Source organism: Rhizophagus irregularis, chromosome 22 (assembly GCF_026210795.1).
Source record: "Rhizophagus irregularis chromosome 22, complete sequence".
In the NCBI taxonomy this organism is placed as follows: Eukaryota; Fungi; Glomeromycota; class Glomeromycetes; order Glomerales; family Glomeraceae; genus Rhizophagus; species Rhizophagus irregularis.
Genome location: NC_089450.1, coordinates 670471 through 723396, shown reverse-complemented (window position 1 = coordinate 723396; position 52926 = coordinate 670471). Strand labels below are relative to the sequence as shown.

Genomic DNA, 52926 nt, shown 5'->3' with positions numbered 1-52926 from the left:
TCCATTTTTTCGCTAATGAATTTCTATATTGTAATACATTGTCATTTCCTGAATTATAACATAATTTAAATACTTTTCTATATGCCATTTCATCATTTTCCACGCATTTTTGTAATAATAATGTAAAATCTTGTATATCAGGTTTTTGTAAATTTGATAAATTTTGTAACAATCTAATAGCACTATGTATTTCATTACACCTGTAAATAAATAAATACTTTCAATAAAATGAACAATTAAAAGCCCAATTTGGAAATCACTTACCTAGCTAATATCTTAATCATTAATTTATAAATTTCGTATTCCATTTTTTCAGTCATTCCAATTTTTTTAAATGAATTCTTCCTATCATGCTCATCATCATAAATTTTTTTAATCTCTCTACTTTGTTCCTTTCGCCAATTTTCCCAATCTCGCCATATACTCCAAGATTCTTCAACTCTTTTATGTTTATAACATACTGTTAATCCGTTTAAAAAGATCCACCCATTTAATTGGATATTATATTTTGGTATAAAATTTTTATAGAAGTCGAATACTTTATTATATTTAGACTTTTTAACTAAAATGTTTAAATATGAAATAACTAATTTTGGTGATAAATTTATAGGAAAGGATGATGTTATTTTCGCGTTAGTTTGTGACGTGATTATATGATTGAAAATCATCTCTGCTTCTTTAACAGTTTGTGAAACAGTAACGGGCACATTGTTAAAAAACGGATAAGTATCTGACCCTACTATTAACAAGTCGTGGTTTCTTGAATTTGTGTCTTCTGATAGTGTCTCCTCTGATATTGTTAGTTCTGATCGTAATTCTTGATTATTTTCTGTCTCTGTATCTTCATTTCTTAATAAAACTTTGTGATTCTCATGAGATAATCCTATCTTATTATCAGTTTCAGACGACAAATCTGCTACTTTTAATTGTTTACTTTCCGACAACCTTCCATTTTGACTCCTATTTATATAATTCATGGGTTCTTTATAAGTAGAATATGTCCAGAATAAATTTGTAAATGTTAACTCATCTGGAGTTAATAATGGATCAGTTTTTACCCTAATAAATAAATCAAATAAATAAATAATTATTTTAACATCATTTAAATGTAATGAAAACATTTGAAAGATAACATAAATGTTACCTTTGCATCATTGTTATTAATAAACTCCTGGCCATTTGTAGATCTCCGTTCTTTGAACATGCAAACATTAATGAATTACATGTAGTGATATCAGGTTGATATCCATATTCTCTCATTTCTTGTAATAACTTAAACGCTTCTTTATAATAATGTAAGAATTTTAATTAAGAATATATATAATATAAATTCTTAAATGATAATATATTAAAGGATATCTTTTCTCATTGCACAAGCGTGAATCAAAGAATTAAATGTAACATCAGTTGGGCATAATCCTTTTTCTTTCATTTCTTGATACAAATCAAAGGCTCTTTCGGTATTTCCACCCTAGTATATTAAATAACCGCATCAATAATATTATATATATATTTTTTATAATAAGGGTTATAATCTATACTCACTTTTGCACATGCATGAATCATCAAACTAAATGTAACCTCATCGGGTTGACATACTTCCAATCGCATATGATCAAATGTTATCCATGCACGTACTATATCTCCATTATCAATGCATCCTTTAATAAGGGTTGTAAATATAGGCTATGTTAAAGAAGAGACAAGTTTAATGAATATTCAAAAGGCTATGTATATTCTGATAATAGTTACTAACTTGAGTCGGTATTAACCCATAAATTTTCATATCCAAGTATACGTTAAATGCATCCTCAACTCGATTATGTTTATTATATGCTTTAATCAAATTTGTAAAACTATGGACCGTTGGCTTAAGTCCAGCTAAATATAACATAATGAGATAATATTAATATAATGATAACGTGATATAAATTACAATTAAGATATAATTAGGAGAATATTTACCAGCTTCAATTAAATCAAACGCTCCTATTGCTTTTTGCAATTCTCCCACAGAAGCATAGAGATTTATTAAATGATCATATGTAACGGCGTTAGGAATAACACCTGCTTTCTGAGATAAAATTGTTGAGAATATAAATGCGCGAATTAAAGAAATACCGCATTTTGTTTTGTTCTAACCTCCATCAAAAAAAGTATATCTGATGCTTCATCAACTCGTTCCGTTAATGCCTGTAAAAACAGCTATTATTTAGAAAAATCTACAAGATTTAAAAATAATATACCCTTGTATTTAACTTACACAAGCATATAACCAATTATTGAACTGTTCTATAGACTTTAAATTTTCTTTTTTCATTTGGGTTAATAGACGTATTTGTTCACGTTTTGATGCTTGTAAATCACTAACAGTAGGTAAAGATAGTTCCTGGGGGGAATCAAGCCTTTTCTCATCTGCGATTGGTAATTTAAGATCATGATTATGTCGAAATCGAGGAATTTCAGGTGGTGCAGAAATTGCTTTATGAATTTGTGAAAGAAAATCTTCTGATAATGACTGTTGTTTATCTGACTAATAAATCAAGTTTAAGTAAGAAAATGAAATTACTGAATAAAATAATTTAATTAATTATTCATACTTCTAAATTTATAACTTGCTTATCAAATGCTGAAATTTTCCGTTCCAACTTCTTTATATCTTTTTCTGATTGTAGAATTTTTTCATGGAGTTTTAATCTGTAGCATAAAAGAGAATTTTTTTTTTTCAATAATAAGCTAATGCTGAACATAAGAATATTGAAGTTGGCAAAAGTGTTTACTTTTTATTTATATTACTACTCAGTTGTCGAAGAAATATGGAATAGAGTGAATATTTTGGCTGCGTTTCATAAAAAATTATATTACGCAAAGGCAATAAATTAATTTTATTAAAATTCATTAATTTAGAAGATAACATTGTGAAATTGAAAAATGAAACTGATCGATAATTTTTTTTTTTTGAATTTTTGATGTCACGAGACGATAAGTTAAATGTTATTAGTAAAAAAAAAAAAAAAAAAATATTGCAGCCTTAGCTGCTATCCACTCAAGATAACGTGTCATCCTTGTGCAGGGGCCATGCTAATCTTCTCTGTATCGTTCCAATTTTAATAAGTGTCGCTCCGAAGAGACGACAATCTTATAGTTGTCATTTGGTTTATATAACACTAAAAAATTGAGTTCATAAAAATTATGGGTTTCAAGTTTCAACCTCACATGACGTCATGATGTTCAGCGAAACATGATTGGTTAATTTTACGTTGCAAATTAAAAAATCGGTTTGCCCTATTTTTTATTCATTTTTATTTTTTATTTTCTCTATTATCTTTATAACCAAAATAAAAATATTTATTAAATTCATTTGCCGTTTATGAAAAGCAATTGAAAAAATCTACACTTGTTACGATATAGGTACTTTTTGATTGACTTAACTACTTTCTTTTATCGTTTTATTTTCCTGAAGATACAGAATAGTATTATAATTACTTTTTTTTTTGTAAATAAATATTATATTATAATTATAATTTCTTTAAAATTTACATAAAGCTAATTGTGTATTATATTAATATATACATAAAGTAGTTGTTTTATAGTATGATTTATATTAGCTGTTAGTGTATTAATATATTCAATCGCCGTATCATGATAATCATGATAGGCGCGCACACAAGTTCACATCATCTCATCTATTTGAGATACGATGAGTCATCATTTTTTTACTCACGAGTCGCGAGTCGCGATTTTTTTACAAATATATATATACTCTCAACATATATATATACCATCAGTTTTCTAAAAAAAAAATACTCTCATACTCTAAAAAATAAAACCTATCCTTTTTACAAGTATATCATTCTTACAAGTATCAAATTTTTATAAACAACAGACTAAAAACAATACTCTCATACTCTCGAAAATTAAAAACACTCTCAATTAATAGAAAATAAAAACTTGGTCGAAAATAAAAGACAAACGATCCCTTTTCAACCAGTGAAATTGTGAATATGAAGGAAGACGAGAATCCGGAAATAAAAATTTAAACGATAACAAAAAGTGATACAACTTTGGTTAATGGCACAAATGATCCCCTTCAACTGACAAACTGTGGATCGCAAAGTAACAATAGAAGAAGATACGGAAGATAAAAATTCAGACGATACGAATTCAAAAAATGATGCAAATAATCCTACCGCTTCGACCAGTGAGACCGTTGACGTAGCAATTCCTCAGCAGAAGAAGAAGAAGAAGAAGAAATCAGCTAATATAGATTTTCATGATAGTGGACCAATTGAAGATGATGAGAATAGACTCTATGATCCATCGAAATCACTAACACATCGCGTGGAAATAGCTGTTTAGAAATATAAAAAGAACCGTAAATTCAATTCCACTCGGAATCAGGTTTTCAATTCTTATCTACGTTTCGGAGGAATTAGCACTGGTCCTAAGTCTTTCTTAGGTCAAGATGGACTCGATAACGCAGACGCGGACGCAGAAGAAATTGCTGCACGCCGCGTAACAGATTATATCGACTACGAAGCAGATGACATGGAAGTAAACTTCACGTACATTGTTCGCATCTACTTGTCTAGCTTTTTAAATCTGGTTATGTTCAAATGGACCAATTTCGCGAAGGACCTCAGGTTGTGATATCATTTTTAAATTATTTACATAACCATAAGGTATGTCCGGAGTATGAAGAAGATATGCAAATGGCTTTGCAAATCGCTCACAAAGCAAAAGAAGAATTACCAAATTGCAAAGCGTTCGCACAGAATGCGCCAGGAAAACTCAACAAGGCGTGTTCTTTATTATTCGGAGGAGAATTATATGGTATGCTTGATGATCCTTGGAATGGAGAAGAAATGGTAGCGTCAATGATTGGAATATCAAGGGGAAGGAAAACAACTCATTAGAGAGTTATTTGGCGCTAATGCAGTCGAAGAGTTGACCCGAGTTAAAGAAGATTCTAGAACCTCTTTGACAATGTGAAATTATTAGAGTTGAACCTTTTCAAAAGGATATATCGGAGGCTTCCGCAGATGAAACCCTTCAAATTCTAATGAATTTCTCAAGAAAATAAAGTTACGTGAATTCGATGTGTCTACTGCGGAACCTTTTTTTATCTGTGTAAATTCAGATTTAGGAATTTATGCTATACCCGGAATGCGTATCACTGCCGATTTTCATAAGTTATCTAATGGATTTTGGTATTGGCCTATTGAGATAAAGTAACAAATGTATATCCTTCATATTATCAACCTTGTGAAGATGATTCCGATGATGATGATTAAATTAAATTTTAGATTTTGCATTATAGTAAAAATTCCATTTTTTGTTTTTTTTTTGTATTGTTTTATGTAAATTTTTTTTTGACTCATCGGACGATTCTACAATATTCATTTCTAAGGAGTTTTGAAAAGACCGTTCTGAAGAAGCCTAACAAACAAAGACGTCGCGTACGCCTAAGAAAGGGACGAAATGACGAAATGACTCCCGTGATCAAAATTTTTGACGATATTTTCAGCAAAGCTAATAGTAAATATTTATTACTTTATTATTTTTATACCTGAATCTTTATTATAAATATTAAAAAAAATCTTTTTTTTATTATAGAGTGATAGGACAAAACGAAGATGAAGGCGCACATATTTTCTTAGAGTTCTTGAAAAAGAGTGCGTATCAAGTATTAAAAAACGCGAAATTTTTATTTGATGTTTATACTTGTATTTGTTATCTGACCTTATTCCTTTTTTTATTTATCAGTTACAGTATTGAAACACTAGACAACAGACAAAAGCTCTCTGAATGGAGCATTACTGGTTTTCTAGATGAGTGTTTATGGCTCAAGAGACTTTAAAAGAGGTGTGTATTTTTTTATTTGCAAAGTGGGTAACTTTCTAAGTTAAAATTAGAACGGATAACTCATTTGAGTCGGGGAGTTCACAAATTTTACTTAGAAGGGTACTGGATTTGTTTGTTTGGGTTGGGTAAGAGTGAGCAAAGTGGGTAATTCCTTGAAATTACCTGCTTTTTTTTATTTATTTTATTTTATTTTTATTTTTATTTTTTTATTCCCTTTTTTTCTTTTTTTTTTACTTTTTTTATTTCTCTTGTTCACTTGATAACCAACTCAAGCAGATAATATCCTACTTTGTTATTAGTAAAGTCTGCTAATTCTAAAGGAGGAATTGGCTATGTCTTCTTTACTATTAAATAAAAATTTAGCACACTATTAACAATTTTTTCTTTCTTATAATAGGTAAATGAAGAGATTTACAATTACTGGTAAAATGAAGAAATTTTTTAGAGTTTTTGAAAAAGAGTGCGTATTAAATATTAAAAATGTGAAATTTTTTTTTTTTGATATTTATATTTGTTATCTAATCTCATTCCTTTTTTTATTTATAATTATTTTTATATTGAAATATTAGATAACAGACAAAAACTTTCTGAATGAAACATTGCTGATTTTCTTAATAATTGTAAATGGCTCAGGAGACTTTAAAAGAGGTGTGTATTTTTTTATTTGCAAAGTGGGTAACTTTCTAAGTTAAAATTAGAACGGATAACTCATTTGAGTCGGGGAGTTCACAAATTTTACTTAGAAGGGTACTGGATTTGTTTGTTTGGGTTGGGTAAGAGTGAGCAAAGTGGGTAATTCCTTGAAATTACCTGCTTTTTTTTATTTATTTTATTTTATTTTTATTTTTATTTTTATTTTTTTATTCCCTTTTTTTCTTTTTTTTTTCTTTTTTTTATTTCTCTTGTTCACTTGATAACCAACTCAAGCAGATAATATCCTACTTTGTTATTAGTAAAGTCTGCTAATTCTAAAGGAGGAATTGGCTATGTCTTCTTTACTATTAAATAAAAATTTAGCACACTATTAACAATTTTTTCTTTCTTATAATAGGTAAATGAAGAGATTTACAATTACTGGTAAAATGAAGAAATTTTTTAGAGTTTTTGAAAAAGAGTGCGTATTAAATATTAAAAAATGTGAAATTTTTTTTTTTTTGATATTTATATTTGTTATCTAATCTCATTCCTTTTTTTATTTATTAGCTACAGCATTATTTTTATATTGAAATATTAGATAACAGACAAAAACTTTCTAAATGAAACATTGCTGATTTTCTTAATAATTGTAAATGGCTTAGGAGACTTTAAAAGAGGTGTGTATTTTTTTATTTGCAAAGTGGGTAACTTTCTAAGTTAAAATTAGAACGGATAACTCATTTGAGTCGGGGAGTTCACAAATTTTACTTAGAAGGGTACTGGATTTGTTTGTTTGGGTTGGGTAAGAGTGAGCAAAGTGGGTAATTCCTTGAAATTACCTGCTTTTTTTTATTTATTTTATTTTATTTTTATTTTTATTTTTATTTTTATTTTTATTTTTTTATTCCCTTTTTTTCTTTTTTTTTTCTTTTTTTATTTCTCTTGTTCACTTGATAACCAACTCAAGCAGATAATATCCTACTTTGTTATTAGTAAAGTCTGCTAATTCTAAAGGAGGAATTGGCTATGTCTTCTTTACTATTAAATAAAAATTTAGCACACTATTAACAATTTTTTCTTTCTTATAATAGGTAAATGAAGAGATTTACAATTACTGGTAAAATGAAGAAATTTTTTAGAGTTTTTGAAAAAGAGTGCGTATTAAATATTAAAAATGTGAAATTTTTTTTTTTTTGATATTTATATTTGTTATCTAATCTCATTCCTTTTTTTATTTATTAGCTACAGCATTATTTTTATATTGAAATATTAGATAACAGACAAAAACTTTCTAAATGAAACATTGCTGATTTTCTTAATAATTGTAAATGGCTTAGGAGACTTTAAAAGAGGTGTGTATTTTTTTATTTGCAAAGTGGGTAACTTTCTAAGTTAAAATTAGAACGGATAACTCATTTGAGTCGGGGAGTTCACAAATTTTACTTAGAAGGGTACTGGATTTGTTTGTTTGGGTTGGGTAAGAGTGAGCAAAGTGGGTAATTCCTTGAAATTACCTGCTTTTTTTTATTTATTTTATTTTATTTTTATTTTTATTTTTATTTTTTTATTCCCTTTTTTTCTTTTTTTTTTCTTTTTTTTATTTCTCTTGTTCACTTGATAACCAACTCAAGCAGATAATATCCTACTTTGTTATTAGTAAAGTCTGCTAATTCTAAAGGAGGAATTGGCTATGTCTTCTTTACTATTAAATAAAAATTTAGCACACTATTAACAATTTTTTCTTTCTTATAATAGGTAAATGAAGAGATTTACAATTACTGGTAAAATGAAGAAATTTTTTAGAGTTTTTGAAAAAGAGTGCGTATTAAATATTAAAAATGTGAAATTTTTTTTTTTTTTTGATATTTATATTTGTTATCTAATCTCATTCCTTTTTTTATTTATTAGCTACAGCATTATTTTTATATTGAAATATTAGATAACAGACAAAAACTTTCTAAATGAAACATTGCTGATTTTCTTAATAATTGTAAATGGCTTAGGAGACTTTAAAAGAGGTGTGTATTTTTTTATTTGCAAAGTGGGTAACTTTCTAAGTTAAAATTAGAACGGATAACTCATTTGAGTCGGGGAGTTCACAAATTTTACTTAGAAGGGTACTGGATTTGTTTGTTTGGGTTGGGTAAGAGTGAGCAAAGTGGGTAATTCCTTGAAATTACCTGCTTTTTTTTATTTATTTTATTTTATTTTTATTTTTATTTTTATTTTTTTATTCCCTTTTTTTCTTTTTTTTTCTTTTTTTTATTTCTCTTGTTCACTTGATAACCAACTCAAGCAGATAATATCCTACTTTGTTATTAGTAAAGTCTGCTAATTCTAAAGGAGGAATTGGCTATGTCTTCTTTACTATTAAATAAAAATTTAGCACACTATTAACAATTTTTTCTTTCTTATAATAGGTAAATGAAGAGATTTACAATTACTGGTAAAATGAAGAAATTTTTTAGAGTTTTTGAAAAAGAGTGCGTATTAAATATTAAAAATGTGAAATTTTTTTTTTTTTGATATTTATATTTGTTATCTAATCTCATTCCTTTTTTTATTTATTAGCTACAGCATTATTTTTATATTGAAATATTAGATAACAGACAAAAACTTTCTAAATGAAACATTGCTGATTTTCTTAATAATTGTAAATGGCTTAGGAGACTTTAAAAGAGATGTGTATTTTTTTATTTGCAAAGTGGGTAACTTTCTAAGTTAAAATTAGAACGGATAACTCATTTGAGTCGGGAAGTTCACAAATTTTACTTAGAAGGGTACTGGATTTGTTTGTTTGGGTTGGGTAAGAGTGAGCAAAGTGGGTAATTCCTTGAAATTACCTGCTTTTTTTTATTTATTTTATTTTATTTTTATTTTTATTTTTATTTTTATTTTTTTATTCCCTTTTTTTCTTTTTTTTTTCTTTTTTTTATTTCTCTTGTTCACTTGATAACCAACTCAAGCAGATAATATCCTACTTTGTTATTAGTAAAGTCTGCTAATTCTAAAGGAGGAATTGGCTATGTCTTCTTTACTATTAAATAAAAATTTAGCACACTATTAACAATTTTTTCTTTCTTATAATAGGTAAATGAAGAGATTTACAATTACTGGTAAAATGAAGAAATTTTTTAGAGTTTTTGAAAAAGAGTGCGTATTAAATATTAAAAATGTGAAATTTTTTTTTTTTTGATATTTATATTTGTTATCTAATCTCATTCCTTTTTTTATTTATTAGCTACAGCATTATTTTTATATTGAAATATTAGATAACAGACAAAAACTTTCTAAATGAAACATTGCTGATTTTCTTAATAATTGTAAATGGCTTAGGAGACTTTAAAAGAGGTGTGTATTTTTTTATTTGCAAAGTGGGTAACTTTCTAAGTTAAAATTAGAACGGATAACTCATTTGAGTCGGGGAGTTCACAAATTTTACTTAGAAGGGTACTGGATTTGTTTGTTTGGGTTGGGTAAGAGTGAGCAAAGTGGGTAATTCCTTGAAATTACCTGCTTTTTTTTATTTATTTTATTTTATTTTTATTTTTATTTTTATTTTTTTATTCCCTTTTTTTCTTTTTTTTTTATTTTTTTTATTTCTCTTGTTCACTTGATAACCAACTCAAGCAGATAATATCCTACTTTGTTATTAGTAAAGTCTGCTAATTCTAAAAAAGGAATTGGCTGTTTTCTTTACCATTAAATAAAAATTTAGCACATTATTTATACATGCTGCCCAAATTATTTTGGGATGCCATAATTATAATTTGGGATGCCATAATTCATTCGATTTATATATAATTTACTATGTAAAGTGCCAAAATAATTTGGGATGCCATAATTGAATTTGGGATTTTACTTATAATTACGGCAGTCCAAAATAATTTGGGTGGCATATATAACATTATTACTAATTTTTTTTTTTTTTATAATAAGTAAATGCAGAATTCCAGACATCACATATATAACCATAATTGATCTGCATAAATTTAAGCATTTTTGCTCATACTAAAATAGATCTAATTTGCTAAAAATCAAATTATCACATTTTAAATCTATACTAATTTGCTAAAACTCAAAATACGAGTTATAGTAAAATACTAAATAATATAAGTTTAAATTTGCTTAATAAAATATAATTTCAGTTTATTCAAATTATTTGTAGATTGGTAAATTTAATTGTTAATTTACTAAAATTAACAATTTTTTTTTTTATTATCAATAAAAAAAATCAATAATTAATATAAGGATAAATCTAATTGTAACAGCCTGTTACGCGTCTTATTTGTAACAACCTCCAATTTTATCCAATTAAAATTTAAGATCAGGCGTAATGTAAACAAAAACAAAAGATCAGTTGTGTAACTAAGACAAAAGAATTTTTTAAAAAATTTCAAGAAACTGCTTATAACTTAAAATTTTGTCTATGAAACTGTCTTAAATACATTAAGTAAAAGTTTTCCAAATTAAATTTTGCATATAAAAATTTTATTTGTAAAACACATTAAATTTATTATTAAAAAAAAATAAAAAAAGGATGTTACAAATAAGATATGTAACAGGCTATTACAAATACATTTTTTCTTAATATAAATTAAACTGCTAATTTTTGTAATTTATAATTAAAAATATGTAAATTATAGATAAAATAATAATTAATAAAAATAATAAATTAAATATAAATATTATTAAAAAATAAAATGTTGCGAAACTCATTGGACAGTTTTTGGCCTGTATTATGCTTAATTTTGGCCAAAATATAACCCGGACCCTGAAACTAATATTTTTAAAAATATTATCAATAAAAGTTAAAAAAAAAAGAATAAAAAAAAGTACCAATTTGCTCAAATATAAAATATGACTTTGTAGAATCAATACAATTTACTAAAACTCATAATTATGACTATTAATTAATTTTCAATCAATTTGCTTTATCTAAATTATAAATTTAACTTAATTTTGATTGAATTTGCTAAAACTCAAATGTGAGTTATAAGGTTGCTTGCCGAAACTAGAGGGTTTTAGCAGAATGGCATACATGAAACTGCTGAAACTAGTTTTGCAAAATCATCAAAAAATGCTGAAATTGCAAAACCTATCAAAATCGCAAAACTGCCGTAACTTGCCGAAACTGTTTCAGTGTTTCAACATAGTATATCATATGATATACATATAGTTTTGGCATCAGTATCAGTCAAGTGACTTACTGATCTGATTAGTTTATCAATCTGATAATCTGATCGGTTGGTCATAAATTTAAAAAAAAAGTCTTTAAAAAAATAAGGCTTTTATTATTTATTTTTTTTTCTGTTCTTTTGTGGATTCTGTTAGAACGAACTAAGGACGGCCTTCTGAATGAGTTTTGGCAAATTTAAGTAAGCCGAGTTTGTTCTTTTAGTCCTTCCTTAAAGTGAAGCATGCGGTATATTAAGTTTAGGTGGATGTATAATATTAAATAGCGTTATTAAACAATACTAACAAACTCATTTTTTATTTTTTTAGATTTCCAGCTTTCTCTTGAAGGGAAATATGTGGTAAGTGAAGTTTACTCTTTCTATTATTATCTTTATTTTATTTTCGTTATTTTTTTTTTTTCTGCGCCACTTTTCTGTGCATTTTGGAAATTTGAAAAATAAACCAAAATTGATTTACTCCCTCTAAATAATCATCCTAGTCATGTGATTGATCTTTTTTTTCTATATATACATTGATCATTTTTGGGCAAACTTTTGGACTTGGATTTGATTGTATATGGATTTCTCCTTTGGCCTTATTATCTCTATTGCCGATATTGGATAGGTTTTGTTTTTTACTAACTTTTTGTAATCGATGCTGAGAAAGGGTTATTCTAACATCACGCTCTGTTTTTGGTCATGTGTATTGACTGTCCACCTCTGATTAAGTGCAACGTCTTTCTCACTGAATTTTAACCGTGATTGAAAGAAATGAGGCTATGAGCTCATAGCGGCTTACTGTTTTTGTTTTTATTTTTATTTTAATTTCCATTATTTGTAGTAGAGTTTTATTATACTATCCTCTCCTTTTTGTTTCTTTTTGTAATCCGGTCTATGGTTTCTTTTTTTTGTGTACGTGTTTCTTTTTATTTCCTTTAAATTTCATTCTTACTCAATTAGGTTTATCCTATGAGTGTTTTTTCCTTTTTTTACATAGTTATTCTTTATAGTTTAATTTTATTTTACTCCCCTTACAAAAATTTATGTAAGGATTAATGGCACATTTAGGTTTACCAGTTGTCCAATCCTGTTTAGGCAGTTTAGCGTTCTTTATGAAGGTTAAGTGGGAAGTAAATCTTACGTACAGTAGCGTTTACTTGGTTTGAAATATAGCTTTAGGAATAATGCTTTAGATTGTTTAGTTTATAGTCTTTAGTTTTACTTTAGTTTATTCTCTGAATAGTCTGTAGTGATACTGTTATGTTGCTCTTACTTTTGTATCGTGCTGTTTTAATGTTTATTAATTAATATTGAAATTCACTTTTAAATAAAGTTTGTGGCTATCATGCCTAGTTTGCCTAGTTTTTCCAAGAAAACATGGATGAAAAATATAAGGATTTTTTGCCTTGAGTGATAGTAAAAGAACTTTTTGATGTTATATGAAGTTATTACTAAGGTCTTTAGTTTCGCCTGAACTCCTTATGGCTTATATTGAGTTAGAACTATTATTATGAGTCTTGGAGTTACCAACAATGCTATAAGATGGCAGTTTCATACAAACATTCTTCTGGGCTTTCTGAAAAGTTGAAAAGTAGTGTGTCTGAGTTCCTATGTCTTTAAAGTTTAACTGGCCAAATAGTTCACAAGCTGGACTAGTATTTCTTGGAAAAAGCTTATCAACCAACATATTTTTTGCTAATTGAAATTGTTAACAGGATTTTTAGTTTTTTAAAATAAGAAGATGGAGTTGGAATGTATATTTGGTGTTTTTTACTTAGGTTTTTCTTATTACACTTTGAGTTTTCCTAAGATTTATGTCTTTATTTTTTGCTTTTTGTTTTTTTTAGTTGCTTTTTTTAGTGTAATCTTATTTTCTTTGAGGTGAGAGGATACTGGAAAATTTGATCGTCATGGTGATTCAGTATTACTAATTTTAAAATCAATGATCTCTCAGTGATAAAGGGGTGACAGGTTCAGTACTGCAGTTTTTGTAGTATGCTGATCAAGGTGGTCACATGTTGGATTATCATTAGATTGACTTATCTAGTAGATCTTAGGTTGAAGGATTGTTCATAATAAGATGAGTGTTTAGAGTTCTGAATGGGTTGGATAGGATCAGGTAATTGACTTAACCTGATCTGAGAGGAGTCACAAATTTGATGACCTGACCCAAATATTATGGATCAGTTCGGATACCTGACCTGATCCGTTGACCCAATATTTTAGATCAAAAAAAATATTTCAGCATTTTTTATATATCAAATTATAAGAAAAAGCTCTAAACGTTTTTTTTACAATTATTTTGTGGAAAAGAACATTTCAGAATTTTTTACATATTAGATTACGCCAAAATATTTTTTATATTGAGTCAGGTCGGGTACATAACCTGATCTGTTAATGTTTAAAAGAAACGTTTTTTTGATTCATTTAATGAAAAATGGCAGGTTTTAGCTTTTTTCATTAAAAAAACATCTTTTTTTGATTTATTTAATGAAATAACGTCAGGTTATACATTTTTTTATTAAAAAAACATTTTTTTAATCATTTAAGTGACGATTCATTACTTAACGAGAGAAAATGATTAGCAAAAATGGTTCTTCCAAAGTAAAGTCCATGAATAAAAAACTAATACTTTAGCAATTTTGAAAATATAAAAATGAAGATTTTGCCTATCATTTCGAGTTATTTTCAAATAAAATAAAAAATAAAATTTATGTGACAGAGATCGTTAAAATTACTGCATTGCGGTAAATCACGTGACTTTTATATATAGTTTGCGTAAACTATTTTCATGGTAAAAAATGAGATAGATAACTAAGCAAAGAATCACCTTTAAAACTTTGTTCATGGGTGCAATTTGACAAAATAAACAACTTTTATTAATGTTAAAAAGTTGATTATTAAACTAGATTTTTTGTTATTTTTAAATTTTTATTTAGCAAAATCAGTAAGTTTTTGGTTTATTAAAAAATTAGAATTATTCATTATGTTTTATAATTATAAATTTATTTTAATTTAAAAATATAGTTATATGTCTGTTAATTAAATGGAAAATATGTATAATCTGTCATAATAAAAAGTTCACAAATTTGATGCGCAGTTTTTATATAAAATTTCAAAATGCAGCAAATTTGACGATTTCTGTTGCACAAATTTTATTTTTTATTTTATCCCAAAAATTGCACAAAATGATACGCAAAAACCTATATTTCTATATTCCCAAAGTTGTAAAGTATTAGTTTTTTACTCATAGACTTTACTTTGGAAGAATATGGCATTCCATTTTTGCCAATCGTGCACACCCATTGACTAATAGACTGTTCCTTAATAAAATAACATCAGGTTATACGTTTTTTCATTAAAAAAATATTTTCTTTATTCATTTAATGAAATAATGTCAAGTTCGGCATTTTTTCATTAAAAAAACATTTTTTTTATTCATTTAATGAAATAATGTCAGATTCGGCGTTTTTCATTAAAGTTTTTTGATTTATTTAATGAAATAACATCGGGTTCAGCATTTTTTCATTAAAAAAAATGTTTTTTTTTGATTTACTTTATGAAATAACATCAGTTTTAGTGTTTTTTTATTAAAAAGACGTTTTTTTATTCATTTAATAAAATAATGTTGGGTTTGGCATTTTTTCATTAAAAAATGTTTTTTTTTCATTCATTTAATGAAATACTGTTGAGTTCAGCATTTTTTCATTAAAAAAATGTTTTTTTTTTTGATTTATTTAATGAAATAATGTCAGATTTGGCGTTTTTTCATTAAAAAATGTTTTTTTTATTTACTTTATGAAATAACATCAGGTTCAGCATTTTTTCATTAAAAAAAGACGTTTATTATTATTATTTTTATGAACAAACGTCAGATTCAGGTCAAAAAAAAATGGGTTGGCATAGGACCCAGAAATATATATATAGGGGTCAGGTGGCGAAAAATTTTTTTACTATGAGCTGTACGCAGAGACTTTTTATATGAGTAGTACGCATAATTGACACCTGATATTGAAAATCCTGCAAAAATACACAAATAAAATTTCAGACATTAAGTTATTAATTATTTTATCATGGCTTCTATATTATTTATAAAATAAAATACTAATGTGAAAAAATAGAATTTACCATTTTTTTAATAATATTTTTCTAAAATTTCACTTTTTAACCCTTAGAAATTTCTTACAATTCGGTTAATTAAATAAGTACGTACAGTAAATATATTATATATATAAGATTAGCCAAATTTAGGTCAAAAATACGCAAACTATTTTTTTATATATAAAAATTTTGATAAAAAATACGCAATCTTGATGACCTAACTATAGATGAAAAATTCTAAAATTGTACGCAAATCAAAACTTTACTACGTCTAATTCCACTATGATGGTGACGCATCTGTGTACCCTACTCCTGTATATATATTTCTGGGTCCTGTTGGCATTTTTTATATATAAAAAATGCCAAAACGTTTTTTTTTTACCCAAAATATATCAGGTCAACGAGTCAGGTCAGGTATCCAACTTGTGACTAACCTGACCTAAGGTCAGGTCATTAAATTTGCTACCCGACCCAAATTTTTTGGGTCAACCCGTCGGATCACCCAGGTTGACCTGACCCGTTTGGAACTCTATGAGTGTCCTCTGTATAGGATCATTCACAATGAGGTGAGTGGTTCTTCAGGAATTGCACAACACTAAAAAGTTCCTCATTGGCTGGACTGCACAACACTAAAAAGTTTCTGGAGGTCTTTGTAAAATAGGTTCATTATTTATAGTATGTAGTCAAATAGGAAAAATTGAATTTTATGCATTTTTGATAGTGCTAATAGTAGCTTAAAGATTCTTTACCAATTCTTGTAGTAGGTACGGCGCTAGATGGGTTACGTATAGCATAGTCGACTCTACTAATTTTGAAATAGATTTGGGGGAGTAGCTGTAGTTATTTATATAGAGAGGGTGGGGTTTTTAATCTTAGCTTTTCTTATATGTAATTTTGGAAGATTATTTGTTCTTTGTTTTCTATTAGTTCTGCACTTGTTGCGGTACTTTATAGATCACTCTGTGTTCTCTAAAGTCACTTCAGCATTAATTAATAAAATTTAAGCTCAAGCTATGTTTTCCTAGTTTTTGACCAGTATTTATACTGAATTTCTTTTAAACTGATAAATTTTTAATATAAAAGGCAATTTGATATTAGAAAATAACGTTTTCTTTTTCTTTTATGATCATAAAGTTTTATAAATGTATTGATTTTTCTATATTTTATTGTATTATACCAAATTTTTTCACTATACTAAATAATCCATTATAATATTAACAAATTTACTTATAACAGAGGTCTGATCAACCTAAACAGGATCCCACCTACTACTAAAATATATTACCAGTAGAAATTTCACTTTCATATTTAAATTCTATTGGTTAATTGACTAAAAAGAAAAAAATCATAACAATGTAACATAAAATTTCCTTTTATAGTAGTATCTTCAAAGAGTTTTATATGTAAACCTTACCCAGGCCACAGGCGACCTATCTTAATAGTAGACGAGTCCTGCCTAAACGTCTACTTCATTACACTGGTAAAAAAATGGTCTATCCTACACATATGCTACACATATCTTACATATATCGGGTACTCAAAATGTAGAAAATCATACACAAATAATACACATATCATACACATATCGGGTACTTATATATATAGTATACCTATCAGGTACCTGATATATGTATGATATATATATTAGTACCCGATATGTGTATGATATGTGTATTATTTGTGTATGATTTTCTACATTTTGAGTACCCAATATGTGTAAGATATGTGTAGGATAAATCATTTTTTTACCAGTGTTATACCGAAAGCTGATTGTAATTGTATACAATATACAAAATTTTAAAAAATAAAGTAAATTCATTTATTATTTTTTTTTTGTATGTAAATACATAAAAAAGAGCCAGTCAGCTAAAATATTGAAAACAATTTATTCAGGATCCCAGACATTACATATACAATTCAGTGGCAACTTTTTTGCAAATTGACCTAAATTTCACAAAAAAAAAATCAGTTTTTCACGATTATCTCAGCATCCAGTGGTTCAATTTGTACGAACATTTTTTTGTTTTGTAGCTCTCATCGAGCTCTACAAAATAAAAAAAAATCCGCATGAATCAGATCACTGGATACCGAAATAATCGCAAAAAAAGGAAAATAAAAAAGAGCAAATTGGATCTTTTTTGGCAAAAAGTCAGTTGTGAGTTCTATAAGAGATGTCTGGGATCCTATTTATTCCCATTTCCATTTGCATAATAATAATAAACAAAAAACTTAAATAATAATTTTTTTTTTAAATAGAAATTTGAATTATTCATACTTCAAAAAAAATAGTATAAAATAATTTATCAGTAAAAAATTATGCGAAAAAAAACTAATATGGTTTGTATATATTTTATAATATTGATTTCAATCAGCAAAATAATAAATAATTGTTTTATATATACGACAATATATATATATACCTTTTATACATGTATACATTATTTTTTTTATATTTTTATACTTGTATTAAACTTCAAGTATAGCAAAAAAAAAAAAAAATGAAAAAATAAAATAATAAAATAATTACTAGTTTCTATAGTTCTCTTACATATTAATCCATTTCCTTTAGATAAATCTTTTGCATTCTAATTTTTTACACATAAGTAATAAATTCTTATAAAAATTATACTTTTTAAATACTTCTGATTTAATAATGTTATTATAATTCTTTTTAACTGAAATTTAGATATGAAGTAAAATGATTTTACTTAATTTTATGAAATTCTATTTCATTTAATCCTGAAGATAAAATTGAGAAACTTGGTAGAGTTCTTTTGATAAATATATTTTTTCTTAAATTTTTCAAAGGCAAATGACAAAATTTAAAGAGATACAAAAAAAAATCATTGTTGGATACAATTGGTATTTAAAACAATTTTTTAACAAAAGTACTTTATCACTGAAATTGACATAGATGCTAAACTTTATCATAAAAGTAAGTAAAATAATATAGAAGTTATGTTAATAATAAAAGGTAAAGCTCATTATGATTACAAACTATAGGTATCAGATGATTTTGATGATTTAATGTAAATGTTATCTATTTATATAAAATTGCAAAAAGGAATTGTCTAAATTGTATACAAATTCGAACATTGTATGAATTACAAAAATCAACAAATGAAAAAATCAAATGGATCCAGGTCAACTCAAGAAACAAAATGTTGATTCAAATCTAAAGTATTTGTCATAAGTATATCTAGGCAGTCTGACAAAATAAGTATATTTATATATCACATATTTGTAATTTTTAAATTTTAATAATTAATAATTCAACCTACATTTTCACATTTTCAATAGCTCAAGCATTTGCTTAAAGATGTGCTGAATCCTATTGCAGAGGAAATTCAGCACACAAAAAAGCAATAAGAGTGAATTATAGATGATAAGGATTCTATCAAAGAAGAATGAAAGTAACCAACAATTCTTTTGATGCCACTAGTACAGTAGTCCAAGTTCTCAACCATGGAAATAAAGGAAGAGAAAGATAACATCAACCAGGACAAGTTAATTACAAGGAGGGTTCTACTAAGGGTGCAAACTTATCCTCTTATGGTTACGTCCTAGTTATGTATATGACGTGACTTAACTAAGTGTTGCAAATGTATCATACGTCTACATGTTTAATTATAATATAATTAGTAGTAGAATGCAAACTTCCTAATTATGTCTATGACGTGACTAAACTAAGAGTTACGTCACGTCATTAAGTTTGCACCTTTAGGTTCTACAACCATAGAAATAGATCAGTACCTAATACAGTATAATAAAATACACCATAAGATAATGATTAGGATAATGACCGTGAAACATTTTACCATTGAATTGAAAAAAAAGAAATTTATTCTTGTTTAAAAAATTCTGATAAAATATTATAAATATTATTGTGCGTAAATTGTGCGTAATTGTGCGTCCCAACAATTTGATCAAAGGGTTTAAATTTCACAGGGCTATGAACTTAAAGATCGCCAAACATAATAAACTTTTTATAGATTAACTGTTAATATGGAGGAAGTCTACTAAAATTGCACCCTTCTTTGATCGGATATTATTAGTAAATTCACATAAATAATTATAAAGCTTGGCTAATCCTAATCCTAATTATACTTTCACTAATTAATTACGTCGTATTTTGGCTAATTGTCTGTCAAAATACAATTTAGTTAGTAGTTCGTCAATTTGACGAAAAGTCTCCCTAAAAATACATTATAACTTATAATTTCACACGTGTCAAAAATTCTTTACGTTATTGAAATCATGCGAACCCGCGCAATAGATTACTTAGATTAACTTTGCATCATCACTCCACTCACCTCACCGTATAAATTCCCGCGCACGATCTTTTAATTTAATTCACCATGAATTCATGAGTGAATTTCATGAAACACAGTTGAAACACGTAATTTCGTATTTTCAGCCATTTTCCACATTTCACCAAAACTTTCAAACAAAAAACATTATTAATTGGTTTGTATACATATTACAAGTATGTATAATAAATCTTTACTATATATTTGACAAAAATTATTTAAATTTTTTTTTTCTTTTTTTCCTTTTTTTTTTTTGTATATAAAAATTAAAGCGTGCGAAGTGATATTACAAAGGATTTTTTTTTTGTTATATTAATTATCTAAAAAAAAAAAAAAAGCCTTCGTAATACCAGTTAAAAAAAAATAATGATATTATATATAGATAAAAAGGAAAATAAAAAAAAATATATTATATAAACATCGCACGCGTTAATAATAAAAATGAAAAAAAACTAAATACAAAAGTGGATGTGGGAGGGGGATATGAATATATATGATGTTAAAAAATATTAATATATAATAAATATGGTTTTTTTTTTTTGTTTTAGAAGAAAATATTTAAAAATGAAAGGAAATTCTTCAATTCGAAAAACCATCGCCTTAATAACTTTTTAAATTGATTTCTTTTTTTTTCATATATATATTATATATATACTCTGTATATATTAAAAAAAACAAAAATCTTATCGTTATCAAAACGTCTATAAGAAAAATGATACATTATAAAAAAAGTGTGTGTGTAATGCCAAATACCAAAAAAATATATATATCATAATAATAATAAAGTAAAATATATCTTATATGGGTGATTATTGCAAATAAACTATTTTCATCTCGTCCTATTTTTTTTACATGCTGTCTAAAAATAATCTTATACGTATTGTTCACCCGCTTCCAAAACTGTTATTAAACTAGAAATAACTTTGGACACGCCATCACCTAATAGTCCTTTATGGGTACCTTTATTGCCTAATGCATCAGATTCTGCCTTCATAGCATTATCGATGAGCATCGGTATAGTCAGTGATATTTTCGTCAATTGCATGGTTAAACGCAAGCGACCAAATACGTCAAAATATGAGAGTGATCGTAATTGTTGTTGTAATTCGTACAAACGAATAAGCTCAAATTGAACAATTTTAACGTATTTTTTACCAGCTATTATAAATTAAAAAAATAAAGTTAGTATTATAGGAAATTATAGGATAAGTTAAAAAAGTCCAAGTGCGACCGGTTATTTACCCAAAAGTAAATCTCTCATTCTTCGGAAAGCAATTTCCAAAGTTTCAATGGCATCATCTCCCAAGTTAAGTCCGGGATTATTTTCATTTAGGGCATCTATAATTAAGCACGTGACATTAGCATCTTTGTAATTTCGTCCTGTTATCAATTTTCAGTAAAGATACTCACTAACTAAGGCGCGGATCATTTCGAAATCACCATCCATAAATTCCAAAAATAACTAAAAAAAAAAGGTACAATTAATTAACATAATGATGAAAGAAGTCAACATTTTTTTTTAAAAAAAAAATTTCCATACTTGATATAAAACGCTGTGTAATGTTTCGTCACCCATACCGTTTACGTTACCAAGTTCACTAGTACCCGATATATCGTAAGCACGGCGCGAGGACGGTTTGTTTAACGTTTCATAAGAATAAGATAACTCTAATTAATAGTAAAAGAAAATCGGGTTAGTTTCTATGATCCAAAAAGAGTAAATTAAGATTGATGATTTCGTTGATTAGTACAAACTTTGAAAAGCCTCGGTTGCTTTTGGATATTCTGGGAATTTATCAGGGTGACAGATTCGTGATCTCTATAATATATAGAAAAAAAAAATCGACATACATTAATAAATCAATTGATGACGTGCGTGAACCATGTGGTTGTGTAAACTATGGTATGAACCACGTGGTGGTGGTGATAGGGATGTGATATGAACCGTGTGATGGTGGCGGTGTTGAACAGTATGAACCGTATGGTCCGTGTGATCCGTATGATCCGTATGTTCCATATGGTCCGCACGGTCCGCACGGTCCGAGTGTGTTGTACAATCGTATAATTATGTTAATTATGTGAACCGTATAAAGTATAAACCATGTTGAACTGTATGAACCGTATGAACCGTATGAACCGTGTGATCCGTCAACACCAATGTTGGTAAGTCACTACTCTACTACTCCAATTATTCAATTTCCCTTCATTTTCCCCTCCTCCTTCGCTTTTCACTTCCCTCATTTTCCCCTTCCTCCCACATTTACTCCACAATATCACATCCATAACCTAACATCCATAACCTCACATCCATAACCTCACATTCATTCATAACCTCACATCCATATAACCTCACACTTTCAAAAAATTTTACTTACACTAATATAAGCCCTTCTGAGTTCTTCTGTTGAACAAGTTCTTTCAACACCAAGTATATTATATAAATTTGATTCAGCACAAATATCATCAACGATCTTATATCTATGTTCACTATCAATTACTCTCCTATTTTGAGGAGTTTTATTTGAAGAATTATTATTATTTGGAGAATTCATTGTAGCAGCAGCATAAGCCGAAGTAGTATGATTATGGAAATTTGAATATGCTGAAGGAGGCATTTTATAATTGTTATTATAATAATAATTATTATTGAATTTTGAAGATTTTGTTGAAGATTTTGATTTATTAAAAGAAGATTTATTATGAAATTTTTGATAATCGTAATAAAAACTTTGATGATGATTATTTGTTGATTTTTTTTGCTTACTGCTACTATAATAATAGTATTGTTGTTGATGATGATGATGATGTTGTTGTTGTGGTATAGGAGATGGTATTGGTTGAGTTGGTTTACGAGATCTTTCGATGTTATCGGAATATACTATATTAGATAAATAATTATAAAGAAACATTTGTGTAAGAAAAAAAAAAAAGTGAACTCAATGGAAAAAAAAAGAATTTTAAGACGGTAATATATTAAAATTTTTTTTTTTTTTTTTTGTTGGTCTTTTTTTTTTCAAGCAGGTTTTACAACAGAAAGCGCTGAAACTAATTGGTTGCTTTGTTGGATATAAAGGATATAATCAATCGTATCTATTTATATCAGATATAATAGCTTATAATAATAGCTATAATGGATATTTTGAATAACCCATAAAAAACCCCCAAAATCGTTATTTATAAAAAAAAAAATAAATAAATACATACTGCGTTAGTTTTATTGAAGTTTACGAAAAAAGTTTTTTTTAGTTTTTTAGCGAAAAAGAACAAAAAATATAAAAGGATAAGGGGGGATTATTTTTTTTTTAAGAAAAAAAGAAAAAAAAGAAAAATAAAAAAATATTTTGAAAAAAATATTTTGATAATAAAAAAGAAAATAGAAGAAAGGTTTTTTTTTTCGAATGATAAAAATGATAAATTTAAATTTTTTTTTTAATTTTAGTAAAGAAAAAAAAAACGCCCTTTTTTATTTAAGCAAAACATTTGGTTATAAATGTAAATTTTTTATAAAAAAGAGGCGCAATAAATTCGAATTAAAAAGTATTAACATGAGATTGTGTAATGATTAAACATTAGAGGGTCTTACCGTAATATGATAAATAAGGAGATGAGCTACAAATGACAGTTCACTAAAGTTTCGTTCTGAAAAATATTGAATTTCACATGTCAGATTGTTGAATTTACTATTTAATTAGTTTTATATATTCAAAAATCATTTGATCTTTTAAAAACAAATATTTTTGTTATTGATATTTGAATATTTTGGTAAATTTTTTGGTGGTTGATTTCTTTATCTATGTTATCTAAGCTACAATATGTCAAACAAGTCAAACAAGAATAAAAGAATTTTCTTTTTCAACACTTTACCGTTAAACAAAATTGTTCTACTGCGGAATATGTGTAATAAATAGATCACCCCCTTATATATAAACATATATATAAACATATATATAAACTTATATATAAACTTATAAATAAAACCCTTGCTTTTTTTCATTCAGCCATAATTTTTTTTTGCCATACTTACTAATTATTTAAAATATCCGGGAAAAATATTACTTATTGTTATTATTATATCAAAGGAATGGTCTTAAAATTTTTTTTTTTTTTTCGGGGGGAAGAGAATTTCTTTAAATTTCTTAAAATAACCTTATATGACTTAATATGATGATGATTATTAATTGATTATCAATAAATAATGAAATTCAAATAATTCAAATTTGTCGATAAATTCTTATTGTTTTAGAAAAAAAAGGGGGTTATCATAAATCTTAGAGGGAAAAAAAAAGTAATAAAGTTTTTTTTTAAAAAAAAAAGGTATTTAAACCAAAATCGTTTAAAATAACAATATAATATTGTTATTTCTTTTTATTTTTTTTTCTCAAAAGAAGAAAATAATAATAATAAATAAATTAATTAATCAAAAATGATAATTCTTTTTTTGATTAAAAAAGAATTCGTTAACAATGTTAAAATCCAAAAAGTCTAACAAATAATTCTACGTTAAGGAAACCGAAAGGAGATGAATATATTGAATATATTGAATATATTGGATATATTGGATATTGATTGGTATTGGACTATTTGGTATTGGATTATTTAGTATTGGGAGTTCGGGACTAAAGTTGGGTATTGGTATTGAACTATTATATATATATTTCAGTTGTTGATATATAATAGAACTCTTTTTTTCAATATTATTTGAACGAAATAATAAAATTTTTTCTTCTAAGGAGATAAAAAAATAACAATTTTTTTTTTTATTTTTTTTTTAAGAAAATCTTTTTTAAAAAAAAGAATTATATTTTTTTTTAGACCCCTTTATATATACCTATAATTACTATTTTTATTTAAAAAAAACGAGTTTTTATATAAAATTTTACAAGAAAGTTTACCAGTTAAAACTCTAATTTAGTAAAAACATAATAATAAAAAAGGTTATATTAAACAAATAAATAAATTACCCCAAGAAAAGATCACGGGAGATCAAAAAAAAAAAAAAAACGAAAAAACCTAAATTTTTTTTTTAAAAAAAACAATGCAATAATTTTAAACCTAATTGTTCTTTTAAATTTTTGTACCATGATATACTTAAAATATTTCCCCATTTTTATAAAAGTCATAAACGAATTAAAACATAAGTAACGGATTTATTTATTGTTTTTTAAAGTTTCGAAAAAAGATTAATTAGAACAATTATTCAAGAAACAATCAAAAAAAAAAAAATCTAAAATAATTTTAAAAATAATTTTCAATAAAAAAATTATTATTTTATTATCTAATTATTATTAGATTGATTAATCATCTACAATTGATTGTGGATCGATCATTACTTGGTAGATTATTTTCTTTTTTAAAAAATATCAAAAATATCGTAAGTTCAATAAAATATAAATCTTTCCACTTCGTTTAGTTATTTTCATTAAAAAGTAGATCAAAAAAAGTAGATCTGGGGTTAAAAAAATCTCAAATTCTTTTTTCTTTTTTACTTCAATCTTCATATTGTAAATCTGATCGTCGGGCTAAAAATCTGGCCTAAAAAAAAATATTTTGCCAATTTTGCCCCGTTATTTGTTATTTATTCCGTTATTTTGTTATTTTTGTTGGGGTAAAAAATATTTATTACACCAAAAATTTCCAAATTTTACAAGGTATTTGACGTGTTACGTTGTTTGACGTTACGTTTGTAAACGTTTATAGACTGTTTGTAGGTTTGTAGACGTTATTGTAACATTTGTGACATCATCGCAAAACCGTGACATCATGACATTGTAGAACATCGTAGAACATCGTAGATATTCGATATCGTGACTTCGTAGTTCGTTAGACATCGTAGATATACAGACATACGGTTACAGTTACAGTTACAGTTACATTGTCATTAATGTCCATCAAAGTTTATCATGTCGTCAAAGTCCATCATGTCGTCATTACCGTCATCCCAAAAAAATTCTTCGGTTTTGGTTCGGACTTTACCCCTTATTTTATTTACTTTTTTTACTTTTTTAAAAATTATCACATCTTATCGAAATAAATTATCGGAATAAAACATCGGAATAAAAATAATCTAACCGAAAAAATATAAAATTTCCACGTCATAAAAAGGTATTATATATAATTCACGAATAATATATGGATAATATGGCGAAAACCTCCTTAAAAATCTTAAAATTACACAAGTTTAACACAGCCCAATCCTTATTATCAATATTTATTTAAGGGTCCAACTTGAAGGTAACAAGATTTTTGGTTCAAATTTGCAGTATTGTTTATTATTTATATCTCAGGTGTTACAAATAATCGAAAAAATTTTATTAAACGCGAGATGAAAAAAGAATCACGGAACCCTTTTGAAATAAACAATAATGTGGTGATACTAATCTATTGATAAATAAAATTACGCGTAATATTCTCTCCTGATTTGGCGGGTTATTTTCCCTAAATATTAAAAATGTTAAAGTTTATCTTTAATAGAAAGAAAGGAGGAAATGTATAGACGATCTTTCACCTTATCGGTTACATTCTGACAAGAAATTAAACAGGATTTCTTTTTTTTTTTTCAACGAATCATTAAAATTGGTTCATTCGAATTCATTAAGTTAAACCTTTTTAAATACTTGTGAGAAAAAAAAATTGGGCGTTTTTTTTTTAGTTATTGGATTTATTGGATCAAAACAAGTAACAAAACAGTGCGTGCATTATTGTTAATGAAAAGAAAAAAAAAATTTCCATCCATTTTCATTCTTTTTAAAAGCAAAAAGAAAATAACCATTCAAAGTAAAAGTTAAAAAAAAAAAGAAAACGTGTTTCCCGCTTTATAAAAAATCGATTCGTGGTATTAAGGGATATCACCTGAAATTACTTAAATTACTTAAAATTACTTAAACAGTTTTTATTACGAATTTCACATACTAATACATATTTTGCAGTAAGGCTTTTTAGCCATTAATATTTTTTTTTGCCATTTTACCATGAATGGTTTACATAATAATAAAAAAAATCGTTATCGTGGGCTGTATATCTCGGAAAAAAATATGAGAGTTATATATATAAATATATATTATATATATATATTATTATTATACAGTTATTTTAGTTATTTTAGTTATTTTAGTTATTTTTATATGTCAATTTTTTTTTTATGTCAAAATAAATATTTTATAAATAAAAACTTTAATTTTATTAAAAACCCTTTATTTATTATACTTAATAAAGATATGATAAACTATATATTTATCGAAACATTTTCATTCTCTTGAATAAACAAAAAAAACATGAAATCGACCCCAACAAAACTTTCTTTAGAACAATTAAATAATCATTATATTCTTTTCAGACATGGACAATCTAAAGCAAATGTTGCCAAAATTGTAGTATCCCGACCGGAGAATGGAATACCTTCTAAAGGAGTAGGACCTCCTTCTCCATCTTCCAACTCTAGTGAAGGTAAAGGTTGGGGATTAACAGAATTTGGTAAAGAACAAGTTAAAAATGTAAGTTATAGTGGAAACAATGAACTCTTTTTTTCTCATTCAAATAGTGAAACAATAAGTCCAAAAATGGTTTTATTGAAAAAAAAAAAGTGTTTCGTAATCGCATAATTATTGTATGAATTCCACCCTACATTTATTTATGCTATAAAATGCATAATCACATTCCTCTTAATTACCTAATTTTATTTATTTTTTTATTCGTGCCCTTTGCTTTTTTTATGCAAAATAATAACAATGGAAGTTACAACAAACATTTTTCTAATTAGGAAAAAAGAAAACTTTAAACATGTTTTTTTTTATTTTTATTTTTAGGCTTCACGAGATTTATCAAACTATTTTAATAATTTTCAAAATCAGGAAATAGATGATGATAATATACTTGATAAATTCAAAAATTCTGAGAAATTACAAAAATTTCATATTAAAATTTATTCATCCCCATTTATTCGTACTGTTGAAACTGCAAATATTTTACTCAATGAATTATTATTAACAAATAATAATTTATCAATTCATTCAGAAATTATTATTCATGATGATTTAATGGAACGTAATTTTGGAATTTTTGAATTAAAATCTGATAAAGAATCTTATTCTAAAGTATGGAAAATGGATGAATCTTATACTTTAGAAAATGAATATAAAGAATTACAAGTTGAAACTTGTGAAGAAGTCAGATCACGAATATGTAACGTAGTTAATGAGATTGAACGAGAACATCATATAATTGCGATATTAGTTAGTCATGGGGATCCATTGCAAATTTTACAAACGGCTTTTGAGAATGCTGATACCAATTTACATAGATCATTAAATCATTTAGAAGTAGCTCAATGGAGAATTTTTGGACCTAGGTAGTTTGTTATTGAAAGATTAGTAGTAGGACTGTTGTTATTGGGGACTGTTAACTTGTTGCTTCCTGTTGGATGTTGGACTATTGCCATTATTACTTGCTGTTGGATGTTGGACTATTGCCATTATTACTTGCTGTTGGATGTTGGACTATTGCTATTATTACTTGCTGTTGGACTATTACTGTTACTTGTTATTGGACTGTTAGCTTGTTATTGTTTTATAGGGCTGTTAACGTTATTATTGTCTGCTATTAAATTTATTTATCTGGTATATTATCTGTTGTCCCGTCCCGCTATTATTATCTGTTATCCCGCTATTACCTGTTATCCCGCTATTATGTGCTATTAATGTTATTATGTCCCGCACTCCGATATTACCTATTCCCTGTTGTCCCGCTATTATCCGTTATCTGGTATCATTTTAACCGTGTTTATCACACTATCGTACACACCTAACATAATTTTCAAAAAGATTAAGAGTTGGCCAATGCGTGGCTCATCGATGGCTTGATATTTTTTTTTATATTGGCATTTTTTTAATACTTTTATATACTTTTATATTGGCTTGGCATTTTTATATTAGCAATTTTATATTAGCCCTAATAAAAAAAAGAACTTTCCCTTTCTTTTAAAATAAATGACTTTCATTATGCATTCTTCTGCCCTTTGCATTTCGACTGCATTTCCGTCAATTGTGTTCCTTTTTTAATCTCTTCTTTTCTTTCTATAATTCGTTGGAAATCAATAATCATTTAGGCTGGAAAAGTAATTTGAATGAATACTAATAAGAACTATTTTCAATGACTAATATTATCTTTTTTTTTTTTTTTTTTTGCCTTTGCACCAAGAAAAAAATGTATTTGTTTGAATGATGATAATGAGAAATGACTATATTTAGAATACTTATTGGTTTATCCCATAAAAGTTGAAAAGGCGCAGGTAAATAGTACTTTTTGCCGTACTTTTGCATCCTAACGGCGAAAGGTATAAGGTATGTTATGTTTTATGTAAGTAAGTAATGTAAGTAAATGTAAGTAAGTAAATGTAAGTAAGTAATGTAAGTAAGTAATGTAAGTAAAGGCTAAGTATTAAATCGGAATTTGCCATGATTCTTGACATTTTTTTTTTTTTGCGGAGAAAAAAATATTTCTTTGTTTAAAAATAATAATAATCATAAATAAAATCGAAAATCGAAAATCTAAAATCGAAATCGAAACAAAAACTTTGAACTTTCTTTAATTACACACGTTTTTACATCTTTAAATGTCGCGTGTTTTTTAAGGAAAAATTCATCGCGTGATATTTTGATTGATTTTTAAGCAAGTGTAATAATCAAATGTAATAATCAAATGTAATGTAAAAAGCAAATATTAAAAAGCAAAAAAAAAAAATTTTTTTTAAAGTAATCTTTTCTTATTCGTGAATTTATCTTATTTGTTTTTATTTTATTTTGTTTTTTATTTTTTTTTACCCTGCTTTTGTGTTTATGAATCTTATGAACCTTATGAAACCTTTTTGTTTTTATTTTTAAGGTACGATTACGCCGCAGTGAAATTATATATTAAAATGACTCATAATAACTTATCTAGGTAATGGGCTGAAAAATGTGAACTAAAAAAAGGCTCAAGGAAAAATTTTTTTTTTAAAAAAAAAACGACTAAAAAAAGGCTCAAGGATTTTTTAAACTTTAATTTTTTTTTATGATAAAATGGAAATTACAACCATTTTGTGAACCGAATTTCTTTTCTTTTCTTTTCCCATTTAAGTATCATGATAAATAACAACGGGGCTCATTTTATAACAAAATAAAATATTACATCATAAAAAAGTAAAAAGAAAAAAAAAAATTTTTTTTTATTTTTTTTTTTTCGTTGAGATCCAATCGATATTCATAGAAAGAAAAAAAAAAAAAATTTTTTTTTTTCAAGCATAACAAACAACAAATAATTAATTACAGTAATTAATAATAAGTTTAAAATAAGTTAAAAATTATATAAAATAAGTTAAATATATATATTAAATTTTATAAACAGGATTTTTTTTTAATTGGGATTAGTTTAGATTTTTTTTTTTTTGAACGGACGGACTCCGTGTGAAACAAAAAAAAAAAAGTGAAATCTTTTTTCGTTAGGAAAAACAGTTTTGCTCACGGACGTTATAATATCGTAATTAACATGTGATTAAAAGTTTTTTTTTTTTTTATTATAATTTATTATAATTTATTATAAATTAAAATTTTCCATTAAAAAAAATAATAATTTTATTACTATTTTTTTAAAAGTTTTTTTAATTATGCAATACGTGTCTTTTCCCTTAAAAAGAAAAAAGAAGAAAAAAGGAAGAAAAAATTATTCTTATTTATTAATTAATTAATTATAGATAATTATAGGATACTTTTTTTTTTTATTTGTTTATAGAATAGTATGTCCTTATTTTGAAACAATTATTTGTTCATTATCATATGTGAATTCTTTAAAAATTCTTTTTCGTTCTAGTTTTCGAATTGGGCCCGCGTTAAAAAAAAAAAAATTGGGACATGTTCATCTGAACAATCTGAATCTGCACACGTGATTGATTGATTAAAAAATAAAAATTTAATAGTATTACAGTAATTTAAATGTAATAAAAATTTAATAGTATTATTTTCAATTAGTTCTTTCGATATTTCGACTTTTTTACAATTAAAATATTCAATTCTCTCTTTATTTTTTTTTTATAAACAACATATTACACTTTTTTACACTCTTACACCAAAATAAACTTTTTTTTTACACCTTTTTGTTTCAAAAAAAAAAACAATAACTTGTTTCAAATTTTAAATTTTTTTTTAAATTTTTGTGTGAAATCTTTTTCTAATTTTAAATTATCATTATTATAATTATTATTTTTATTATTATTATTATTATTAAATTTATTTATTTATTTATTTTTTTGAAACATTTCTCTCTCTTTTTACATATCTGTTATCTGTATTTGTATTTTCTTGCTTATTTATTTGTTTTATTTGTTTTAAACTTAAAAATTTTTTTTGTTGCTTTTTTATTTTATTTTATTTTTTTCAAATAATGCATATATATTTAAAATACCAAATATATATTCAAATATTTCAAATACCAAATATATTTCAAATATCCAAATATATATTCACTCAGGATGTCCAAAATATATTTTCAAATACCAAATATATTTCAAATACACAAATATATTTCAAATTTCATATATTCACTCAGGATGCCCAAATATATTTCAAATACCAAATATACTTACCCAAAATTCCAAATATAACAAATATAACAAAAAAATGCCAAATATATAAAAAATACCACATTAACTTTAAAAATCTAAATTGAATGTATTTATTACACGTATACACATATAATTAAAATACCAAGCAAGGTAAATTGGCTTATTTTACCTTGCCACAATTTTTTTCAAAAAAAAATTGACTTTATGAGAAAAAAAAAAACATGATTGAGATTAAAAAGAATTAAAAGATGATAAAAAAGATTGAAGACGAAAGAATGAGATGAAGAATGAGATAAAATAATTAATTGAGATGAAAAAAAAAATGAGATAAAGAATTAGAAGAATGGAAGAAAAGATGAATGGGAAAAAAAAGGAGAGAAAAAAGTGAATAATGTGTGAGAAATGTGAGAGAGTGAGAAAATTTCCATCTTTTCATATTATATTCATTATATTCATTATTATAATAAAAAAAATTATCACAATTATAAAAAAAAATTATCACGCATATCATTACGAAATTTACGGTTACGGAAAAAAAAAAAAAAAAAATTTTTTTTTATTATTATCCCTTATAATTATTATCTTACTATCAGGCTATTATTTGAATGACTAAATTATTTTCATATTGTTCGAATTGTTCGAAATCTTATTTTCTTTTTTAGTTTTCATTAGCCTTTGTTTAAAAAAAAAAAAAAAAAAAAATTTTTATATCTAAACTAAATTAAAATAAATAAGCGATCAGACGAACATCTTACTCATCTAAAATGTAATATTGCATTAAAAAAAAGATCATTTCATATGAAAAAAAAAAAAATTATTTATTTACTTACCTGCAGGCAGATTTTGAAAAAAGAAAGTTATTTTAAAAAAAAAACTGTATTGATTAAATAATAAATAAATCATGTCATTCATGCATCGGAAACAATCACTATTTCCTAAATAAACTTACATATACATAATATAACTTTTTTAATGTAGGTGGCGAACCTTTCAAACTAGGTTTTTTTTCATAGTGGCGAGATAAGGGGGGGTTCGAGTCAATTTAATTAAATTATGATTCACTATATCAAGTAGTAATTCATAATATTCACGTTTTCATGCTTTTTTGTTTATTTTCCAACAATTACCGATAATTACAATTTTTTTAATTAAATCATCTAAATCATCTAAAAATCGTTTATCTAAATCACATGATGAGAGAAACTTTACCAAAATATTCAACGCGCAGAACAATTCAAAAAATTCATCGATTCTTCATTATCGAGAAATTTACCAAGAATAAAATTTAAATGTTGTATTTCTCCGAAATCGTACAACCTGTTCGTTATGCATACTCATTCATTATCTTTCGAAACTTGCATTAAGGAGAGATCCTACTAATCAATAAAAGAAACGATGTATATATGATATTTTAAGTTGATATATAATCGATATTAAAAAAAAAAACGATATAATGTAATATATTTATTATATATTGTATAATATTCTTTACGTTTTCTTTAAAATCTCTTGTCCCACTCATTTAAATTTATATAAAGTCATTCGACAATCAAAAAAAAAAAAGAGGATTTTTTTTTTTTATTTCAAGGTAAATTATTATTATTTATTTTTACATATTAAATAAATTAAAATAGAAAACATATTACATACTACCCGAGTATTAATAGTTTTCTAAATCAAAGAGTTTTTTATATTCTTTCCTATTAAGAGGTTTTAAATGAAAAAGTTATGTACAATCAAGTATGATAATAACAAATGACTTGCCAAATTGAGGTTTTCGATTGTTCTCGGAAGAATTTTATAATAAAAAAAAGAAAACAAATTAAAGGAAAAAGAAAAAAAATAAAGCAAAGATTGAGCATCCAGATCTGGGTTTCTTTATTCATCGTACAACGAGAAACAATAGCACAAGAGCGACGCTAGAGCACTGATGATTTCAATAATAATCCCACCCCAATTGGTGAAGAATGGTGAAGAATGGCGAAGAATTGAAAAAAAAAGAGAGAAAAAAAAGAGCAATTGTGAGAAATTTGTCCAGCCAATAATCAATATTGATAATAATTTTTCACAAAAAAAAAAACACCCCATTTTCCCCTTAAACAACTAATTATTCTTCTCAAGTATCAAAATTAAAATCGAAATCATAATAATATTTTAAAATGTATAAAACTATTATCACACAAACTGAAATAATAAAAAACTGATCATACAATCCAGAAAAACAACTTGAATTATCCTCCTCCACTTCTCGTTGAGGAATTTGTTGATAATTGTGATAAGGAGCGTTGTAGAATGGATGTGATTGTGATGAATGATAATATCCTAATAAAATTAATAAATTAAATCATGATAGATCAACGTTTTGGATCAAATATTAATCATGTTAAATCAATGGTTTAAAATCAATGTGTTGAAATAATCAATAATTTAGATCTTACCTTGATTCATACTCCCGTAACACGCCTGTCCGTTAACTCCATTACTTGCACAATTATTTGCATATGGGGAAGTTTGATATGGTAATGGTGGTTGATTTGGTGAAGCGTAAACTATTGGATATTGCGATTCACCTGAATGTTGATAATTTTGTTCACTTTGATATGATTGATAATGATTATATTGATAATGTTCAGGTATTGGTGGCATTGGAGCTCTAGGTAAATTGGTGCTAATGGATGTTTCTCCAGAACGAACATTTGAATAATAATCTTGCTGCGGGTTTGTATCTACCCAATGAGCTTGAGCTTGAGCATATTCTTCATCTTGAAGTTTTTGAGCAAGACGAAAATCAGCGTCTGGAGGGATGACAGTGGCAGGGTAAGGGTTTTGGGAGTGATACTGTTGTTGAGTCTTGATAACAAATAAAAAAGATTTATTATTTTAACATGATAAAAAAGTTTTTTTTTTTGTTATGATTTAAGAGTATGATTTAAGATATATATAAAAAAAAAGGGTGTCCTCTAGATATTACTATCTTTTTTTATTATATATACTGTACTCTTACCGGATTATTATTATTGTTGGTATTATTATTAATAATATTATTATTGCTATTGCAATTATGGGTATGTTGGTCGACCAAAGTATAAGGAGGAGGAGGAGTATACCCAACGTGAGACTCTTCTTCTTGGACTCGTTGCATTTTGTATTTCTTCTTCCTATTACAAAAAAGCAGAATATTTGGATGGAAAAAAAGAATCAGTGCCCCAAAGAAATGTGGTAAGTAGTTCATTACCAAAATGAAAGGTTGTACAAATTGAAAAAAAACGCCAGGACGCCCAAAAGCACATGTGAACACTTTATCACTGCAGAATCTATCAGATAGGGTGATTTATCACCAGATCATATAATTGAATAATCTCATAATTTCCATTCTTACCAATGACAAATATAGTAATGGCTATGTTGTAAAAAGTGACAAGATCAGTTAATTAATTTTGAGAACAGACAGCACATACTTTACGCAGTTAAAGTCATAAATGCACGACTAGTATCTAAAATGAGTTTTGAGATTTAGGGATTATTATATTATTATTTGTCATACACGGAAAAGATTTCAAAAAAAATAAAAAAAAAAATTATATAATGAAGAAGTTTAAAAAATTTATTATTTACATATTTACACTAAAATAAATATTTCTCCCAATAATGGATTAATAACACACTACATTTATAATATTTTACCTTAAATATTTACCAAATATTTACAACCATTTACGGTTTACTATATAATCTTTTTTTTTACCAACCCAAAGATGAATAAATTAATTTATTTCCAAATTTTTTAACCTTTTTTTTTTTTTTTTTTTTTTGCCAATATAAATTTCAAATGTGGGGCAAAAAAAATAATAAAAAAGAAAAATTATATAATATTTTATATAAGTTACAATAATGTATAATATTACCTTAATTAGTTTAAATGAATTATAAATTAAATGAATTGTGAAACCTTTAAAGCGAAAGAGGAAGGAAACGTTTGATCAACTTAACTTCTACTTCTCGACTTTTTGAATGTAAGATTTTTTTATTTTACATTACATTAAAAAAATTTGATTTTGGAAATGGGTTAATAAACAAATACCATAAATACCATAATTATTGATAATGTAAGAAATTTAAGTTAGTGGCTTGATTTAAAGTAAGAAAAGGGTTTTTTTATTTATAGAGAAGAATTTACAGTGCATATATTTTTTTTTATCTTGTGCAAGAACAAATGCAGTGTCGCGCGGATCCATTTTATATAGTTTCATGTGACCTATTAGAAACCAAAAAAAAAACAAAGAAGATTTTTCAGCTACACCAAGTAGGGGAACTCTCCCGTTGCCACTTATTATGCGTAACTTTGTGCAGTGCACTTAAAATCTAATAAAAAGTCAAACTCAACGAGAGAACCCGCGTTGTAGACCTTCGCGGCAAACTCACTCACGAAAAATTATATATTTCAAACATTTTATTTTTTTTATAAAAAAAAATTAAAAAAACTTTTTTTTTTTTTTATTTTGTTATATTTGTAAATATTTCATAATTCAAATTCTTACTTATCATATAATAGATACTATTTTATTTGTTTTTTTTTAAAAAAAAAAATGGCACATCCACTTTCAGAAGAAGTACGAGCCGATGAGAAAAGAGAAAAAAGACTTAACTCTTTAGAACTAAGGACAATAGAAGTAGAAAATACGTTATTAAGAACCTCAAAAGCAGCGTTAGAAAAACGTGTTGCAGAACTTGAGGCTTCTTTAAAAGAGTCAAATGAGGAATGTAACAAGTTGAAACAAACCATAGCACATATAAGTGTGAAAAGTCCTGAAAAGGAAGTTTCCTCTTTAAAGAACATAGAGAAAGATGAAAAAGTTTTAAATAATACCACCAATGAAGATATATCGGATGATATATCGGATGTAATATCGAATATAAACAAAGAAGAAGAAATTATATACGAACGTATCTTAAAACTTGTCGAAAATATGAAATCTGATTGCCAAAAAGCGATAAATATGAAGATTCCAACAGAATCTCAATTACCAATGAGACCGATGAGACAAAGTGCAAAATCTATCTCATCAAAATCACCTAGTCCAACTGATGGTCTCATATCACCTTCAAAAACGATCAGTAGACCATGGACGCCAGTTTCTATTCCAACTTCAAGAAATGTAACCCCTTCAGGAGCGATTTCACCACCAAATTCATTGTCAAGTCACATTCCAACAAAGAATCCTACTTCACCAAAAGCTTCTCATTTACCCTCTAGATCTAATACTCCTTCAGGAAATCATTATCAATCAAATTCTGTTAATTCAATTCAAAATAATTCTTTAGCATCATCACTAAATAAAAAACAAAGACCAAGAACAGGAAGTTGTTGCTCTAATATCCCTTCTCGACCCCACACACCTCCACCAGCAAATATTCATCCAACTATTACAACCGGTATTCCTTCCGGTCTTTCATCTGGAATTCCATCCAAGTTACAACAATGTCGTCGAACAGTTACTTGTTAATTTGGTAAGAATTCTTTAATATTTTATTTTTTTTAAAAAAAAAATTCTTTTTTTAATATAAAGGATTCTTACTTATTAAAAAATTTTTCTTTTTTTTTAAAAAATATTATTAGGCGATTGTAAATATAATTAATCTGATCATCATCAAATCCAAAAAAAAAAAAACTTTAATTACTCGCCTTTAGAATAATTTATTTATTATTTGCTGGGAATACGCTGGGCGTAGTAAATTTCAGTATGAAACGTAATTTTAATTGTTGGATTTATTACTATTATTGTTTAAATCACTTGTATTATTATTATTATGGTGGATTAATCTTCTATCCCTATTAAAGACATTTTATCTACATGAAATGAGAAGTTTTGAGATCAGGACATAATCCGATCCTGATTCAATCACAAAAATATATAAGTTTTTTTAAGGGTTTTAACAACTCTCCTTCCTTGTAAAAATAAAACATAATCGTATGAAATTCGATTTTTTTTTCTTAAAAAAAAAATCATGTATTTATTTAAGTCTTTTTCTATGTAAAATTTTTTTCCCGGTTCTTACCTATATTACCTTATATTCATCTATTTCCTTTTTTCTTTTTTATTTATTACTATTATTACTTTATCATTACCTGAATTCTTAGAAATTTCAGGGCTGGCTTAAGCAATGAATGTATATATTTTTAATTATATTATTATTATATTATTTCCCTTAGAATTCTTATTTTTTTACGTTAGAATATGAATTCCAAACTCATTTTAAGATTTTCCTTTTAACAACAAAAAAAAAAATCATTAAAAACAATGAAATTACATGATAAATTTGTATATTTTTTTTTAAAGAAAAATTTCTAGTTTTTTTTTTATTTAAAGTAAATAAAGAATAAAAAAATTTTAAAAAAGATATCTAAGATATATAAGAAACATATCTAAGAAATTTTTATAAACAGATCTGCGAAAGATTTTAAAAACTTCACGATCACAAGAAAATTAAAGTATTCCCGCATTGCATACATGGCAAAATAATATGGCAAACTGAATTGATTTTTTTTTTTTCTTTCTTCTTTTTTTTTTTCGTTTCGCGTGATTGACATTTTTTCTTTTTTTTTGTAAACACCGTAATTTTATCCTATGGAAGTTCGATTTTCCGATAAATAATATCATTTAACCATAAAAGGATTAATACAAAAGAAAATATATATAATTTTTTTTTCGACTATATTAAAACAATGATCCATGTAGTGAAACCTTGATCACAAATTTAGATCTTTTTTTTTTTTTCAATCATTGCGGGATTGAACTAATTTAGTTCTTGCATTACTCATTGGAATAAGACAAAAATGCAACGTAACAACATAACAAAAGATTTTTATTGGATTACAGCATATAATAAGGAAATAATGACTTTCCCAAATTGCATTACTAAAAGCTATGATAAGTTAGGTTACAAATAATAACTGTTTCAGATGCAACCTTTCTATTGAATACCACTTAAATGATTTCATTCTCTAGAAAAAAAAAATATTATTCTAATAATAATTTTTTTTTTTGTAAATTTCTTATTTTTGAATTTGTTTATTTATTATTTATTTTATTTTTTTTTTTTATGGCTGGCTTTTGTTTTTCCTTGGTAAAACAAACTTAATTTAAAATAAATGAAGATTGTAATTATTAAATAAGTTTCATTTTCCTTGCATTTGAATTTTGAATTATAATTATTCTGATCGTGATAATTGACTTTTACTATGATTCTATGAGTAATACATTAATGAAATTCACATTCATGCCTTAATTAGTTAATTATCAATTCTATATGAATTGTGTTTCATGAAACAAAAGTACAAAAAATTTAATTTAACAAATAAATATTCGTCCCTCTATTTTTTTTTTTAATATATATTTTTTAAAAAAACGTACAAGTATTACTTATAAACTAAGTGAAACGACCGAACAAATCATCAATTTTAAGTAAAATTCGTGTCATATAATAAACTCGCAGTTAAAAAAACACGCAATCATTTTTTTCTCTGCATAATAATGTTGTAATACGCGAGAAATTTCGCGTAATTCTTGATCTTTTTTCCGGTCTTTAAAAAAAAAACCAAAAAACATTCAAGTATTTCATACATAAAATTTAATAAATTAATATAAAAAGATATTTAACGCATTACGCAAAAACATTAGATAAATCTCATTATATTATCCGAATTAACCGTCACTTTTACGACGCCAGTGCGGACATGTGCGCTTTGCAAAAAAAAAAGTTCGCACAGAGAATTCCTTTCATCAGGTTGTATAAGTAATTGGTAAATAGGGTAAATGGTAGGCTAATGCGATACTGCGATACTTGCGCACGCCCATCACAATTTTTTGCATATTTCCCACACACATATATATATATGTATATATATTTGAAAATCATACTTGAGTGACGCCATTAAATGCAATAAAGAACTTTAGTTTGCCAAGATAAATTTGGGAATCATATGTTATATCAACTTACTTATATTGGGATAGTTCGATTACCATTAATATTAAAAAGACGCGAGTTCTTTTGTTACAAATAATTTACTGAATTAGGATAGTTCCGACAACTACCGAAAATTACAATAACGTTATCATTTTGGTGTTGAAACCTTATTTTAGAATACAGTATGATTTTTTAAAAAGTACACTTGTTATTATTATAAGGAAGATCATACAATGATTATATTGATTATATTAATTAATTATATTGATTATATGGATTATATGAAATTTTTATAATTTTCAATCAAAAAAGTTTATAACCCTTTAATCTTAAAAACTTTAATTAAAATAACTGGTTTAAAATAAAAAAAAGATCCGAAAAGAAAATCCTCACTCTATGAGGATATTAACCCGATCGGTTAAACGTTTCGGCGTAATTCGGCGAAATTTTTTTCCATCCATTTAAGGGGATGATGGTTGATTTTAATTAGCCATATCTCCTTAATCTCTTTTCAATCTAAGGATCCGCAATAATTACTCCAATTTTGGTTAAAATGATGCTTTCTTTATACTCTTACTAAAAAAGTGTCAGTTTTTTAACTTTTCATTAATTTGAATTAATTTGACTAAATAAAATCAACAAGGAACGAATTTTTTTTTTTTTAATGACGACAATAAATTTTTAAATGCAGTCCTTACTTTTGGTGATTGCCTAAAAAATAGATTCAATAAACTAATAAAGAATTATTGATGTTACTTTTTAATAGTTAAAATGAAATACCGGTTTTTTTTTATAACTGATAATATATGTAAATAATATATGTTTGATAATATATGTTTGATAATATATTTTTGATAATTTGTTAATATGTTTTGATAATATATGTTTGATAATATATATTTGATAGTAAATGTTCGATAATATATGTTTGATAGTAAATGCTTGATAATAAATGTTTGATTGTTTGATAATAAATGCTTGGTAATAAAATTAATAAAATTCAAGTTTTTTAAATTTTTTCAAAAAAAATATTGCAGCCTTAGCTGCTATCCACTCAAGATAACGTGTCATCCTTGTGCAGGGGCCATGCTAATCTTCTCTGTATCGTTCCAATTTTAATAAGTGTCGCTCCGAAGAGACGACAACCTTATAGATATCATTTAGTTTATATATCACTAAAAATTCGAGTTCATAAAAATTATGGGATTCCCAATGACGCTGTTCTCATATTTACGAAATGTAATTGGCTGTTAAACTTTTACGATGATTGGTTAGTCAGATTGACGTAATTCGACGCACTATATTGACATCTAGAAATCAGTAAAAACTTTTTTTTTTTCCATCAAAATCTTTTTTTTTTCTCGTTTCAGTTAACAATAAAAAAAGTTTAATTTGAAAGGTGAATAATTTGAAATTTTTTTTTTACTCTTTTTTTATTATTTTATAATTATATGTTCTTTTGAAATGACGAAATAACAAATAAGCTCTAGAATTACAATGAATATTATTAAATATCTTGATTATTAAAATAATTTATTCTGATCATAAAGGATATTATAATAAATTATTAATAAAAACATTTCTATTTATTATTGTATTATTGATACCAAATTTTATTATTGTGTGTTCTTTTTTAATTGTTTATTCACAAATGATATTTTTTTTTACTTCCTTCTAATATAGAGGGATTTTTTTTCCCCGCGACTTTAGTTGGCTCGGTTGGTTCAGTTTGGTCAAGAATACCAATGATGTCCAATGATGTCCAATGATGTTAAAAGTATGAAGAGATGATTTATTATATATAAGGTGAGCGATTTTTTATTTCAAGAATTATTCAGGGATTCAATTGAATCCTAAAAATAATATATATATAACACGACACATTCAAAATGATGACTTTGTACAATAAAAATCAAACTAGAGTTTCTGAAAAATCTATATATTAATGATTATAAGGTGCATAAACTGAAACATCAAAAAAAAAATGTGTCGAGTTTCATTGATATCTCGTAATTTTTTTATATACTAATTAATCAAATTATGTTTCTTTTAGGTTCCATAAATAAAAAAATTTTTATAGTTTTATAAAAAAAAAACCGTTCTTCATCGTCAACAATTCAACAATTTGAACAAGTGCAATGCTGTACATGGTACAAGAATATTGTTTACAAATAAATTAATTAAAAAGGTAAATAATATTATTGATTGATTATTCGGGTGAGTAATGGTTGTATTTTTTTTTTTTTTGCAAAGATGAAAAAAGCAATAAAAGCTGGAATTACCGGCTGAATTATTATGTTGAGAATATTTTGCACCATAAATTATACTGAGCAAATAACAATATGTATTCTATTTATATAAAAAATAAAATAATATAAAAACAAAATTCTAACTCACTTATTACTTTTTTTTTAAAAAGAATTAGACTAAATGTCTGTATCGTTTCCGGACCTTAAAGATGATATACCGGAATTGTGATCGCGATCTTAAAGATGACAATATGAATACCGGAATTTTGATCGCGATCTTAAAGAAGATGACAATATGAATACCTGAATTGCGATCTTAAAAAAGATGACAAGATGGATACCGGAATTGCGATCTTAAAGAAGGTGACAATATGAATACCTGACAATATTAATACCGATATGAATAAGACAATACTAATCCCAGAATGATTGGTATGTTTTGAAATATTTTTATTGAATGGATTTTAATGTTTTTTTTGTTGCAAAAGATGATCAAGATGACGAGTCAGAAAAGAAAAAAAATATTTTCTTTATTGTTGATAGCTTTCATTTTTACCATTCATGCCTAACTGATGCCAATTATTTATATAAACATTAATCATGATAGTTACCATTCAGTTCTATACTTATAATATTTCTTTATTATTATTAATAGAAACTTTTGGATGAACTTGCTAAGGAGTAACCTTGTTATTGAACGTCCGCAAAGCCATTCAAGCTCAAAAACCAGTCAATACCCTTGCATTAAAGATTTAGAGAAGATTTTAAAGAAGGTCAAAATGTCATTTGAGGAGTTTAAAAGATTGTATGAAATGAAAACAAACCAGCAACGAACCATTCTAGCCTATTAAGGCTGTTATTATAGAAAAACTTTGTACAATAATTGGAAAACCAAAACCAAATAATCTTGAAGGATTCAAATATCACACTATTTTTTTTTTTTTGAATAATAATATTTTTGCCTTTAAAATTTTTCATATGCATTTGAAAGCAACTGATCAGCAAAGATTAAGAAAAGATGAAGTAATTGTCAAAAAACTTGGTATTTTTGTTTGAAAAGTTGTTAAAGCCATTATTATAGCACAAGATATTACCAGAAAAAATCGAATTTAAAACTTTATTAACATTTGAAAAAAAAAACTAAAAAGAATTTTGAAAATATACAACATAAAACTCTCTACAAAGAATGTGTCTTTGCAAGAAGCAAAAACATGTGAAATTTCTTATACAGGAGTTGGAAATTCAAATTGGTAACCAAGAAAATTTCATTTACTATGGGATAAATTCTTATAACCTTATAGAAGGATTGATGGATATATACAAGATATCAAGGTACTTTAAAGAATTTTGAGTTGGTCTCCAAATATTAAATATATTATTATGTATGCTGGAAGGAAAGGGTTGATACTTCTCTGTTAATATTGTTATGATAAATAAACATCCATTAATAACTTTAATAACAAGATCAAGAAATTCATCAACTTCATCATATTATTATCTATTCTAAAAATTATTATAAAGATAATAATAACAATAATATTAGTAATAATGAAGATAATAAATTAATAATATAAAAGGTAAGAAGAATGAAAAGTTGATTTTTTTGATAAGATTTATCTAATAATTTAAATTATAATAATTATAATCTATTTCAATAGCAAATTCATTATCACCTTCTTTGATTCCACAACTTCTTCAACTTCTACATATGATAGAGGCAAAGATTTCTAATGTAATAAAATGTCATGGTCATCTACATATACATTAGAAATACTATTTTTATATTATACTTTCTATTGGTTTATTATAATATGCCAATTTTTGATTTGATTTTATATATTTTAAAACAAACCTATTAATCCTATTATCTTTTTTACATGTTATCAATATTATCAACAACCATTTTGCATTACTTCACATTTCATTATCTACTTTTTCCTTTATAACAGATTATCATAAAGAATTAATCAATTCATCAGTTGTTCAAACTACAAATTTATTAGCAATATTAGTATTTTGTTCTAAATCAGATTATTATACAAATAATTCCTTAGCTGGTTGTATTCAAGTTCAAAATTTATTAAATACATTATATGTTTTAGGAATAAAAATGGCTTTTAAAACTGACAAACCATTTCTTAATATTAATATTATATTTGAGAATTAGTGTAGATATTAAGTTGAATTTCAAATAATAAGCAATTTGATGATTTATTTGGAACTATAAGATTAAAGCAACAATTTATAGATTTTTTTACATTTTGAAGATCAATAAATCTGAATTTTCAATTTATAATACATATAATGATTTTTTTCACCACTATATAGTTAAATTACTTAAATATTAAAATATATATATTTAAATAAAGAATAATGAAAGAAAAGAAAAGTTATATATTTTCATTTTTCACAAATTATGGTTTTAAAAATTTATACGAGTTGAAAACAGAAAAATAGTAAATTTAAAGACAATATATTTATATAGTTAACAAGTATTATTAAAAAGTATTGAAAAGTAATTTTTGTAGTATTGAAAAATAGTCAAATAGCATTGAAAAGCAATTAAATTTAAAAAGAATCATAGTATTAGATAACTAGTATTTGCATTTATCATATGATATATATGATATTTATTTCTTAGTTTTTTTATTAGAATTAGATAAAATAAGTCTCCATAAATGCATGTAAAAAAATTAAAAAGATTGCAAATTATAGCAATTAAAATTTATATAAAAAGTTTAATTGATGAGAAACAAAAATCTTATATCTTTGAATAATATACAATTATCAGTAAAATAACAAATATCCTGCAATTTATACAGTATATTAAAATAAATAAAATTTAAAATAGTTGAACTTTTTAAATAATAAAAAAGTAGTTATTAAATTTCAAAAACATTTATTTTGTTATTTATTTATTAATATTATATTTAATATTTTATTTAGGTATAGTAAATACATTAAAAAAAATATATTTAGATATAAGATTTAATAACTATAATTTTAATTGGTAATTAATATCAAAAAATAAAATTTATATTGAATTTATAAAAATTTATAATCAATCTTACATTTTATTTTAATTTATAATAATCCATAAAATCAATTTTTTATTATACTTTATTTTATTAAAAAAAAAAACTAAAAATAAATTTATATTTTTAATTATCTTTTTGTTTTAAATCAACAGATCTTTTATTTTTTCAACAAAAAATTTTATTAAATTTATAAATAATATATTCTTTATTTATTACTTTTTAATAAAAATATTATTTTATTAAATAGTTTTTTTATTAAAATATTAAATTTAAAATTATTGGTATTGTTTAATTTATATTTAAATTTCAATAATAATTATTTTTTATTCAATTATTATATTAATCTTTCTAAGTTTTTATAGAATAGTTACAGATATAGTAGCTAGAGATTATAGCTAAAATGCAGTAACTCAAATTGAAGATTTGTCTTATATTTCATTACAAGTATATTTGCCCATTCATCTCAATATTTTTGCAAGTCAAACTGTGGAAGGTTATACAGTCAACTCTCTTTATAGTCACACATTTGGGACAGTCCATATTTGGTGATTATAAAGAGATGTGACTATATAAAAAATTTCTTATATTTGTATATCATAATTCCGGCCAAAAATTAACATAATTTTAACTAGAATTATACTTAAAACTTTATTGTATCGTAACTTCACCAATATTAATTGTAGAGAGATGATCTTACCGCCATTCGATTCGTCTTGATGAGACGGTTCTAATGGTATAAAATACGTCGAAATCCAATCACTAGATTAATTTCCGAAATTAAAAAAATATTAATGGTTTTTGTGTAATAACTCTGCCAATATTGATCCTAGAAAGACGATCTTACTACCATTCGATTCGTCTTGATGAGACGAATCTAATGGTATAAGATACATCGTAATCCAATCACTAGATCAATTTCCGAAATTAAAAAATATTAAATGGTTTTTAAGTAATAACTCCGTCAATATTGATCACAGAGAGATGAGCTTACCACCATTCGATTCGTCTCGATGAGGCGATTCCAACGAGCTATAAATCGTCTTTTTATAATCACTAGGTACCGAGAAATCTAGCAAAATGTTAAATGACGCAGTAAACGTAAATCAAGAAATATTATAATGCCGATGTTTAACATTTTGTTGAATAACTCGTCAGCCAGTGATCGGAAAAGGATAAAACTAGGAAAAAACTAAAACTCTCCCGTTCTGCTCACTTGACAATATTTACGAAAAAAAATAAAAAATTTTTTCGGAGTTTTTTATTACCTTTTCTTTATATTTTCTTTATTTTAGATAACTACGACACTTTACAAAATGACTACAGACAAGAAAAAGAAAAACAACAAGTCTAACAACGATACTACTTCTAAACGTCCTGCCTCTAGCTCTCCAGCAGGCAACGTTTCTGGTCAAGGTTCCTCTATATCTGGCCCTTCGAACACCCCACCTTCGACCACCTCTACTAATAAACGTACCAGAGTCAGCGCTGAAGACTCTGTCATGGATGTTGATAAACCTCTCACGCCTCCTGGCCCTGTTGAGACAACTTCCGCTGAGATACCTTCTCAACCCGATACCACCTCTCTCGATGCTTCGCAGCATGCCCCTGCTAACAACAACGATAAAGGCAAAAGCCCTGAAATTACTCCCGCAGTCTCCTTCCCTGAACGTGCTGCCTCTCCGGACGCGTCCCAAGCTGCAGTACAATCTCAACCTACACTTTTCTACGCCTCGGCCGCTCCTAATGACGTCGATGGCTTTTGGAATCACTTCGCTTCGAACCGCGACGCGTGCGACGCGGTTGATCAACAACTTTCCTTGTTCTCCTCTTATGGTAGTCGTGCCACGTGTAGTGGATCCAACGATTTGAAGAGGATCATCGTCCACTTCCGAAAAAAGGAAGATCTTGACAAAGCCACAGCCTCCCCTATGGATTCTTTGTTTGGCTTGCATTTCCATGCATATGACCCCCAGGCTATTAAGGCTGATGAACGCGCGCGTACCCTGGTGGTTACCGATATCCCCCTTTTTCTAACTGACGCTCTTTTGCGTGGTACCTTCTCTCGTTACGGCAATATTACTCGTTGCCATACCCGTTTATCTAAACTTTATCGTACTGCATACATTACCTTTGAATCTACTGGCGCTTTACAGAACCTCGACTCTACCTGGGCGTCCTTTGTGGAGGACATTGTTTGCGTATCTGCCCCGCTACTTTCTCACCTGAACAACGCGCTGAAAGACGCGCTTATGTCGCTTTACTTGCCGGTCTCCCGCGTGGCACTATAGCGGTCGATCTTGCTGAAATTGCCGATGAAATTTCCGCTAAATCTATCAATGTTCCCTTCTCTATGAATTCCTACAATCCCAAACCTTACGCCTATTGCCATTTTGCCTCTGAAACGGCTATGGAAAATGCTAAATCTATTTCATGTGCCCTCAAGAAAGTTGGCCTTACCTGGCATTCTCCGGATGAAGTCACTTCTCTTTGTCATTGATGTGGTCGTCCTAATTGTAACCCTGATCGATGTGGTTCTTCATCTAGACCTAATCGCCCTTCTCGCCCTTGGCAATCTAATGATAAATTACGTGCTTTATATAATAAGCATCTACCTCCTTCTCATCCTGCTAAACGACATAACCGTTTTGCCCGCCCCGATAACAATAATGATGGACGGCGCCGTACCAATGCTTCTCGCCATCGTTCTAACTCCAGACCTAATAACCGACAACAATCTCGTTCTCGTTCTCAACATCGACCATGGAATCGTGACAATCTTACCAACAACAATAATAACCAACGTCGTCGTATTCCTGATGCAAATGAACTTGATCACTATGCTGATGGCATGGATGTTACATATCCTGCTCCTCCTACTGTGCTTACTGACTGGAAATCTATTGGTGCTGCTCTCGAAAAAGTAGTTGAAGAATTAGCCCTTCTTACCACACAATTTGCTTCTATGAACAGCCGCATCACTAATTTGGAATCTGCTATGGCTGCTCGTACTCCTATTCCTGGACCTTTTGTCGCTAAACCTCCTACCTACATCCCTTCCTCTATGCAAGGATGGGATGATACAGTGAATCGCACTGATAATAATATCCTCGTTGATGTTAATTCTCCCCCTTTGCAATCAACAAGTGGTTTTTCCCCGATTCCTCATTTTGCTCCCATTCCACCTTCCAACGTCGCTCCTTCCTCCCCTATTGATATGGAACAGCGTCTCTCCTCTCTTTCCGACACTGTTGCCTCTTTGGCTGGCTCGATTAAAGAAGGAATCCAACAAAACAACCTCATCTTAGCTCGGCAACAAGGCCAAGCTAGTCAATAATTGTTCTGTTTTTCCCCTTCTTTATTACCGATTTATCAGTGTGTAATAATGATGGACAACAATAAACATAATTTTTCCCCTCACCCTCTCCCCTTATTAAATTTGGTCAATTAAATGTTAATGGTTTATGTTCCCCAGTTCGACAACAACATTTGCTAAATTTTTTTCTCCACTCCTCTTTTGGTGTTTTATCTATTAATGATACGCGTCTTTCCCCTTCAAATGCTAAATTTATTTTCAAAAATGAACACTCCCAACATCACTTTAAGTCCTATTGGGCTTGTTCATCTTCTTCTTCTCGCCCTCATGATGGTGTTGGTATTTTGTTACGTAATCCCCTTCATAAACATGTTCAAACGATTGATCCTTGGAACGGTCGACTTCTTAAATTAGACTTGTTCTTTCATCAAACTAAAATTTCTATTATTTCTATATATTATCCCCCTTCTGGTTCTGTTCATCAATCTATTTGCAATGATCTTATTGCCAAACTTCTTTCTTGGCTCGATTATGCCCGAGCCAATAATTATTTTGTAGTTATTCTTGGCGACTTCAATGTTGATGCAATCGCTCATTCTAATTATTCACCTAATCATTTTAAGCTTCTTCGCTTGCTTTCTTCTCGGTTTTTTACCGATCATCAAGCTCACTCCTCTACAAATGGTCCTGATCCCACTTTCTTTCATGATAATGGATCTTCTAGACTGGATTATATTTGGTCTTCACCTGGTTTTCCTGCCCCTGGTCTTTTTTCGCAAGTGGTTTCTTGTCCGGATCTCATTGATCGTCCTTTTACAGATCACAAAGTTCTTTCAACTGTTTTTGACTTTAGTTCTTGCTTGGCTATTTTGGCTAAATCTCGTCTTAAGCAAAAACATGAACTGCGTACTATTTTCTCTTACGCTTCCACTTCAGTTGAACAATGGAATAATTTTACCACTGAAGTAGATGATTCTCTTGGAGTTTATTTAGATAGACAATATCACCCGAATTTTGATTTCTCCTCTCTTTCTCTTGATCGTATGTGGCATGCATTGAAAGCTGCCATAATTAGTGCTGCAATTGAAACTTTACCCTTTCAAAAAGTCTCCAATACGCACCGACATTCATACTCTCCTGAATTAACTAAACTTATTGCTATTAACAAGTTTTTAGATCAATTTTTATATCGGCTTACTACTCGTCGTTCTAATCGGCCTACTCAGATTGCGCAAATGATTGCTGCTTTGCCCTCCCATCTTGAAAATCTTGCATCCTTACTCCCTGATTACTCAATTCCTACCTATTCTACAGCCCCTGTATCTGTATTTAAATCGTTTTTACGATCACAGAAGAATTTAGTTTCTGCCTTTTTATCTACTAAATTCGCCCAACACCTTACGGACTCAGTGGAATATTATACTGCACTACGTGATGAACACTTTTCGAACTCGCTTGGCACCTTTATAGATTCTGCCTTATCAGTAGAAAAACGCTCGATTGTTCTTGATCGTGTCCTGGTCGTACTGGACTCTACTCCTACTTTATTAACGGATCCTTCGGACATTAAACAAGCTGCTATTTCTCACTTTCAATCGATTGTTTCTCCTCCGTTGGTCCGCTATTCTTCCATCACTTCATTTCCCGCCCGATGGCAACAAGCTTACACTCCTCTTACACATGTGTCTGCTTCATTATATGATCCTGTTTTGGCGCCTATTTCCCTACAAGAATGGTCTGCTGTGATTTCCTCCATGCCAAATAATAAAGCTTCCGGCCCTTCAAAAATTTCTTATGAGATGATTAAGCATCTGTCCGGTGAAGCCTTGGATTTCTCTCTTTTACTGGCCAATACCTGCCTTTCCCGCGGTGATATTCCTGCTGACTGGCGTGAAGCTGTGGTTTATCCTATTCCTAAACCTCACGATTTTGATGCTCAACTTAAGAACACTCGACCTATTACTCTTCTGGAAACTGTTCGAAAATGTGTAGTTAAGGTCGTCACGAATCGTCTCTCCAACATTCTTGCTGATAATAAAGTTTTGCAAGGTGGTAACTTTGCTGGCTTACCCGGTGGTTCTACTGATGTCCCTATCAAAATGCTTGATGCGATTATCCATCAACATAAACATGACTCTACTGATGATCAGGAACTATGGATCGTTTCTCAAGATATCTCTAAAGCTTTTGATTCTATGGATTTAAATATGCTCAAATTAGCTTTAGATAGATTACATATCCCTGCACTTTTAGTGCGATTTATTTTAAATCTTTTTACACGACGAAATAATAAGATAATTACTTGTCATGGCGATACAGCTGCTTATAGAGTACGTGTTGGTATCGATCAAGGAGAAATCATTTCCCCTCTCCTTTGGGTTATTTATTTGGATCCCTTACTTACTGTTTTGAATCAAGAAGCACGAGATCCCTTTATTTTAAAATCTTCAGCTCTTCTAAATTACTCTCCACTTGAATTTGAACAACATTCTTTACCAATTTCACATTTAACGTTTATGGATGATTCTACACTTATTGCTTCTTCAAAATCTGGCATAGAAGACCGTTTTTCTATTACTGCTGAATTTTATACTTTAAATAATGTTCAAGCTAATTCAGCAAAATATGTTCTTCTTTCATCCTCTTCGCCTTCTTCGGAGATTATTTTTGAACTTTCACCTTCCCTTTTAATTTCCGATATATCTCTTTCCCTTTCTTCTTTACCTCTTAAAACTTCATTTCGTTTTTTAGGAGTTTGGTTTTCTTTGTCCGCCTCTTCTGATTTTGTTCTGAAACAAGCGCGCTCCATGGTTAAAGATATGGCTGCTCTCTTGGGACCGAAGAAATTATTAGCACAACATGTAGCCTATCTCTATAATGCTGTCCTTCTTCCACGACTGGAATTTCGTCTTCAAACTACCCTTTTCTCTGAAAGTACTATTCAATCAATAGTCAAGCCTATGTTTTCAGTACTTCGAAGAAAAGCTGGTCTTGCTGCGACTACCCCGTTGGCCTTATTATTTCTCAAACTTCCATTTTCGCTTCAGAATGCTTTTTATCGATTCCTTTCTTCCCATATCGCATCTTGGCAAAAAATTTTTACTCATCTTGATTTCAAAGATTTTGCCCTCTATGCTATCTGCTATCTTCAAGGATATTTGGGTGCCGAAAGTTGCCCGACTACTATTAACCTTGAACCATGGTCGCAAATTGTTTCTTTACGAACGCATACCTTGTTTAATTCGCTATTGTTTTCTTCGCGTTTGAACATCACGTGGTCTTTCTCCTTCCGGCCTCCGAGGCGTGATCTACAACCTGCTTTACCACTTCGATCTATTCTACCTCATTCCATTTTTCAATCGAGTTGGAAACTTTGGAAAAACTTGAATATATTTGTGCTTGCTCAGCTGGTTTCTCCTTGTGGACGTTATCTTATGAATTGGCCTGACCTTCGTTATCTTGGTATCGTTGGTCGTAAAGGACGGATCCCTAATTGGTTTACTTTTATTAACAATAATTTTCTTTCTTCTTCTTCTTCTACTTTACTTTTATCTTCATATTTTATTAATTCTTTTTTTACTTTAGCTTCTCCTTGTTTATTAGATCATACTGTTAAAGATTATTCCTTTTATCCTCAATGGGCTATTACTCTTGACTCTGCTACTCAAACTTTATCTGTTGGTCGTGTGTGTATCACTTATAAGAAACAAAACTCGGCTATTATGTCTCATTGGCTTCCTGTATCTACCTCGGCTGATGAACGATCCTATGACCCTTGTCCCGGTTGTGCTCTTAACATTCCCGCCTTATCCATGAAATCTGCCATCAGACAACGCTGTAATAGCGAAAAATGTTTTTTTAATGTAATCCTATCGGATACTGTGGGCTATCCTACTAGAAATGCCAAAGTTTTCGCGGCTTATCTTCCCATTACTCTATCTACTTCATGGAGTTATGCAACCTCCTTGGCTCTCGTTCATTTTTCGAACGCGTCTCCCGCTCTTTCTCCTCTCTCTAAGGATAGTATCGATAGAATTGAAGACTCCATTTTACCACTTTCGGTGCAATCTTTATACACAGATGGTTCGTTCCATCCTGCCAATGATTCTTCGCCTTCTTCCATGACTTCTGCTTGGATTGCTCTTGATGATGATGGACTTGTTCTGGAATCTTCTTCCATGCATCTCCCTTCTTATTTTCCTTCCGCTTTGCGTTCTGAAATTTCTGCTGTTCTATTAGGATTGAATGCCCTTTTCCGTGATTCGTCAATCTCTATTTATACTGATTGTAGTCAGTTAATTTCACTATGGTCACGGTTTGTTGATGCTCCTTTCTCACCGAAGTTGCTCCGAGAACCTAATCATCTTCTTTGGCTTTCTATTCGACAACTTATCATGGATCGTAATCTTAATGTCGATTTGATTAAAGTTCCTGCTCATGGCGATGATATCTACAATATACATGCAGATTCTCTGGCAAAAGATGCTCATTCGTCTTTACAACCCACTACTCTACTTTCAACATTTTGTTCTGCTCCATGCTTGTTGACTTTTAACTCCCTGCCTATTGACGTGAATATTCGACATTTTCTCCGCTCTATTGCAGATGCTCGTGCTCTTTTATCTTTTTGTTCACTAGCGCGTTTTACTGCTCTTGGTTCTCCTTCACTTTTTGATTGGGCT

At 27.5% G+C, this 52926-nt stretch overlaps 6 protein-coding genes across 9 annotated transcripts in view; 3 read left to right on the top strand and 3 right to left on the bottom strand.

The window, feature by feature from the left end:
• Positions 1-2917, bottom strand: part of OCT59_014406 (uncharacterized protein) — a gene marked incomplete at its 5' end in the record, with an annotated part of 3327 nt that extends 410 nt beyond the window's left edge. Inside the window, 11 exons of the mRNA XM_066149995.1 lie at positions 1-200; positions 265-1059; positions 1145-1295; positions 1360-1471; positions 1546-1686; positions 1757-1881; positions 1966-2074; positions 2143-2193; positions 2264-2533; positions 2601-2697; positions 2781-2917. The exon at positions 1-200 is cut by the window's left edge and continues 410 nt beyond it. Coding sequence (XP_066002213.1) covers positions 1-200; positions 265-1059; positions 1145-1295; positions 1360-1471; positions 1546-1686; positions 1757-1881; positions 1966-2074; positions 2143-2193; positions 2264-2533; positions 2601-2697; positions 2781-2917 — 2188 coding nt within the window. The remainder of the gene's footprint in view (positions 201-264; positions 1060-1144; positions 1296-1359; positions 1472-1545; positions 1687-1756; positions 1882-1965; positions 2075-2142; positions 2194-2263; positions 2534-2600; positions 2698-2780) is intronic.
• A 677-nt stretch (positions 2918-3594) lies between these two features.
• OCT59_014405 (uncharacterized protein) lies at positions 3595-4916 on the top strand (the record flags this gene model as incomplete). Of its 2 annotated transcripts, XM_066149994.1 has the most annotated exons (4): positions 3595-3610; positions 4118-4341; positions 4402-4554; positions 4683-4916. In XM_066149994.1, 4 exons carry the CDS (start codon positions 3595-3597, stop codon positions 4914-4916), a joined length of 627 nt encoding a protein of 208 aa, XP_066002212.1. The 2 variants fall into 2 exon arrangements, with proteins under 2 accessions (XP_066002212.1, XP_066002211.1); XM_066149993.1 differs by lacking the exons at positions 3595-3610; positions 4118-4341; positions 4402-4554 and having other exon boundaries at positions 4617-4916.
• A 15428-nt stretch (positions 4917-20344) lies between these two features.
• Positions 20345-23529, bottom strand: OCT59_014404 (uncharacterized protein). Of its 2 annotated transcripts, XM_066149992.1 has the most exons (7): positions 23294-23529; positions 22465-22967; positions 21845-21908; positions 21630-21757; positions 21500-21551; positions 21332-21427; positions 20345-21247 (listed from the first exon to the last, which is right to left on the bottom strand). In XM_066149992.1, exons 2-7 carry the CDS (start codon positions 22702-22704, stop codon positions 20961-20963), a joined length of 867 nt encoding a protein of 288 aa, XP_066002210.1. In that variant the 5' UTR covers positions 22705-22967; positions 23294-23529; the 3' UTR covers positions 20345-20960. The 2 variants fall into 2 exon arrangements, with proteins under 2 accessions (XP_066002210.1, XP_025164825.1); XM_025328864.2 differs by lacking the exon at positions 23294-23529 and having other exon boundaries at positions 22465-23006.
• Positions 23530-27360: 3831 nt separating this feature from the next.
• On the top strand, positions 27361-28437 carry OCT59_014403 (uncharacterized protein; the record flags this gene model as incomplete). Its single annotated transcript, XM_025322981.2, has 2 exons — positions 27361-27579; positions 27892-28437. The coding sequence occupies 2 exons, from the start codon at positions 27361-27363 to the stop codon at positions 28435-28437; spliced, it is 765 nt and encodes a 254-aa protein (XP_025164827.1).
• A 4823-nt stretch (positions 28438-33260) lies between these two features.
• OCT59_014402 (uncharacterized protein) lies at positions 33261-34886 on the bottom strand. 2 transcript variants are annotated; one of them, XM_066149991.1, is made up of 4 exons: positions 34684-34886; positions 34118-34529; positions 33890-34001; positions 33261-33606 (listed from the first exon to the last, which is right to left on the bottom strand). In XM_066149991.1, exons 1-4 carry the CDS (start codon positions 34819-34821, stop codon positions 33558-33560), a joined length of 711 nt encoding a protein of 236 aa, XP_066002209.1. In that variant the 5' UTR covers positions 34822-34886; the 3' UTR covers positions 33261-33557. The 2 variants fall into 2 exon arrangements, with proteins under 2 accessions (XP_066002209.1, XP_025164829.2); XM_025322982.2 differs by having other exon boundaries at positions 33261-34001.
• Positions 34887-35981: 1095 nt separating this feature from the next.
• Positions 35982-37337, top strand: OCT59_014401 (uncharacterized protein). Its single transcript, XM_066149990.1, has 2 exons — positions 35982-37187; positions 37297-37337. The coding sequence occupies exon 1, from the start codon at positions 36266-36268 to the stop codon at positions 37181-37183; it is 918 nt and encodes a 305-aa protein (XP_066002208.1). The 5' UTR covers positions 35982-36265; the 3' UTR covers positions 37184-37187; positions 37297-37337.
• The last annotated feature ends 15589 nt before the right edge of the window (positions 37338-52926 follow it).

What these genes read in the sequence shown, in the direction of transcription:
- OCT59_014404 (XM_025328864.2), bottom strand. Translation starts at nt 22,998, where the DNA reads ATGTTTCTTTATAATTATTTATCTAATATAGTATATTCCGATAACATC. An exon ending in AATGATCCGCGCCTTAGTTA is followed by an intron (nt 21,428 to 21,499) that starts GTGAGTATCTTT and finishes GCTTAATTATAG; the next exon opens with ATGCCCTAAATGAAAATAAT. An exon ending in AATGAGAGATTTACTTTTGG is followed by an intron (nt 21,248 to 21,331) that starts GTAAATAACCGG and finishes AATTTATAATAG; the next exon opens with CTGGTAAAAAATACGTTAAA.
- OCT59_014402 (XM_025322982.2), bottom strand. Translation starts at nt 34,821, where the DNA reads ATGCAACGAGTCCAAGAAGAAGAGTCTCACGTTGGGTATACTCCTCCT. An exon ending in CCAACAATAATAATAATCCG is followed by an intron (nt 34,530 to 34,683) that starts GTAAGAGTACAG and finishes TTTGTTATCAAG; the next exon opens with ACTCAACAACAGTATCACTC. An exon ending in TTACGGGAGTATGAATCAAG is followed by an intron (nt 34,002 to 34,117) that starts GTAAGATCTAAA and finishes TAATTTTATTAG; the next exon opens with GATATTATCATTCATCACAA.
- OCT59_014401 (XM_066149990.1), top strand. Translation starts at nt 36,266, where the DNA reads ATGGCACATCCACTTTCAGAAGAAGTACGAGCCGATGAGAAAAGAGAA.